The following is a 60948-nucleotide window of genomic DNA, read 5'->3' on the forward strand; positions in this document are numbered from 1 at the left end:
AAGAAAAATGAATTGAATAAGTTAGTGAAATATGAGCCCACTTATATATATTAGTTTAACAATAAAATATAATTGATATAAATTGATGGAATGTGAGAGACTTATTTAGTAAAAAGAAAATAATTTTTAACCTAAGATAACAATCTTTTAAATAACCCCAAAACACTCTTTTTTTTTTTAATGTATCGATGTATAGATTTTATAAAAAAAATATAAACAACTAATGGAGTGTAGATGTTCTCATTTAAATTGAAAAAATACAAATAATTACTTTAATTGGAAACACTACAAAGTTGCTACCAAATATTTGCTAGCACCAGGCTGTGCTCGCAAAATTCAAAATCTTTTCTAGCACATTAGCGAGCATAAATGGAAAAAACAACCATTTTTCGAAATATTGAGTGGTATTTCTAGCACTGGTATGTGCTAGAAAAATTGTGAGCACCTAATGGTAGCAAATTTACTAACTAGTCAAATTTCCTTCAGTTTGCGAGCACTCGTATGTGCTAGCAAAAAAATTTTCATGTAAAAAGAAAATATAATCATTTTCCACCGACTGTTTTGCGAGTGGGAGTAAAAGGGCTAGCAAATTTGCGAGTAACGTACAAGTGCTAGCAGAATGAGCTGTTGCTAGCACAATTATAAGATATTTGCGAGCACGATGGTGCTAGCAAATGAGCACATTTTTTGTAGTGTTTATCCAATATTAAAAAAAATCAAGATTTGCTAGTGGAAAATAGAACTAACATCTTAACAAAGAAAAATTTGTCAACAACTAGATTGAACTAATTTGAAGGACCAACTGAAATAGAATAAAAACACAATTGTTTGGAGAAGGTGGGGAGAGTACTAAATGCCCATATAAATGTGTTTTACACTTTCACTCTCTGCTACAGTATTGCACCAACAAATACGCATGAACACCTTCGACAAAGAACTATTACTAGTATGCATGCCAATCAAAAATGCATTATGCTAGAGTATTTGAAATTTTGAACGAATGAAAAATATTACCAGGTTGCACAAAATGATTACAATTACAATAATGATTACCAAACTCAAGAATCAATCGATTGGACTAATCTAAAAAGTAACAAATCATCAAAGTCTAAAGACTCTAAAGTCTAAAGTTGTGTAGCCAATCCAATAGAATTCAATAATGTAGGATTACAATTTAAGAGCAGTCCGTCTATACATCATATTTTTTGGGCTGCCTCCAGTGAACATGCATAAATATCAATATCATTTGTCCACGAAAAATATATATAGAAATTACAGTTTTCATTGGTTACACAAAATACATCAACCAACATCAAATTATGATATATATTTAACAAAAGAGATAACTAAAAGTCGCACAAGAAAATATATTGATAGAGGCAGAGAGCGAGAGAGAAAGAAGGAAGAGAGATGGGGTGGGGTTAGAGACAGTGACATTCCTTTTCTTATGCGATTAGAATGACCTTTATATATAGTTATCTAGACCCTATGCGGTTCGACTCTATTAATACAAACCCGGGAAAGAATTGGCAAAGAAAACCCGGACGAAGCATATAATTATAGTTCAACTCAATAGAAATTTAATAAAATAATCCGAAACAAGGATAAAGTATAAACACGAAAATTACACATGATCTTGACGTTCACGTGGTGGGACGAAGTTGCGTTGTGTTGCAGCCACAGCTTGAATCTCCCCTTTCAGTTGCTGAATATGGAGTACATAAACAAAATACAGAATGTCTCATTATTAATTGAGCAAAATATAGCACAAGTAAGCTAGTTACATTTATCTAATTGTTAGCTTATCGATTCTTGATTGATCTGCTAATTATGAAGAATCCCCTGTTTTCATCTACTTTACTCTAACATATAATAGCAGTTAGTTAGTTAGTTATATGCTAGAAAATATAGAAGAGAAATAACCTCAACTCCCTATATGTATATAATCCATGTTATCAAATGCATTACCTTTGCATACCATGCACATCAATCTTGAGAACTATCCCTATCCCAGGGAGATCTGAAATAGAAATAGCACAAGTAAGGTATATAGAAGTTAGTTACTATATACTTAAATTCAAAACATAAATAATTAACCTCCCTATATACACAATCTATGCTTGCAAATTGATTACCTCTCAATCTTGACAAATGGGAAGTAAGCTTGTTCTCTTACTTTCTCAGTGAATTCTATTGGCATTTGCCCGATAACCATCTCTCGAAGAGTGGAGATGGATCTCATACCATCTGGAACCTTCTTCAAATTGCTGCACGAATGGATCGACAAGAAAGCAAGTTTCGCCATTGCTCTTTCTTCAACTTCCCATTCCTTTAAAGCGGACAGGTAGGATAGATGAAGCTCCTTGAGTCGCGGGAATGAATTTGACTGGCAAATTAGTGTTCCTGTCATCTTGACTCCGCACAACGAGAGAGACTGCAACATTGGATACTTGCCAAACTCCGTCATGTCTACCTTAACCTCCCAGTCTTCAAGTGACAACTTTACTAAATTCTGACACATCCCTTGTCTATAGTACGGAAAACTTCCACTCATATTGCATTTTTTGATACACAAACTAGCCAACGAAGGAGACGTCAACCCATCACTTAAAAACTCCATGCCTTTCTCCGAACTTAAATCACATGACTCAACCTCAAGACAAGTCTCGCGTAATTGTCTATTTTTGTTGCTCAACAAAATTGACATGTTATCCACATCACAATCATCACGAACTTTAACACTCAGTGTCTGTAGGCTGATCAATTTGGGGATATCTGCAATGCGAGCCGTCTCACTTCTGATTTCATCTAATGTCTCCAACTCGTCTAGCCCATCAAGTCTTAGTTTCTCACCTCCAATCACTTTTATTTCATTGAGAAACAGATGCTTTAGCTTTGTCATCTTCCAAATCACATTTGGCAATGTAATGACATCCAAAAAGTATACTCGCAAATCTAAGGTTTGCAAGTATGGCATGCTGCATACGGACTTTGGTAGCTTTCTCACATTAGACCACTTCAAACTCAAGTATCTTAAATGAATCAGTTCACCCACCTTACGCGGTAACTTTTCCCCTTCAAACTTACAACCTTCTGCCACAAATATCCTCAAGTATTGCGACATCTCAAAGTCAATCGTACTCTCTTTCAACTTAATGGATTCGTAACAATAATCCCTCTTGTGAAGAAGCATCAAGGATCTAAGATCCTTAACTTCCTCTAACCCCTTTACACTTGATATATACGCATTGTGTTCACGAGTGATGGCTAATCTGCTTACAGAATTGCCAACGGATGGAGGTAGTGCTAACACGTAATCATTCAGATATTTGGAAGCATCGATGCGCCTCAGAAAGGTTTCCTTTTCAGCTTTAGAAGAGCAGAGATCATGCATTAAATCATGAATCCCACACGAAGCAAACTTATCACGCGGAGTGTAGATCTCAGCTTCATGCAGTTGAACCATACACCTCATAGCAAGCTCACTTAGATATTTTTGGGCTACATCTCTTAGAGTCTCGTTAGGTCCTTTATCTTGGTGTGAAATGAAGCCTTCCGCCATCCACAATAGATACAATTTCTCTACTGATATCAATTCATCCTCGGGAAAACATGCTAAAAAGAGGAAGCACGGTTTCAAGTAATATGGTAATGCATCATAGCTCAACTCCAACACTTGTTTTACTCTTTTGTAGTCTTTAACACCTTCTCCATGCGTCAACAACGATTCTATGTTCCTATTTACGTTACTCCATTCGTGTAAAGTGTGTTCTTTTTGGCGCAAAATCCCTCCAATAACACAAATTGACAGTGGTAACATTTCACAATTTCTCACAATTTCTCTACCAATCTCTTCAAATGATTTCACATTTTCATCAACTGCCATAATATACATAATAATAAGATGCATGTATTCAATTTTTTAAGAATAACACAATGAAAACATTAACCAACCAAACATATTCAGCATGCTTTATTTAGACATAATAAATCACAAAAGAAAGAAGAGTCTTAAATGAAAACTGACCTGGAGAATAGTTTCCTACTTTTTGAAGTAAAGCCCATCCTTCATCTTCGGTCAGAAATTCCAGCTTGTGAGGTTCGGATTGTTGATTAGCAATATTCTCATAACGAGTGGTGAGAATGACATTACAATTCACCGGAAGGGCTTTCTTTATGATCTCCCAATGATCATCTTCCCATATATCATCTATCACAATCACGCATTTCCTTTCCACCGATGAACTCTGAATTCTAGTCACCAATTCACCGACTTCCATGCCTTTAACCTCTGCCTTGCTGTCAAGTTGTTTCAAAATATTTCCCAAAACGGACTTATGTTCGAACTGTTGGGTGATGCAAACCCATGCTCGAGCATAAGATTGGAGGTCTGTGTGGTTGTACACCTTTCTGGCAAGAGTGGTTTTTCCGAGACCACCCATCCCATATATCTTCACTACTCGGGGACCTTTGACATCCTTCACCTTGGAGACCAAAAGCGCGATGTCTCTCTCCATCCCCACGAAATGAGGCTCAACCTCATGAGCGTACGTCTGTCTCAACAGACGATCCTGCTCCTTCATAAGAGATGAGCATTCTTGTCCCAACTCCGACTCTAACTTGTTAGTTAGGTCGGCCAGGGCGGATATTATGTCGCGAGCCTCGTTCCCAACCTGGTGGACACTGTAACACTCACCCATGATGCAAATGTACCTTTGAAATTTGTCCTTGAGGCTCCTCAACCCTCTTTTGGATTGAACTTCAACGGCATACTTTTCGAGAAGATTCTCAGCTTTGAAAGCAGCATCTTTGAGCTGGGAAATGCAGCTCTTTAGAGTCGGAGAATCGCGTCTCTCTCTGTCTGCTTTCATCAACAACGCATGTATGCTTTCCAAATCGCCTTTCACTTTGTTAACATCACCGCCCACACTAAGCAAAAACTTAGTCTCTTCAACCACCAAATCACGGATGGTTTCCAGAAACACATTTGCAACAGATTCTGCCATTCTACTTTTTCTCTCTCTTTTTTTTTTGACTGATTACATTTTGTGAAACTATATCAATATGCAGTGATCACATTTTGGGCCAACTTTTTTATTCAAAATGACAGATGTCTGTTTCGACGATTAATTAATATTTTTTAATCTGGGATAATGTATTTATTATTTATAGTTGACTTAATACGATCCAGCTGTACAGGTATGTAGTATAATTAAATTGAGCAATTTTGAGATTTTGAGCACTCAAAGATTGATGCTTCTTACGTTCATTATTTAAAGAGTCGTTTTAATTCGACAGAATTTTTAAGAAATTGTTTAACTTTGTATAAAAAAAAGGAAAAAATGAATGGAATGTGGGACTCATTTAATGTACTCCCTCCGTTCCATGTTAATAGAGTCATTTTACTATTCTGCGAAGTTCCAAGTTAATTGAGTCATTTCTATTTTTGATAAAAAAAAATACTCCCTCCGTCCCGGCTAAGATGACACATTGTTTAGCCGGCACCGGATTTTAGGAGTTATTGGTTAAAGTGGTTAAAGTGTCATCTTAGTTGGGACTGACTAAAAAGGAAAACGTTTCATCTTAAGCGGGACGGAGGGAGTAATATCTTTATTACTTTATTCGCTATCCACTTAACACATTATTTTTAAACTCTGTACCGAAAAGAAATGCATCAGTTAACAAGGAACGGAGAGAGAGGCGCAGAGAACTTTTTCCGATCCAATTTAAAGGGATGGCTTTTGATTTTGATAGAATAAATTTCAGAATTAAAGAAGAGAGGCATCGAAAGGCTTGGAATTGTGGGATAATTTCAATGAAGAAAAAAAACGAAAAAGAAGAGTTGATGTTGAATTTTATGCTAATATATATATACATAAAAACTAGTCATTCTTTTAAATATATTATCTTCTCGCATTGTGGCTGATATTTTCATCCAATTTATGAGAGTTATGTGAAGAAATTGAGGACATTGGCAAATTTTGGTAGTAGAAGTGAAAACTATTGATGAGAAATGTTTTTTTGTTTTTGTTAATAGGTTATTTTTTATTTTATGTGTACATGTTAGATAGTCTGCTTGAGTGGTTGATTGCTTTGAATTAAAATGAGAGGATAGTTGTATCCATGATTATTTTTATGTAGCAACCACGTCTTGAATAAATGATCTGGATTATTCTATTAAGGTTAGGTGCAATATAATTGACCTCATTAATTGGTACCGGCATTACAGGCAGGTTCATATATACAAAAATTTGTCATCATTTTTAATATTATCTTCTCATATCATGGTCGATAACTTCATATTATTTTTAGATTGTGTTTTCAAATACTATCTGTTATTCGCAACAATAACGAATAAGATTGATTTGGTTGAGTTTTAAGTGATGTGGAACTGAGTGAAAAAGTTTTAGTAAAATGTGGGTATAACTTTATACACTGAAAATTTTATAATTGAATGTTGGTATAAGGATTTAATTAGTGATAAAATAAAGTTATGAAATGAGACGCTTCGAGGAACTTTAACGATCCAAGTGATTCAAATATTGCAGTTTATGTTATGTTTTGCAGTTTGAGATTTAATATTATAGTTGTGAGAAATTTATCATGAATTTCATTCATCTTTTTATGATGGAAAGCATGCCAATAATTCAAATTATTTTGATAAAAGTGCTTATTGATACTAGAAAGGATATATCTGTCCACATATAATCTTATAAAGATAAATTCAATTTATTTGTTCGTATATTATTGGCCACACAAATAAGAATATTAACTACAAGTAACTATGATACATATATCTTGCTATTATAACGTTGGATGAAACATGGTTAGTCTACCAAACATGTTTTCATAATCTAATTTATGGAATGCATCTCCATCTTGGCTCGTGTAATACATAGTTCAATTAAATTTTTGTTATACTGCTTCTTTAGTTTGTAGATATGTAAAGAATACTCCCTCTGTTCGCCATTTATAATCTCATGACTCGGCACGAATTTTAAAAAATTATTTGATTTTGCGAAGAAAAAAAATTTGCAAAAGGAGCTAGTGGAATATAGACCACACTTTTATATATTGGTACCAAAAAAAATTGAATTCTAAATTTGAACGTTTCAAAATAGCAAAAGAAGATATTTTTTAATGGGTAGTTGTTTGATCTGGGAAGTTGTGGTATTGGACGAATTAGTTGGATTTGGATTTGGGTATTCTTAAATTTCTTTTTTTAGATATTGGAGTTCGATTGATTTTGTAGATCTGTGAATACTGCTACAAGATATATGTTGCCAATTTTTTTCTACCCTCAAGAACGAGGGAGTAGAAAGCAAGTAAAATAGGCAAACAAGTAGGCCATTTTATTTGGGCTTATTTTTATTTGGGCTTTGTTGCCTGCGATTTGGGGATTTGAGGTTTGGGAGTGTTTTATACTCCCTTCGTCCTAAGTTATTTGTGTCGTATTTCATTTTAGTTGTTAAAATTACTTCATTCACTTCTCTTTTTAGCTAAAACCAAAATATCTAATCACACCTACTTTATTATTTCTCTTACTTTACTTTCCCTTCTCTCTCTAACTTTATTTTTTCTTCTACTTTATTTCACTTTATTTAACTCATTAAACACAACTTTCTTAAATCATGTGGAGAATATAAACGTCTCAAATATCGTAAGACAGAGGAAGTACATATTTTTCACTCTCACTTAACTTTTTTTTCTACTTTAATTAAATATATGTTCTTTTCAAAATGAATGCAAAATTAATGCGACTCAGCTATAAAAAAACGGACAGATTACAAAATATATTTAAAAAAATGAAATTATTATTTAGAGGTTTATTAAATACTAGTACTGTACTAATTTGATTGTCATAATATTTAATTATGTAAATTCCCTTTCCCTCTCCCTATCTTTGTGCTTTTACCATAATATTTGATTGGGCCGACATAATATTTAATTATGTAAAGCAACATTGGGCCGACATGTGATTTTTACAATCAAATTGGTGGTAAATCGAGAGTAAACATTATGAAAATAATCCAACATACTACAAAATAACAGTCAAACTATGCTATAGACTATCATCTCTTACTCACAATACTCGAATATGGCCAAGACATATTATAACAGTGAAACTAAGCTAGAAAGGCACAAGACAAAGCAAAACAACACTAGTAACAATATAAACTCATGAGTATATAAAAATAAATTATGGAGAAATAGCATCCATTGCTTATATTAACATTCTACATGTATTATATTGACATATTTTATATAGTATGTTGACATTTCTGCTGTACGAAAAAATTAAAAAATTTTGAATTTTTTTCAAATTTTAACGTCGGAACATATGCATGTAGGATATCGTCGGAATCCTTATGAAATTATCTTTAATTTAATACTATATGTTATATGAATTTAAAGTTTTGGGATTTCTTTTAAAAGTTAGTTATAACTAAACATGTAGTTAATTGACATTAATACCCCTATTGATATTTTTTGGTATTAGTCACATGGCCTTATTGACGTTTTTCGTTGATCGTATTGACATTTAGAGATTAATGATCTAAGCCCTGAATTTGAATTTTTAATGGCTATTATTTAGTTGTAGTTAGTAATTAAGTTATGAGTTAGCAATATAACACTCATTTATAGTCATATATAGAGAGGTTTCATTAAATAATACTACACGCTTTTGATGTTGTACTAACACCGATATATATTGATTAACACAAAATTTTTATGATATTGATCACAAATGCATGCTTGCAAGAATTTCGAAGAAAGAGCTAGAGTGGCAAAAACAAACCAAAGTTAGGAAGGTTCGGTAATTGATTTTTTTAGTTTTATCTGCAAATTGCAGAGGATATATATTAGGGTACTGGTTAAATAATCGAAAAGATAATGAAATTTGAACAAATATTAGTTGGTTTTATAAATTGGAAGTTTGAAATTGGTATCAATTATCCCATGATATTTATTTTATTTTATTTTTTTGAAATTATATATGAAATGGCACCAAATCCCTCGATGTTAGAAAATCGGCCACCAAATCACATTTGTGTTAGGAATTAATGTGTACACATAAATAGAATCGTACATCGGACTCAACACATCTTATAAATTTTGAATTTGCTTTGTAAATGTTGCTACGAAGTTTATATACGAGGTCTATAAAATGACATAAATTAACAATTCGAATCGGCCATTAATATTTTATGGGCTCACACCACTAATTCTGACCATTTTTTAATTTTATTTCTTAACTAAGGAAGAACATATGCATGGACAATCTATCATATCTTTTAATTATTTATAGACCACACTGCTTCATTTATTCTTTATTTTTGACTTTTTATTCAGTATATCGTACTGAAAACTCCAGTGCAGTAAGTGCGGTATTTTGATATTTTCTCCACCCTTGGGATGAGAGAATTTATAAGGCGGGTTTACCGATGATAAAAATCCTCTCTAGTTATTTTTCTAAATGACGTTTGCTTTGGCTGCTGATAGGAAGGCTTAGGTGCGGCTGGCGGAGCCTCAACATCACTATCGACCACCGGCCGAGAATTGGCAGCGGTTGCGACAGCCATGGCATAGGCGGCCGAGATTTCCTCTTGCGTTACCATCTTCTTTTCCAATGCGGCCTTCAGAGCAGCATCTGGAAGCAGCGCAGTAGATCTCTGGTTGCGGCCTTCACTTTAATGACATATTAAAGTGAAGATAAAAGATCGATTCTGAAGCTTCAAGTAGGTATAACATTACCGTACCCTGAAACCGAAAAATCCTAGATCCGCCACTGCCTTTTGTTGTGTATATTTTTATTTCTAAAATGCTGACGTGACAAGATGAATAATGGGGACGAGTAGGGTTGGGTCAATACGGTATATCGTACCGAAAACACCGGAAACACCGGTGTAGGATTGGGTCAGTACGGTATATCGTACTGAAAACTCAATAACTCAAGCTATTACTACTGTAAAAACTCCAACAATTAGAATGATTTACCGACGATAATAGTCCTCTCTATTAATTTTCTTCTTTGAAGTTTGCTTTGGCTTAGGATAGAAAGGCTTACGAGCTGGCGGACCCTCAAGGTCCTCAAAATCACTCTCGACCACAGGCCGAGAACTGGCGGCGGCGGTGGCGGCCGTGTCATAGGCGGCGGCGATTTCGTCTTGCGTTACCGTCCCATTCCTCAATGCAGCATTCAGAACACTGTCTGGAATCAGAGCGGCGGCAGATTTCCGAGCCGATTTCGGCGGAGGAGCAGCAGAAGGAGTTGCCGACGGCGATTTCGGTGGAGGAGCATCAGCAGAGATCTCCGAAGCAATTTCGGCGGAGGAGCATCAGCAGAGATCTCCGACGGCAATTTCTGCGGAGGAGCATCAGCCGGAGTCGTCGATGGTGATTTCGGCGGATGGGGAGGGGTGGCCGACGGCGGAATCGAAGGAGGTGCCATTTTTCAAAGTATGAGCGAGAAGAATAGTGAGAGCGAGATTCAATTTCTGAGTATCGGGTGATATATGTACCAATTGCATGATCCTATTTCACTAAAGCATTGAGTTGCTCTAAGAGAGAGATACATACAGAGTTTAAAATATCAGCATAGGGTTTCACATATATTAATATAAGTCAGGGGGTTTATGGCGGGGACCATTTTAATATTCTAATATGGATGATGCCACGTCTATTAAAGTGATATGTGCACCGATTGCATGCTCCTATTTCACTGTCTTTTCTAAAATAATATGTTATTTTAATTTGTAGTAGTACCAAATTACTACCTATTAAATTTTGACATAGTTTATTACTCCCTCCGCCCCAATAAATATGGAACGTTAGTTTTTCAGCACAAGATTTTATGTAATGTTGTTTTGTGAGTTAAAGAAGAGAGAGTAAAGTAAGAGAGGGAAAAGTAGAGATAAAGTTATTTCTATTTTAAGAAACGTTTCATTTTTAATGGACAACCCAAAAAGGAAAACGTTTTGTTAGGTTTGGTATACTGAAAAGCATGTTTCGAGCAGTTTCGCTCGAATAGAATCTTGCTTGTATACGTAAAACTCTATAATCCACTTTTAACCCGATTCAGTATTATTCGAGCAGTTTCGCAAGAATAGAATCAGTATATTATTACATTGTGTTTGCTTGTGCATTTAGAAGATGTTTTATAAACATTTGAATGTATAAGAAGCAAACAAAGTCTAAGTCTTTTGCTTAGTAGACTGGTTGTGGGCGTCGTCCACTTTAAGGTAACACAGTCGGTTCTATGCAATGCTTTGCAAAAGAAAAAGAAGAATTTCACAACCCAGATAGGCTTAGACTACCTATCGTGAAAGGTTGCAATGTCAGTCCGATTATTTCTAAGCCTTTCTGAAATAAGATGACGTTGGTGTGGTATAGCACTGAATGGATCTAACAGCAAGACGTGTCTTTATGCTATCTACTGAAAGACTAGGTCTTGATAAAATACTATTTCTTAATCTACATACGTTAGCATTGAGCATACGGTATTGATTATGCACTACTTTGACTTATCAAATGGTGCGGGTTTTTCGCAACCCAATAATCCTGATATATTGGGTAGTGGTGATTAATATCTAGCGGTGCTAGGATTGCTATTATGTTGAATCATGCGCGAGGTGAGTCTCGTTTGATAATGTCCTCAAGAGGAGCTCGAACAAGGTTTTATTATTCGGGAAACTGGCCAGTTGGAGTTTTATTACTCTATGAATAATAAATAAGTGTTTCTTGCTAAGTCCACTCTTGGAATTAATAAGATGTTAATTAATTAAGTCCATAGCAGATATTAATTAATTAATGGACATTTATATCTTAAGCGCGGGAAATAAATAATATAAATAATGGAAACCCGGATTACTTGTAATTTCGGATTTGGATGGGGAGTGCAATATTACTTCTGTAGTGGCTGCTCGTAATATTCCAATATAAGCTTGTATTAAATTGTGGGTTCAATTTAATTAGTAAAAAGCTAATTGGGCGAGCCCATATCCAAAACCTTCCATAGATCCCTGTCTGGGCCCAAAAGGAACTTAATATAAATAGGAGAATAAAGGAGACAGAATAATCACAATTTTCTTCCGCTGTGCAAGGGGCACCAAACCCCATCACGTTTCATTTCTAGTGATACAGAGGGTATTTTTTTTCCGTCCCTAAAATTTTGACACACTTCACTTTTTACCATTTTTGGTAGTGGGACCCCATACTCCACTACTCACATTTTATTATAAAACTAATACTTCAAAAGTAGGACCCACATCCCACCAACTTTTTCAACTCACTTTATATTACATTTCTTAAATCTGTGCCAGATCAAAGTGTGTCAAAATTTAGGGAACGGAGGTATTAGTACTTTTATTGATAAGTTAAATAGCTTTAAAATTACTTTTATCTCTTTTTTAAGGACATAAGAAATAGTACTACTATCTACCTAGCTTGAATTTATTTTAGATTTTAGATGTTTTATTTTCATGTCCTCGTGTTTCTTTAACTAAGTTTTGTTGTTCACCATTTTTATTTGAGGGGTTTGATCTTTTTCTCTTTTACCAAAAAATATCCCTGTAATTTTCTAAGTTGTACTCCCTCGTCCGCAATAGCAATCCAATTTCTTTTCGGTACATATTTTAAGAACTGTTAAAAAAAGTGAGTAGAAGAAAGTTAATGGAATATAAGTCCTATATATATATATTATTATTAAATAATATGTCGGTGAAATAAGTTAGTGGAATGTTGGGTCTCTTTATTATTTATAGTAATTATGAATCGAAGCTCCTATTTGTGAACGAACCAAAATGGAAAAATGAGACTCTTATTCGCAGATGAAGGAAGAAATGTTTTGCCAACATTCAATACTTACAAACGATGTTTTTTCATTTGAAAATATATTTTCCTATAAAAGGCGTTTATTTTAGATTCAAAGGGCTGGACAATTTTAGAAGAATTAGAGTAAATCGTAAAATCATACTCCTTTCGTTTTATATTAGTGGAGTTATTTTGTCATTTTGATACGTTCCATAGTAGTGGAGTCATTTTGATACGTAAATCAAGACATTTTTTCCACGGCGGCATCTAAAGCGGCGCAGATTTCGTTGTAGATGGCGGCTGCGGCGGCGGGGAGACCATCATGAGCGGCCGGAACGACATCCATTTGCGAGTGTGTGAAGTGATTGTGTGTGGAATTGTGTGTTTGTGTGTGTATGAACAAGGTGGTTAAATGAAGGAGGGAGGGAGGTATATATATATGCCAGGGCTGCGGGTCGGGTCAGAAAATGGGTTTGAAGCATCACGCATTTTTTGATGTGTGCGCGTGCGTGTGCGTGTGTGTGTGAGAGAATTGCAAGAGAGAGAGAGAGGTGTGTTTTAATGGAGGAGTACGTACTAGGGGTGCGTTAAAATGACAACACTCTTAAAATGACACCGTGACACCACGCTAGACTGCAATATTATATATGCTAGACTGCCCTACTCCGGTGTTTCCAGTACGGTATACCATATTGACCCAACCCTACTCGTCCCCATTATCATCTTGTCACGTCAGCATTTTAGAAATAAAAATATACACAACAATAGGTAGTGGCAGATCTAGGATTTTCGGTTTTGGGGTACGGTAATGTTATACCTACTTGAAGCTTCGGAGTCGATCTTTTATCTTCACTTTAATATGTCATTATTTTTTCGGTAAGAAAAATCACTATCCAAAAAATGATAATAATTGGAAAATGATAAAATAAATTAATTAAAAAGAAGTAAAAAAACATTTTAAAAAATTTAATGCATGACAAAATAGAAAATATAAAAAAAAAATTAAACATATTAAAAGAATTAAGCTTTATAAGAAAATAAAGAAAAGATAAGAAAAATTATTATATCAATAGAATATTTTAAAAAATTATATAATAAAAAATTAGAGGCATTATATTTTAAATGCATTAGTAATAGTAATGGATAAAAATCTATGAATTGCTCTTGCTCGGATTTGAACCTGCGCCAGAAGTAAAGAGGCAATAACTCTCGCCACTGGGCCATTCCATTTATTGATTAAGATGAATCCTGTGTGTAATTATTGTGAAGGTTTGAGAGTACAGTTGTACCCATAGTTCTATTCTCCCTCCGCCACTGACAAAAGGACTATTTTATGGTTGCGCCTTCCGTTTTCTAATATCCTATCACATTAAAAGGAAATGTTGGAATAATATTTCTGCTGACTATTATCTCATTTTAATAATTATAATGAAATCGGGTTCGAATCCATCATGAGCCTGCCTTTAAATTTCTAGAACGGAGAAACTAGAAACATAGATAATAGTTGCATCTCTCAGTAATATAATCTAGCATTCTTTGATATCTCATTCATTCACCACTGACTCCAACAAATTTCCATAGAAACTTCATTTCAATACACCCCTTCGATTGGACATTTATTAAGAAGTGATTCAAGTAATTTCCTTAAAAAACTCCATTTCAATATACCTCTTGGATTGGACATCTATTGAAAAATGATGCTTAGTATTGATATAATTAGAAATCTCTATACGAAGTTATACTTCCACTGTTCCATAAAAATAATTACTAATGACATATTTTTTACGAAGTTATACTTCCATTGTTCCATAAAAATAGTTATTTTAATAATGACATATTTTTATCCAAAATTGTAAAAATAATGAAAAATTGATTCAAGATTTGCTAGTGGAAAATAGAGTCCATATTTTGACAAAGAAAAAATTGTCAACAACCAGGGTGAACTAATTTTGGAGAACAAACTGAAATAGAATAAAAACACCATTGTTTGGAGACATGAATATGTTTTACACTTCCACTCTCTGCATCAATATTTCACCAACAAAATACGCATAAACACCTTCCACAAAGAACTATTACTAATATTCATGCCAATCAAAAATGCAATATGTTATACTCCACTAGAGTATTTGAAATTTTGAACGAATAAAAAATATTACCAGGTTGCACAACATGAATACAATTACAAGAATCATTCACCAAACTCAAGAATCAATCGATTGGACTAATCTAAAAAGTAACAAATCATCCAAAGTCTAAAGTTGTGTAGCCAATCCAATAGAATTTCAATAATTTAAGAGCAGTCAGTCTATACATCATATTTCTTGGGCTGCCTCCAGTGAGCAAGTGTCCTGGACAAACATACCAAAAAAGAAGAATTGTTTTGAGCTCCTTTCTTCCCATACAAATGCTTCCCTCCTAAATCCGTAAACTTAGGCCCCTTATCCTTGCTTCTATCGATCTGCATCACAAACACGCTGCAACTTTAGGATGAATTTTCTAATACAAGGTGGTCTAAAATAACAGTACCTTGCTTATCTTCCCGTCCTTCAAGTGGTAGCGTATGCCTGACCAGTTGATGGACTGGCTAAAATGTGATCGGAATGCAGATATAGGGTAGAGAAAATTGTCCACCAGCATTGCGATAAATACCTGCTCCAAGCAGAATCGAGCGGTTATTCCAGTTGCATAGAGCTATCTATGGTAAAACCAGGAATGAAGAGATGGACTTACGAGACACCAGTTGTAGGAAGCAAGTGATAGTGGTGGAGCCTCTGGGGATAATAAGTTGCAAAGCTGCACCTCTATTCTAGTCAAGTTCCACATGGAAAGAAGTTCGATAGTTGTGCATGTAGCAAGGCAACCCGCAAGCAACAATCCTGGAAAACAAAAACAGCAACAAGATTAACAAATAACTTAAATGCCAACTTAGCATAAGATCTCTGTCAAACTTTTCTGCAACCAATGCATTGCACTATATGTGTAAGAAGTGTTGTTTGAATGAATACGTATCGGCCTCTGGCCTTTGACTTTCACTAAGCACTTTGTATCTGATTTATTGACGAATGACATGTATACTCACCGGTAGATGGCAAAACAGCTTCGTCAAATGAATACCCATTGGAGTGAAATCTCAGAGCTGCTGCCAAATGTATTCCAGACATGACGAAAGGAGCGACAAATCCCCATGATAAGTAGCAGTGGACAGAAAATAGTGCACGATTCATAACCCAGTTGATTTTGGTCGCGTACGATTCCAAAACAAATGTTTGTTTTCTCAAATAGTTCCAGTACCTAGAGAAATAGAAGGTTAGAAAACCAACTGAGGCTAGAAGTTGCATTTTCTAATGACCAATATTCTCTCAGTTTGGAAATGTTGAAACAAACCTGCCAAAGTTAAGATCACTTCCAAGTGGATGGGGGAAAACAGCAACTGGTGGTGATGTAATCAGTCTCTTATGCGCCCCTGTATAAAATAATACGTCAGCAAACAAATATCCTTCAAATTCAAAGGTCAACTGCGCATCTATTCATTCAATAATAAAGACTAAAATGCATAGCTTAGTTGTCTAGGATAAGCAATACATATAAACAGTATGCAGCCTAGCCACACACTCAAACTAAGATAGTTGAAGATTCAGGGACATGAAATGTGTAACCTCACCTGCAATGGCAGCAAGAGTCATGTCATCTGAATAGCCACCATCCTTAAGGTCTGAGACAACATTATGTCGATTGGTTCTGAAATCATCTGCATGCATCTGCAACTCAAGTTATTAAGTTATTTGAAACATGGAGTAATAATTTGATTTTTTTTATAAGGCTTCTCACCATCATACATCCTCCCCACAAAAAGAACGTTCTTCCTCCAGTAGCAAATCCCATAGAACAAGGCTATATTTACAAAGAAGATCATTGTTAACATTTCTTCTCACAACCAGAAACTGAATATTTTATTGATGGTAAATAATAGATATTACAACCAGCAGAGAAGAATCCAAAGACACCTGATATTCTGTTTCCTATGCAATTAAAATAACTCACAAACACTCTTCAATAATCCGAAACAAATAAGAAAATTACGAATGATCTTGAAGTTTACGTGGTAGACAAAGTTGCATTGTGGGCGGCTTGGAAGTGACTTTGCAGCCTCGGCTTGAGTCTCCCCTTCAGCGGATGAATGTGGAGTTCATGAACAAATTCCAGAAAGTCTTATGCATAAATGAGCCTATAATAGCAGAAGTTAGTTACATATAGAAAATTACGAAAGAGATCGACAAGTAAAGATAGATATCGTTCCTTATTTTACATTGATTTAATAGGTATCTAACTGATTCTTGATTGATCCCAAATTATGAAAAGTCCATTGATTTCAGATTTTTTATTCTAAACATATAGTAGCAGTTAGCTATATTGAAAACACATAAGAGAAACAAACTTTCTAGCCATTAACCAATATATATAATCTGTGGTTCCAAATTAATTACCTCAAAATCTTGACAGATGGCGCATAATCTTCTTCCTTTACTCTTTCCATGAATTCTCTTGGCATATCCAAGAAACTAATTTGTCGAAGAGTGGAGATGAATCTCAAACCATCAGGAACCTTCTCCAAATTGGGGCACGCTTCGATCGACAAGTAATCAAGTTTTGGCATTGCTCTTTCTTCCACTTCCCATTTCTTTAAATCACGCAAACCCCAGAGATAAAGGTTTTTGAGCTGTGGGAATGAATTTGAATGGCAAATTAATGTTTCTGTCACCGTGACTCCCTCCAACCAGAGAAATTGCAGCGTGGGATAGTTGCCAAACTCCATCATGTCTACCTTAACTGTACAGTTATAGACCGTCAAACCTACTAAACTCTGACACATGCCTTGTCTGTAGTATGGGAAACTGCCACTCATATTACATCTCTCCATCCTCAAAGTAATCAGCGAAGGAGACACTAGTCCATCATTTAAAACATCTCTACCTTTCTCTGAACTTAAATCACATCCTTCAACCTTAAGACGAGTCTCACGTAATTGACTATTTCTGTTGCCCAACACAATTGACAAGCTATCCACGTCGCAAACTGTTACACTTAGAGACTGTAGACTGATCAATTTGGGGATATCTGCAATGCAAGCAGTCTCACTAATGATACTTTCTAGTGTCTCCAACTCATGTAGCCCATCTAGTCTTAGTTTCTCCCCTCCAATCACTTCTATTTCTTCATTGAAAAACAGATGCTTTAGTCTTTTCATCTTCCAAAGCACATTTGGCAATCTAATAACAACCCCAATTAATACTCGCAAATCTAAGGTCTGCAAGTATGGCAGGCTGCATATAGACTCTGGTAGCTTATTCACTTTAGACCCATTCAAACTCAAGTATCTTAAATGAATTAGTTTACCCACTTTGTTTGGTAACTTTTTCTCTTCAAACTCACAGCGTTCTACCACAAGTATCCTCAAGCATTTCGACATCTTAAAGTTAATCGTACTCTCTTTGAAGACAATTTGCGAATCAGATAAATTACCTTTATTAAGAAGCACAAAGGATGTAAGATCTTTATTATCCTCTAATCCAGATATAGTTGAAACACTATCATTGTCAATATTGATGGCTAATCTGATTATGGAATTACCAATGGATGGAGGTAGTGCTAACCTTCTTTCGGAGGTACGAGTTGGTGAAGGAATGACATTCAGATATTTGGAAACATCAATGTGTTTAAGAAAGTGTTTCTCTTCAGCTTTAGAAGTGCATAGATCATGCATCAGATCATGAAGCCGACACGAATGAAACTTGTCACATGGAGTCTGGAAGACTGTTTGATGCAGTTGAACCATAGACCTCATAGCAAGTTCAGTTAGATATCTTTGGGCAACATCTCTCAGAGTCTCGTTAGGTCCTTTATCTTGGTATGAAATAAAGCCTTCCGCCATCCACAATAAATACAATCTCTTTGTTTCTATCTCTTCATCCTCAGAAAAACATGCTAGATAGAGGAAGCATGGTTTCAGGTAATAAGGTAAAGCATCATAGCTCAACTCCAACACCTGTTTTACTCTTGTGTATTGCTCAACACCTTCTCTATGTCTCAAATATAATTCCATGCTCTCGTTAACCCTTCTCCATTCCAGTAACATGTGTTCTTTTTGGCGCAAAATCCCTCCAATAACGCAAATTGATAGTGGTAACCCTTCACATTTCGATACAATTACTCTTCCAATATCTTCAATTGATGATTTTAATTCTGCATCAACTGTCACAATATACACAAAACAATAAGATGAACATTTTTACTCCCTCCGTCCCACAATAGGAGCCACATATGGTATGAGCACGAATTTTAAGAAATATAAAGAATACTGGGTTGGAGAAGTTAGTATAATATGTGTCTCCTTTTTATATTAGTTTTATAATAAAATGTGAGTGAAGTGAGTGAGTGGAATATGAGACCTACTTACCATTTATAGTAAAAGTAAAATGTGATTCTTATTGTGAAATGAACCGAAATGGTAAAATGTAACTCTTATTGCGATGAATGGAGTATTTTTTATTGCATCTTATTGAATTAAGTATTCTTGAAATCGAACATACTCCATTTAATTGTTGCAATCTCAAATGTTGGTTGTGGTGCCTCTCTAATGTATTGTTTTGTTAAATTTCTGTACCTAAAATAACTCATTTTACTAGTCAAATTTATTTATTTAATTTCTCGATAAAATGAAATACTAATAAATTAAACTTATTTTATTAAATTTTGGCAAGTAATTAATTAACTTAAAAAAATTAAAAAATCATGGGCTAATTTTTAAGAATCCATTAATTAAATTATGTAAACCATTAAGTTAAACCTAATATTGATATGTTAACTAGCTTAAAAACACAATACTATTATTTTGTGCCTCCATCGTTGTTGTTCTTTTGCAAGTTTTTCTTTTCCATGACTTCTCTTCTATGTTTATTCTCACCCTCTTTCATAGTTTGATATACTATATAGAATGAATTAGGTAGAGGTGGCAAAATGGGTAGTAGATAACGAGTAATTCTCATCCCGGCCCGATATCCGTCGGGTATCAAGTACCCGCTACTCGACAACGACAAGAAACGAGGAGGGATCGGGTAGTGTGTTTTAGAGTTTTGCAAGCAAAGGGTATACTTGATATCAATGCGGATATACTCATTAATCCGATAATACCCAATATTATTAGTATTAGTCATATATCATCTTTCAATACTTTATGTTACATTATTGTTATGAGACTCACTGGGAATAAGCATAGGTGGAGAATTCTAAATAAGCTACCGAAATATATACTATAAGTTGGGGGACATTGTTGGCTATTATTATTGGAGACAGAATATTTTAATATTTTTTATACATGATGGTATCTTGTTTTTCTTTTTTCTCACAATAATCAAATCTTAATAATAGTAAAGAACAGGCAGAGGACATGTGAAAAGCAAAGGTTCAACATTCTTAGTGGTTTTATGAACCTGACTAACTTTTGGTTAGAAGCACTTTCTGTGCACGATTGAAGGGTCAGAAGCATACTCAGACTTGGAAATCTCACATCATCAGGTATAGAAGCATCAATTTCGGATTGGGTATCCCCAATGTCGGGTATGGGATATCCGACACGGGTATTGGGTAATCCCGGTATGTTGCAGAACGGGTATTCAGACAATAAATTTGGCAGAAATCGGGTACGGATACCCGACTTTTCAAGTGCAGGTACCCGCGGGTAATCCGTTTCGCCACCCCTAGAATTGGGCTCAAGTGCAATAAACCAAAATATTAAAAACTGATTTGCATTTGTTACAATTGGAGTTATTTTGAATTTTGCAAGACCATTGCTGATGATATTAAGTCTTAATGATCATGATTTGTTTGAGTTAACACGGGAATAAGAAATTGGTTGATATGAGTAGAAAATGTTTCGAAAATTCAAACTTAGATCGAAAATTTAAGAATAAAAATTCAGAACCAAAACATTTGAAATATCTGAAAATTTGGAAAAGCTCCAACTTTAAATTAGAAAGAGAAATGTAACGAATCCTGACTAAAGTTTGTGATCAGACATCATTCAGAATTCAGAAATTATGAAATTAAAACATCGATAGAATAAGAGACTTAACAAGTTGTAAAAAACTGACCTGAAAAAAAATCAGCCATCTTTTGAAGTAAAGTCCAACCTTCATCTTCTGTAAGAAATTTCAACTTATGAGGTTCGGATTCTTGATTAGCAATATTCTGGGAGCGAGTGGTGAGAATCACATTACAATTCACCGGAAAAGCTTTCTTTATGATCTCCCAATCATCATTATTCCAAATATCATCAATCACCACCACACATTTCCTCTCCTTCGAAAAATTATGAATTTTTCTCACCAAGTCCTCAACTTCCATGCCACCAACCTGTGCGTTGCTATCAAGCTGTTTCAAAATATCACTGAACACAGCCTTAGGTTGAAACTGTTGGGTGATGCAAACCCATGCTCGAGTATATGATTGGAGGTCTGTGTGGTTGTAGACCTTTCTGGCAAGAGTAGTTTTTCCGAGACCACCCATCCCATATATCTTCACCACTCGCTGCTGCCTCTTTTCATCCTTCACCTTTGAGACCAAAATCTCGATGTCTCTCTCCATGCCCACGAAATGAGGCTCAACCTCATGACCATACGTCTGTCTCAACAGACGCTGCCGCTCCTCTTCCTGCTTTGAATGAGATGATGAGCTTTCTTGTCCCAACTCAGACTTTAACTCTTTAGTGAGTTTGTCGAGGGCAGGTATTATGTCACAAGCCCCTTTCCCAACCTGGTGGACACTGTAATACTCACACATGATGCAAATGTACCTTTTAAATTTGTCCTTGAGGCTCCTCCGCCCTTCTTCTCTTTTGGATTCAACTTGAACAGCATACGTTTCAAGCAGATTCTCAGCTTTGAAAGCAAGATCTTTGAGTTGGGAAATGCAAGTCTTTAGAGTGGGAGAATCACGTCTCTCTCTGTCTGCTTTCATCAGCAAAGCATGTATGCTTTCCAGATCTCGTTTAACTTTCACAACATCACCGCCAACACTAAGCAAAAACTTAGTTTCATCAACCAGCAAATCACGAAGGGTTTCCAGAAACACATTTGCAACAAATTCCGCCATTCTCCTTTTGTCGGTTGCTTCTTGGTTTGAGTAAATTAGCGCAGATTAGAAAGTAGTGTTTAACTATACAAGTTGTGCACAGGAATAACACATGTTCACATGTATGTATTCACGGATTCACATTTAGGAGGTAGGCAAGCTTATTCAATTAGAAAGCTGTATCCAATAATATCTTCTGCACTAACCACGTGGTATGTCTGCTAAAGATACTGTTGGAACATGTAAAATAAAAAATTTGGGGATAAGAAGTGTACTTGACCTGTCAAGAGCAGAGATCATACGCCTAACTTCTTACACTTAGGAGGAGGTGTTCAACTGGCACGCTATTATTTGAAATCATTCTTGTTATTAGTATTGTTTCGAGTATTTTTGGTGCGTGTCTTTTCCTTTATTTTGAGATGGTCATCCTGACATTCATTAAAACTTTTAGCGAGTGTTTATCCTCCATCAGTTCTTAAAAAATACTCCACTCCACTAGAATGGATACTATTTTGGATTGTTCCCCAAAATTAGATCAAGTTTAATCAATTACATTCCACTAATAATGTGGATCATACAATCAATTAAAACTACTTTGACCGCCTTTTCTCCATCTTCATATCTCTCTCACTTTACCAATTGCAAAGTAAAATTTGTATCATTATAAATTTGTCTATTTTTTAAGGACAGTAAGAACACTATTGTTTGGGGACGGGGGAGTACATATAGATATAAATGTGTTCAACTACGTGCTTCAGTATTGCACCAACAAAATACGCATAAACACCTTCCACAAAGAACTATTACTAATATTCATGCCAATCAAAAATGCAATATGTTATACTCCACTAGAGTATTTGAAATTTTGAACGAATAAAAAATATTACCAGGTTGCACAACATGAATACAATTACAAGAATCATTCACCAAACTCAAGAATCAATCGATTGGACTAATCTAAAAAGTAACAAATCATCCAAAGTCTAAAGTTGTGTAGCCAATCCAATAGAATTTCAATAATTTAAGAGCAGTCAGTCTATACATCATATTTCTTGGGCTGCCTCCAGTGAGCAAGTGTCCTGGACAAACATACCAAAAAAGAAGAATTGTTTTGAGCTCCTTTCTTCCCATACAAATGCTTCCCTCCTAAATCCGTAAACTTAGGCCCCTTATCCTTGCTTCTATCGATCTGCATCACAAACACGCTGCAACTTTAGGATGAATTTTCTAATACAAGGTGGTCTAAAATAACAGTACCTTGCTTATCTTCCCGTCCTTCAAGTGGTAGCGTATGCCTGACCAGTTGATGGACTGGCTAAAATGTGATCGGAATGCAGATATAGGGTAGAGAAAATTGTCCACCAGCATTGCGATAAATACCTGCTCCAAGCAGAATCGAGCGGTTATTCCAGTTGCATAGAGCTATCTATGGTAAAACCAGGAATGAAGAGATGGACTTACGAGACACCAGTTGTAGGAAGCAAGTGATAGTGGTGGAGCCTCTGGGGATAATAAGTTGCAAAGCTGCACCTCTATTCTAGTCAAGTTCCACATGGAAAGAAGTTCGATAGTTGTGCATGTAGCAAGGCAACCCGCAAGCAACAATCCTGGAAAACAAAAACAGCAACAAGATTAACAAATAACTTAAATGCCAACTTAGCATAAGATCTCTGTCAAACTTTTCTGCAACCAATGCATTGCACTATATGTGTAAGAAGTGTTGTTTGAATGAATACGTATCGGCCTCTGGCCTTTGACTTTCACTAAGCACTTTGTATCTGATTTATTGACGAATGACATGTATACTCACCGGTAGATGGCAAAACAGCTTCGTCAAATGAATACCCATTGGAGTGAAATCTCAGAGCTGCTGCCAAATGTATTCCAGACATGACGAAAGGAGCGACAAATCCCCATGATAAGTAGCAGTGGACAGAAAATAGTGCACGATTCATAACCCAGTTGATTTTGGTCGCGTACGATTCCAAAACAAATGTTTGTTTTCTCAAATAGTTCCAGTACCTAGAGAAATAGAAGGTTAGAAAACCAACTGAGGCTAGAAGTTGCATTTTCTAATGACCAATATTCTCTCAGTTTGGAAATGTTGAAACAAACCTGCCAAAGTTAAGATCACTTCCAAGTGGATGGGGGAAAACAGCAACTGGTGGTGATGTAATCAGTCTCTTATGCGCCCCTGTATAAAATAATACGTCAGCAAACAAATATCCTTCAAATTCAAAGGTCAACTGCGCATCTATTCATTCAATAATAAAGACTAAAATGCATAGCTTAGTTGTCTAGGATAAGCAATACATATAAACAGTATGCAGCCTAGCCACACACTCAAACTAAGATAGTTGAAGATTCAGGGACATGAAATGTGTAACCTCACCTGCAATGGCAGCAAGAGTCATGTCATCTGAATAGCCACCATCCTTAAGGTCTGAGACAACATTATGTCGATTGGTTCTGAAATCATCTGCATGCATCTGCAACTCAAGTTATTAAGTTATTTGAAACATTGGAGTAATAATTTGATTTTTTTTATAAGGCTTCTCACCATCATACATCCTCCCCACAAAAAGAACGTTCTTCCTCCAGTAGCAAATCCCATAGAACAAGGCTATATTTACAAAGATCATTGTTAACATTTCTTCTCACAACCAGAAACTGAATATTTTATTGATGGTAAATCATAGATATTACAACCAGCAGAGAAGAAGTCAAGAATCAAAACCAATTAACATGATCACCAAACTAGACGACAAGAAAGCAGTCATTGAGGATTACTAACATACCATGTGATATTCATATATGCAGTAACTTCCTAGACTTCCTGATGGCAAATCAAGAGGATATCCAGTTTGAATGAATATCTGAACATTTTCCAGACAACAAAAAAAGTTAATTGAGCAAATGAGATTAGCAGCATCAGTCATAAGGAGATACAAAACAAACAATTTAGCAAATTGAGTAAAGTTAAATGTATAATTATACATCTGGGTTCTTTATCATTTCAGCAGTGAGGGCTCCAATTGAGCCAGGATGCAACCTGACATCATCATCTAGAAACAACACATACTTGCTCTCTTTATGCATATTCTCTACTCCAACCTGTAAAATTACACTGTACAATGTAAATAACATAACTGATGGAATGCTGAACCCAGCTATATCCATAAAGTATAAAACGGGTATTAAAAAAAACATCCAGTTTTCTTTGTTATTTCTTCTGGTTTTTTCAGAAGTTGCTGAAGAAAGTAGTATGTCAAAAAAGGGAGTTGAAAACTAAAGAATTTCAACAAGTGGCCTGGAAAGGTTTGCGTTTAATGCTGATGATTGTTTATCAAAATGATCATGAGAAGTTTGCATCATTGAAAACTAGAGCAATTTTTAAGTTTCTCAATGTTGTAAAACAAATGTTGATTGATAATCTTATAGTGAAATTTTTGGAGTCTGAGTTAAGAGCACGAGGAATAAGATGATGTGGGTTCATAAAATCACTAAACCAAAGAAATATTCTGTACCAACTGGTTATGAATTTTCTGGCTGCAGGTTGTTGAATGACCAGCCACGACAATTTTGGCATCAACATGATCCTGCAAGGTCATGCATCTTAATGTAAGAAACATATTTAAAACTGTATGGCTAGGCAATGAATATAGTATACAAATCAATTTATGCAGAATATCTAGTGCAGATAATTAATATCTATCAGGTCGAGGGAGATGCATCTGATACTTATTTAATCAGAACAAGAATAAAAGATCTAAAATCAAAAGCATATGTCCATCTTAGGAAGACAGGAAAAGGCACAGATCTAGGAATGATGTTTTGTGCACATTGAATACATATAATATCTACAAAAAGTAGTCATTCAGTTTCGAACAAATAAATAATAAACTAAAGGCGAAGCATATTGACGTAAAGCAGATATTGATTTCTGCAATCATTGTCATTTTTGCATGCAACTGAAACTCATGTAGAACAGATAATTCAGAAGTTGACCATGACCGAAATTGTTGAAATTTAACCTCAAGTAGTACTAATGTACAATAAAGCATAAATGACCACAACATCATGGGAAGGTTGAAATACTAGAACTGAGAGTTGTTGTCACGTAGAGATTTACTCTTGAATTTTAAGAAACTGACTAAACTGTAGAACCCCACTTGTCATCTTATGATCTTAAACAAGCAAATGGCTAGATACATTTCCAAACCGCGCGGGTAGAAATAGAAAATGCATCCACCCACTCGGTAAATTGCCTTGACAGGCTCAGTTAGGAAAAGAAATAAAATGAAAGAGGATCTTATATGTCAATAAGGCATGGGAACAACAGACCTGATAACTCTTTAATAGTTGAGAGACCGCAAGGTAAGCACGGTCTTCCACACTTTCCACAACAAAAAGAAATTCCACAGGGCCTCCATATAAAGTTGTAATCTGTAATACCATAAACCAAAGTAAAAAATTAAAGCAACACTTCTAACTCTGTTACTAAAAATTCAGAGAATTAATAAGGCTAAAGTTCAAAGGCCCAAAACTTAATTTTAAAACTAACAGAAAACAGCAAAGGGTGCCGAAGAGGAACTAGAGAAGAGAAGCAGCATATATAGCAGAAAGCACTGTTAGTCCATACGTATCTTCAGTTCATTCACTTGCTTTTTACTTTGATGTTCCATTATAATTCAAAAACATTAACCTAAACTATAGTAGTTCATAGTAACTGTATCTACATAATTTCAAATGAATACTATTACCAGTATGTGCAAATACAATGAGATTGCTTCAACCACCTACTAGGCTGAGTTAAGAGCTTTGCAGATAGTTCACCTGACTTCTCCAGTTATGCAGATTATGTTCCCCGAAACCCTTCAAAGGCATTACAACTGAAACTCTTGGCAAGTTGACCTGAATAGAGTGCTCCAGCTCATTAATATCATAGCAAAGAAAAGCAAAGTGATTGCCACGTTTCATGCTTTCTTTTATCTTTCTTATCTCTTTATTCCTGCAACAAGAAATTGCTGTTAGCATTATAAAAGAGCCTAAAAATGAAAGTTCTAATCAGTAGTAGAGTAACTGCAGTCCGAAGGTTGTCATTACCTGACATAAGAAGCCAAAACCCAGCCAAGGGCAAGCAGTAAGCAAATGAAAAAGCCCTACAAGCAAGGAAAAAAGATCTGATTTATCCCATTGTAGCCCATGCAAAGCCAGACTCTAGAAAATTTAAGTAATAATGATGCTGCGATCGAGAGAAGTTCTACAATTTCACATTTTATTTAAAGCAGAAAGAGCAAACAAGCGAAGTTACACAACAAATTTCATGTCAAAATTTTGACACACATTACTGGGACAGATAATATTGCAACCCCGTTTCCTTTTTGGAAAAACTAAGGTATAATAACAGGGTGTTTCAACAAAATGCACAGAATAACTAACTGACTTTGAAGTATGTTCAATCAATTGTAATTTGAATATTTTCTCACCAAGTCTTCAACTAAAAGCTAAACCATTGCTATTCTAGAAGTCTAAAACTCAACAGTGAATAAAAAACGCCCAGATTGACAAATAAGTATAACATGTAAACTGCAAGCATTGTTAACATTGATTATTGTGAATAATTTCAGTATAGGATCCCAAGAAAAGTACTAGCTATTAACTCGAGCTCCTTCGGCCTTGTAGCTCCAAATTCGAAGGAGGACAAAATCTCTCAGTTACAGTAGGTATCACATAATCAGAAACTAGTCTTCGACATTTGTATAACCCTTCACCATCACCATATCACCTACGCGAGAACTCTGCCCATGGGAACAGGGCAGAGCGCTTCAGTAAAGATTATAATCGCAAACCTACTTTCGCAAAAGCAAAAGTCTACTTCCGAATCCATATAGTCAAGCATCCAGCACCACTGTGCCTCTATCTACCTCTAGAAATATTTGGCATAAATCATGGATAACATAACAATTCATTTAACAGCAACCTGTAAGACAAACTAACACAAAACTTTTAACGTCTCAAATCTCAAAATCCAGCTAATTTGAACTCATTTTAAGAAGTACAACTGCTACTATGAGTACCATTCACTAGCTCAAATCAATCAACCTCAATGAATACACCTTTCCCGATCCAGAATACAAAAATGAGTAGATAATCCACACTCCGATAGTTCAAAAAATCAGTCACAGTTGTTTCCTCAAATATTCAAATAAAATTTCAACAAAAAAAAAACAGTAGTAGCTCACCTGGATCTGAATAAAAATTGCAATTGGACTGCATAAACCTCTGCTCGCGGCGAATAACAGAGAATCAAACGACCGCATTTCCGTTGAAATGAGGAAATCCATAAATCTAACTTGGATTCCTCCCCTTGGTATCTCAAATCAAGCAGCGAGCACAATGTGATGCCCTAAATTTCAGGTGAAATGGAAAGTATACATACAGGTGTATGTGCACACACATAAGCTTAATCTCTCTCCCTCTCTCTCCCTAGATCGCCGAGGATTGGATGAGAAAGTTTGAAACTCGGTGATAGGAGAGAGAGAGAGAAGAACAGTAGAGAGAGAAAGGAGAGGGCAATTTTAAGGAAACCGCGTAATTTTATAGTGGGACGGATTTGTTTAGAGGGAGAATATCAATTGTTTTCCAATTTAATTTTTTTTATTTCCTATTTGGGTTGGTCCGCAATTTGGATTAATCGATAATATGGAATCTATTTGGGTGAAAATATTTTTCAGAGAATTTCAAAATGGGGAAGGAGTGACGTGGCGGTCGGAAAATTATGTGTGGATGAACGGCCGGCGAGTTGAATGATGTCGTGGGTTGAAATATAAAATGTCAACGTTGTTTAATTAAATAAAAAAAAATTGAATTTTATAACATTGTTGTGCGATTCATGGCTTTCTAACGCGATTCTCATTGCAATGCTCGTGTTAGGGTTATTGTCGCGTCAAATTGTACCATAAACCACCGAATTTGAGCTGTCGATGGTCTCCCTATCAATTTTAACTTCATGCGTTGGGATTTGAAACTGTAATGTCGCATCCTTAATCATGCTATGCAGATCCTTGCACCGAGAGTTTTTTTTTAATATCGGTTGGATTTTTTATTATTTTGATGTTGATATTTCAGCATCGGTAATGTTGCTCTTCGTTCAAGGAGGAGGATATTGTGTGGCGGCAACTCAATTCAGAGGGATGGGTGACAATGGGCTACTTATATATGATATGCAAATCCGACCATCATGAAGGTGAAGCCATGGTTGCGAAAGATATAGTTTAGCTCCAATGTAAAATTTCGATGGAACGTTGTTGTTGTTGATGAAAAGCATATGGTGGATCACGGCTAAGACCATAGATTGATTCTTGGATTAGATTAAGGCTATTTTTGCAACTGCATAAACCAAAACGATCTCGTTAAGTAACTTATATGTCACCGAGTGTGCCTCGTTACTAATTTAAGATATATATTTGTCAACTGAACAATTTTATACACATCATTATCATAATATTTTATCATATAATAATTGTGAACAATATTAAATCTTCGTAATTTCTCCTGCCAGTTTTCAAGATTCATTTAACAAATATTCTTATACTTTTCATACATTTTTTCCTTTTTGTGTGTGGGGTGGTATTGTATAGCAATAATGGTGAAGGAAGATGCTAATTTATGCTTCGAATCATCACATGCGCTGTCATTTTCCATTCCAGCCCATTGCACATGTTATTTTATTTATTTATTATACCCATTTTAAATTATAATCCCGCCTAATTTAAATCGAATTTTAAAATATGGAAATAGGGATTGTTCCGATTTCTTACAACATATCCTTGTTGAACAAATAATTGTTTCGTTAATAAATTACTACTATTTCTTGTTCAAACTAAGTATAGCCTTTTATTACAAGATTTATCTTGATGCCGAAATCGTACAAGTATTATTTTATACCATTTCAGAATATCAAAATTAAGTAAGCATGACTATGAAATATTTTTTAAATAAAGTGATAAAGTATTTGTGGTATTTATTTATTTAATTTCGAGTTTAATGAACCTATGAATAAATTGAATTTATTGAAACTGCAACGGGATGCCTCTGCATTTAATGCAAAATAAATACCACTTAATGATGTTCCATTTTTAACATAAAATTTTAGTCAGTCTGCGGTGGTTGTGCTATGTATAGCGTGTGATTTAAAATAATAACTGTATTAGCATAATTAAATTCATAAATCTAATAGTATATGATTGAAAATGAACCTAACCCACAAAGTGGTACAATCACAAAATCAAGAAACTAAAGTTAGTGACATCGATGTTTGATGTTATTACAATTATATATATACACCATATTGCTTGTTGGGTTCATTTATATGATTTGCCTTCGGATGAGTCATATATTATGTGTAAAATCAATATAGCAACAAGACAAATTAATTTTTATTTGTTATTTTGACAGTGGGATGATATGCATGGTCCATCGTATCACTAATATGATTAAAAATTTTAAATTTATAGACCATAAGTATATATGAAATTACAATCAATTATGGTTTTAAAAAAAAAAACAAAAACAAAAAAAAAAAATTAGAACATACTATTATTAGAGATTGAATCAATATAAAAAATACAAATATATTAATAGTACGACATGATTAAAATATCAAATTGGTTGAATACAAAATCAGGAGGAATAATTTATTGTCCAAATTCACTCAACAACTTTCATTGTTCAATTATATTGATAGAATATTCCATAAATATCCCTAGAATCAATAGAGAGTATGTTTGCTTAAGGACATATGTCACCTATTAGTATAATTTTTTATTTCGAAAAGCTATCTAATAGTACAAGATGTCACATGAATACATGATAGTATATCTTTGGAGAAGAGACGTATAAAATTTGTTTTTTCAATGGTTGAGAATTTTTAAATGGAATTTTATTGATAGAAAGGAATAAACCTATTTTCTAACGTTTATTATTAAGTGCAACAAATGCACCCCGTTGTTATTTACATTTGAGAAATCAAATATGGCAATGGTATATCATAGTCTATATATAATAAAAATTTATCGGATAGTGAAATAATAAAACTGAATTTTCTAGATTTCAGAAAAAAAATTGTATTTTATATAAACTGTCTTGAAATTATGAAAATGTAGTACTCACTCCGTCCCGCTTTAGCAGTCTCATTGACTTTTCTGCCTTCTTTTTGTAAAAATGATAAAAAATAGTTAAAGTGGAGAAATGGTAAAGTAAGAGAAACAATAATGTAGATAAGACTCTTCTCTATATTATTCTCTCTCTTAATTTACTTTTTCTCATCTTTAATTATTTTTTATCATTTTTACAAAAAGATAGGCAGAAAAGTCAATGAGACTGCTAAAGCGGGACGGAGGGAGTATTCTATAAAAAAAAACTACTAGAGGCTGCACTATTAAAGAAACTAGATTATGAACGGTTTATATGTACACTTAATTTGATTACTTTAATGATAAAGAGATTTGTCTCGAAAATTTAAAAGGTCAAAACCTTGTTAAAATTGTCTTAAGACGTTGAAGATAGAAGTAATGTATTAATATAATTAAACCTTGATTACTTTAATGATAAGAAAGATTCCAACTTTTGAGAAGAATTTGAAAGTCCCATAATTATTTTTCAAATATTTCTCTAAAATAAGAAAGTAGAATAAATAAATAATTCAATTCTTTAGGACAAGCAAAGTAGCTGTCTATTATCTGGTTGATTGCACAATGCAACCCAACTTGCTATTTGGCACTCGAAAATGGGGCCGGCACATAGTTTGTTTTATATATATATATACATTTATTAATAGTATGTATACGTGTTAATGTGATTATTTAAGACGTGACAATGGTGTATAACGAACTAAACAAGCTAATGTTTGAGATTGTAGACATCAAAGTGTCCACCAAAAAGATCATACCATGTGAAATATCAGGTTTTTTTTGTATCATTGCATAGATTCATTTGGTTTTATAATTCGATCAATGAAAATGTTGCCACATGTGTTTGCATTTCTTGAAAATAATCTTTGAGTCTTTAACAACTACTATAAAGAGCATCTCCAGTGCACGGATGTCCCATTCGGACATCCACTAGAACTTCCCAAAAACACCTTCTGCCACGTCACTAGGACTTCTCATCCCACTGCCACGTCACTAGGACTTCCCCAGCACAATCAGCCCTTCCCATGCGGTATATAGAGTTTTTTTTTTGTTTTTTTTTAAAAAAATTTATAAAACTCGGACGTCCGCGGCGGACGTCCACCCGCTCGTCGCCAGGATATCCGAGGACGTCCGGTGTCCTCACGGGACGTCCGTGTCCGACTTATTTTGTTCCAATGGCGGACGTCCCGGTCCCCCGTCGCGGAAGTCCGACCGGACGTCCGCCATTAGAGATGCTCTAAGTCTAATCAAATCTCCAACAGTCAATGGAATTAATTGCATCCTCTTCAAGACCATAGAAATAGGATGATGTACTAATGACTAATCTGAATATTTGAATCGACTACTGAAATACTACTAGTATTAGATTCGATTCATATTTTTACTAAGGTCGATATATTTAGTATGTTATGAGATCCAATGCAGAGAATATTCCATCCTTGAAAAAAGGGACAAGGATGCTATTCGTCGTTTCTTTAGTCTTATGTGGTTTGAAAAAATAAAAAAGTTATGCAATGTCAAAATAGTACTATAGCGTTTAAATGTGTCTATTATTGTGTTACCAAATCAATGTTATTCGAGTGGTTAAATTAGATAAAATTGGTTTTTATAAATTTTTTTTTCTGATTTGATAAAGAAATCTAGTACTAATATGGTGATAATATCATATACTCCATTCATTCCCTATTTGTTTTTTCAACTTTCGTTGTTTTTTCTCAGTCTCTTAATTATTGTCCACTTTCACACTTTACCATAAATAATAAGCAGGTTAAACATTCCACTAACTCATTTCTAAATAAAACTCACATTCCACTCACTTTTTCAACTTATATGTTTCTTAACATTTCTTAACTCACTTTTCTTACATATTTTAAAACTCGTGTCCAATACAAAGTGCACTAAAAATAGGGACGGATGAAGTAGAATGAATTAGTCTTGACCGTCACAACGAAAAAGTTACTTTGACAATCAATAAAATTGGATAATCTGAAACTTATCCATCCGATAATCGCAACCGCAATCGAAGAGATGGAGCAGTAAAGGAGCTTAAGCTTCTAATCCAATTAACTTTTCAACCCATTTTCTATTAAGTATTCCCTCCTTTTTACCATAGTTGAGTCATTTTACTATTTCGAGAAGTTTCTTCATAGTTGAGTCATTTCCATATTTGGTAACTTTTTTTCTTTCTTACTTTACTCCCTTTTACTTTATTCTTTCTATTTTTTCATCTCTCTTACTTTTTTATTTATTTATTTGACACACCCAACATTCATTTCTAAAACTCCGTGCCCAAAAGTTTCGCTTCAACTATAGCAAAATGGAGGGAATACTAGGAATACTATATTCTTTGAAACTCGTGTAGAATCAAATTGTGACAAATTATCAGGGACGGATTGAATATGATTCTTGTCAGGGACTGATGGAATATTTTCTAAAATCGCTAACTAATGATTTAGTATTGATAATTTGGCAAAAAATAAATTAGTAATTATCTTTGAATTTACCAAAATACCCTTAGAAAAGTCCAAACCAACACATCATCATCATCACCTAATCAGAAAAATGCGCCTGTTATCCCTCCGCCGCTCACTCCCTCCCTCACTCCTCCTCCCCCGCCGCACCATGTCCTCCTCCGCCGCCGCCGCCCCCGTCACCCCCGCCGCCACCAAGCTCGGCTGGATCGGAACCGGCGTGATGGGCAGCTCGATGTGCTCCCACCTCCTCAAGGCCGGCTACGCCGTCACCGTCTTCACCCGCACCAAATCCAAGGCCCAAACCCTCCTCTCCATGGGGGCCCACTGGGCCGACTCCCCCAGATCCCTCGCCTCCCAATCCGACGTCGTCTTCTCCATCGTCGGCTTCCCCTCCGACGTCCGCCACGTCCTCCTCGACCCCTCCTCCGGCGCCCTCGCCGGCCTCCGCCCCGGCGGCGCCCTCGTCGACATGACCACCTCCGACCCCTCCCTCGCCGTCGAGATCCACTCCGCCGCCGCCGCCGGCGGCTCCTCCGCCGTCGACGCCCCCGTCTCCGGCGGCGACCGCGGCGCCCGCCTCGCCGCCCTCTCGATCTTCGCCGGCGGAGACGAGGCCGTCGTCACCCGATTGACCCCCCTCCTCGGCTGCCTCGGTAGGGTTTACTACATGGGCGGCCCCGGGAAGGGGCAATTCTGTAAATTGGCGAATCAGGTGCGGGGCAATTATATCGTCCATACAAAATGTTTCATTATTGTTTTACGGTAGTAAAAAAAATCATTTGTTACTAGAAATTTCATAAATTGTTTCATTTTCGGTACGTCTCATAGGTACAGCGACAAAATATATTAAATTGATACGTAAATCATGAAACAATGAAAAAACATTTTGTACTGATAATATTAGGTGACAATTGCGACGACGATGGTGGGATTGTGCGAGGGTTTGATCTACGCGCATAAGGCCGGTCTTGATTTGGAGAACTATCTCACCGCGATTTCAACCGGCGCTGCCGGATCGAAATCGCTCGACTTGTACGGCACGAGGATTTTAAAGAGGGATTTTGAGGCGGGATTCTACGTGAACCATTTCGTGAAGGATTTGGGGATTTGTTTGAGGGAATGCCAGAGCATGGGGCTGTCGCTGCCGGGGCTGGCCTTGGCGCAGCAGCTCTACGTGTCGCTTCAGGCTCACGGCGAGGGCGATCTGGGCACGCAGGCGCTGATTCTGGCCCTCGAGAGGCTTAACAACGTATCGATTCAGCCGATCTAAGCCGGTAAAGTTGGTGTTAATGATGGTGTTAATCATGAATGGTGTTCCTTTCTTTGTCTGTGTGATTTCAGTGTTATGCAATATGTAATTCATCAGAATAAAGGTTGTCACATTTATGTGAGAAATAATCACTGTAAGACGTTTCCTCTCCAATCAAAAACAGACTTCGTTGCTGCTGCAGCGTCGTGTGTTCATTGTGGCCGGGTGCACTGACGTTAGTGCACCCGTCGCCACATTTGAAGTAATGAAAATATTGCATAAAGCAAAAAAATAGAACAAATCAATAGTGTCAAAAGATACTAACAATGAAAATCAGTTTCTCATTAATTATTATAACTTAGGCCTAAAAATGATCAAATATTTGTAAATCCCTCAATTTATTCATCTCCTTCCATTCCACCGCTGCCTCTGTCTTCCTTTCAAAGGCATCCAAGTATATAGGCATACATAGTTCCCACAAATACTACAAAAACTAACCAGAAATTGTACACCTTCAAGATTCTTCTTCGACTTCGAGGTACTGCGAATGGGAGGCCGCCAGAAGGGCGGCTCCGATCCCCGACCCGTCGTTCGAAAGCTCGATCACGACGCTGTCCGAGACCTCTCCCAGCAGCTCGTCGAGCGTGGCCTTGATGCACTCCCTGAATTTGGTGTAGTGCTCGAACAATCCGCCGTCCAAAGCTATGACCGACCTCTGCTGCTTCTCTCCCTCTTTCGGGGCGTCCCTCTCCAGCTTCGTGAGGATGCCCACGATGCCGGCCGCGGAGAGGCGGGCCCCGCGCGTGGCGACGATGTCGCATATCGCCACGACGATTTTCCTCATTGTCAAGCAGGAGTTGGGTACCTGCCCATGAAGGGATTAAGAGTCAGCGAACTGCAGATATCGAGATGAAAGTACCTTAGTTTCGTACTCAGGAGGGAGCAAGTACCTCTAGGATGTCCTTCAGCTTGCTCCCGACAACCTTGAGATCGGGAGAGGTGTCGTGGTGCATAGCCGACATGTCGGGGGTCCTGCGTTGTGTGTAGCATTTGTAATTTAGCTATACATAGATAAAAAAAATAGGGCAAAATATAAAAAATCATGAAATTTGGTCAAATTTTAGTATGACCCGCAACGCTAAAAATCGGCCGAAAAAAACACAAAGTTTGATTTGTTCACAATATATCCCATGACAAGTAAAATTATACTATCTGATACGACAACCGGGAAATCATATGTGGATGTCACAACTAGTTAGTTAAATAATGTCATCTATTCATACAGAAAATGATGTGGATTGGTTGAAAAACATCCACAAATATATTGCAGCACGGGATCATTTCGTAAAGTCCAAACTTCATGGTTTTTCCGGCTGATTTTTAAAGTTGACAGACAAGAATTTGACCAAAGTCACAAACACTAGCAAGACGAAAGGGTGGTTTTTCCGTATTGGATTATAAATCGATATTAACATGTGAAATTAAATCTCAAGACGCCATACGAAAAATATAGCCCACAGCAAGAAACGAAAGAGACACACAACCGTTCAAGAATGTTTTTTCTATCTCGAGTGCCATTGCTTACCTCAGTATGAATGGGATATTGAGTTTGGGCGGGATTGTATCACCGAAAAAGGACGCCTTTTCAGCCATCGTGCATAGAACTATACGCACAATTTCTCCAAGATACATACCAGAAATCAACTTCTCGAAAATCTGCAGCAGCAAGAAAAACATAAACAGATGCCAAAATATCCTCAGTATATTACAGCTTTGGACAATGAAAAGCAATACAAATGTAGGTTAATCGAGTACCTGATCTCCAGGATTCAAACTCTCAGCATCGAGAGCGTAATCGTACACTGTAAGTGGAAGATGTGACGAGCGGAAATTACCCCACTCCATGTTTATAACCTCCAGTAAGAAGGAATGTCAGTAACTTTACGTATAGCTAGAATCTACCGAGTATTAATCGATGAAATCTTTTCAAAAAGCACCAACCATTTCTCCGCTTTTAGGTAGCAGACCCTGCCATTTTGGAATTGCATGTGCCCGTTCAACATAAGCAGCATTAGTTCCTGTCCCAAGGATCACAGCAGCAACGACATCCGGATTGGTGTATCGTCCTCCAGCTAAGGTTCCAACGGTATCATTGACCTGCAATGAACAAACGGGACGGGAATCTTCATAAACGCGCATATAAAAATGAACAATGTGACATTCACATTCATACATATTTAATACTCTCTTCGTTCAATACATCTAAAGTGTGATACTTTCTTTTCTCACAATATGAACCAACACCAAAGTGAGACCTATTCCACTCACAATATAAACACAAGATTTTTTTTAAACCCGTGCTTGAAAAAATTGCTGATTGTAGTCAGATATTAGCATATATAATTATCAAGTAATAACTAAAAACTACAAACCTAAAATATTATTACAATATAGTGAACATTAATTAGTTATCATTAAACAAAGAGAAACATACACTATTATAACCCAATATTAGCCCATTTTTCAATTTTAACTCAATAAAATGATCATGTAATAAAACGAAATTACATTAAAATTCAATGAATCAATCATTTCCAAACCTTACATGGTCAATGAATCAGCAAAGAAAGTCGACCCAATTCAGATTTAAAAAAAGAAAGAGAGAAAATAATGTCGATTCTTTGGGTGTGTTTTGTTAATACTTAATAGTTATTTACCAAGTTAGAATTGAAAGCATAGCTAGTCTTAGATTAGATTAGTGTATTTGCCTTACAAGCAGACAAAACAAACAAACAAACAAACAAACCAGGATCTCGTAACTCGTAAGGAAGAAAGACTCACCAATGCAGTCACACGCATATCAAGACCAACTCTTTCCATTGCTTTCGTTAGCTCTGCAACGACATCTTGTCCGATCTACGAAAAGCCAAAAAATTGATAATGCAACAGAACACTGATATCTGAAACAGATATATTTCTAGATTAATTGATTTAAGTAGATGTGGCAATTCGTATAAACAAGACATGTTTCTGGTTGACATGATAAGATTAACTAGATTAGTGGCAACATGAAGTCATGAACACATACTCGGAAAATTTTCTTTTCAACATAGTGACACTTTAAAGGTGGTTAAAGAAGGAAGGAAGAAACAAACCGCATCTTCGATAAGGAAGCCTTTCGTCCAGTTGATTAGGGTTCCTGATGCTAACGATAATTGTCGAACTGGGAAGGAAAAGGTGAAACCAAGCTCCCTTTGCCTTCCGGGTGGAAGATGAAAGTCATCGCCTTCTGTAGCAACAAATTTTGCTAGTGCCTCGGCAATGAAATCAAATAGTTCCTGAATTACAAAAGAGCATCAGCTAATGGAGATAATCAAAGTCAGCATTTCAAGCCACGAGAATGTACTCACATTACATGAACTTGTCATCAGCTGTGGAGGAATCGATACTTCATCAAACTCCTGCTTGATTGGATTGTCTTTGCCACCTAACTGGACTCGCATAACACGGAAGTTTGTTCCACCAAGGTCCAATGCATAGAACAATCCCTTTTCATTCCTGAACAGAAAATAGGGAATCACACCCTTGCCAGGCAAATCTTATTGCTCATATTTGCAAACTAAGCCACAAAAGAGAAAGGGAGTCTTTTTTTTTTGGATAGTTTCTTCTTAAGCTATGAAATTATACATTTTTTTTGGTTGACGTTATCATTAAACAATGACAGCACTGTTTACTAAAGCAAACTAAATGGACAACAGGACCACATGATTCATTCATCGTCAGTTCTATTATGATCTAACAGACTAATCATATAAGCACAAAAGACTACTTAAGTTGTCCAATCATGGATATTCAATGGATGTAACAAAATGCATAATTATGCTAAGTTAGCTCAGCTTACGGATTATAATTGTGGATTTCATAAGAACAGAAAGTACACAATCTCGAAAGAAGCATCATTTACTCTTTTACAGCAGTTTTCAAATGTAAAAAAAAGCAGAACATCCACTTCTATGATAATAAGCTTTAAAAAACTGAAAGCTTGAATTGGAAAAACTGAAAATATACAAAAAGAACAAAGCTACAAGCACTAGAAATGCAAAAGGTAAGGGAGGGTCCCGCCACCAATCCCAAACAGAAGAACACTACAACTCCAAATATTAGGTATGTGTCCCATGATTGAAAAGATTAAGCAAGAAATAAGAAGAAACAAACGTCTAAAGCACCATATTCATAGATCTCGGAAAAAACAACCATCATAATGAAAACGGAATGCTGATGCTTCTCGTCACAGGACTCCAGAGGATGACAAGTGACAACAAATCAAAAAGTTGAGATAAAACACAACGTGGAAGTGAATATGTTTATTAAGAGGTGTGGAGTCCTCTATCTCAAATGGAGAATGTTTACATGAAATCTGTCATGCAGCTTCAAATCCAAATTGATGAAGCATTTCATATTTCTATTCTCTAATTAATGATAGTGGTGGAGCACCACGAGGTAGGAAGACGTAGACAGACACGATGAGCATTATCTTGTTACTAGCCATACATTCTACTCATCATCTTTGTATCAAACTACAAAAACCAGAGCTATAATCATAGATCTTTGCCTAAACGATGATATAAACTTGGATCCACACAAATTACTAATCAGACACTAAACACCAAATCATGATCTGACTTGATAATCACTCTTAAACACCAAATCATGATAAAGAATGCCAATTTCCTAAATCTTAAACAAAACACACAACCTGACTTCAAATCCCTTTAACCATCACTCTTACACACCAAATCTCGATAAAGAAAGCAAATTTCCTAAACCTTGAACAAACCACATAATCTGACATCACTTCAAACCCCTTAACTATCACTCTAAAACACCATATCTTGATAAGCATCAAATCAATTATGCTAGATAGTAGATACAGATACACACTAACTCGGATCGACATATACTCACAACCAACTTTAGCACTCAAAACATTGCAGAATGGAGAGGATCAACAAGATAAAGAAACCAAATTTCCTAAATCTTGAACGAATCACATAATCCGACAGCACTTCGAATTCCTTAACCATCACTCTAAAACACCCAAATCATGATTATCATCAAATCAACTAGGCTAGATAATAGATAGAGACTTGGATCCCCATATACTCACAACCCAAATCATGATAATCATCAGAATGAGAGAATCAACAAGACAAAGAAAGCAAATTTCCTAAATCTGAACAAAACACACAATCTGACAGCACTTCAAATTCCTCAACCATCACTCTCAAACACCAAATCAGATAAAGAAAGCAACTTTCCTAAATCTTGAACAAAACACAAATCTCACAGCACTTCAAATCCCTTAACCATCACTCCAAATCACCAAATCTTGTTAATCAAATCAAATCAGAAAACACATTTGCTCACACCATACCCTGTGGGGAGGTTATCCACGTAGCTGATGAGCATCTTGAGCTTGCTGCCGCCCTCGATTGCGAGCCCGGCGTGCATCTCCACCATCATAGCATCGGCCACGCGGCGGAGCTTGGCGGTGGGAGTGGCGCACTTCTCCTCCAGCTCCCTCAGAACAGCCTCCGCCGCGGCCCACTTGCCCGAGCTCCTCATCCGCCGCCTCACCAACAGAACGGCGGCGGCGCACACCGCCGCCGTGCAGACCACCGTCGCCGCCACAGCTACTTTGCCCATCTCACCGGATTCGAGATTTACGGCCCAAGATCGAATCTTTTAGTTGTTTTTCGTGGTGGGTATCAGTGATTTCAACCTAGAGAGACGATTCGACCATTAGAGAGCCACCATGGCTGAAGTTAATGGAGGAAATTTATATGGGTTCTCGAGAGTTGGGAGGGATTTGTCTTCTAGTTTAAAGATATTTAGGAAATACACTATGGAAAAAGAAGAGGAAAATGACATTGATGAAGGGCAAGATCAGAACTTTATATATGCAATTTTTAGTCTTAAGATTTTCTTCAATTCTTAGGCAAAAATCAACCCAAAATCTCATCTTTATTTAAATTGGATGTTCTGTCTTTCACCTTATCCGAATCTGTAATTAATCCACTTTTTACTTGCAAATTGTAATATTCAGTCAATGGTTTGGGTGTTTGAAATCGAAACCTACTGAAATCCAAGATTAAACCATCTAATTTAGATAACAATATTACTAGTAAAAGATCTATTTTGATATGCCCAAAACGAATTTCCTTTTTTGGTTATTTCCCTTTTTTTTTCCCCTTTTATTGGCATCTTTTCTTTCTATTTTCCATATATTAATGAAGTAGATAGAATAAGTTATATTCGGTTTAATGAATTAGAAATGATTGTCTTATTAATATTGCTCGATTTGATGAATATGGCCAAGGGGAGTGTTAGGATGCCACCACCTCTTAAAATAATACCATACCATCATTCATAGTCAATCATTTGTATACGTGGATGAATAATAAGCTGCCACGTGACAAATTTTTTTTGAAAAAGACGACTAACAATATTTTGTACACTATATAGAAATTTTTCTTGGCCAGCAATATCCAACATGCTACACAGCAATCTATAGATTGCTGTGTAGCGTTTATAATATTACTGTATAAGTGGTGTTACAGTGTCACTTTAAGAGGGATTGTTATTTTAACACAAATCTATGGGCCAAATATACCTTCCCAAATCAAATGTCAATTTTGGATTACAGAGTCTTGTCATTCATTTGCAGTACTATCTTGAGTGATTGCAATTAAGCTAATTCATCTTGGGATACTTTAATCTTGAATAATAAAACGATTATTTTTTAATAAACTAAACAGTATAGTGTGTAATATTAGAATTTAGAAGGGAAGTTCATACCGAACCTTAAAAGCCACTTTAAAATGAAGCTCAATGGATAAACTATGATTAAATTTTGGTCAAATTTCACATCCTTGTGCCTAACTTCAACGGTTTGGGTGGTGAGATTTCTGCAGCTGTTTTCGAACTAAAAAGAATGAATTCTAAACATTGTATTTATTCTTTGTATTATCCCCTTATCCCAACTATTGGTCAAACTAATCTACATACAATAGTGATTCACAATAAACAAACAAAATACTTATAAAATCCTAATCTACCACATTAAAGAGTGATTTAAACCTTGTTACTATATCGAAATAGCACAAAATATTGCTTCATGGTTTTAGTATGGTAAAAAAAAATGTGTGATTAGACTCTTTTCAGCGAATATTCTTTTATGTTGAGTCCACAAAAGATGTCATAGTTCTTTATAGTTAAAACACTAGTCATAACGATCATAAGAATTCAGGCAAAAAATGATTAAATAACAACATAAGCAAGTACTAAAAATATCGATGGAACAACAAATTACACCTAGTAATAATCATAGAAGAGCATCAACCAAACACACTTGCATAAATCAAGGCAATAGCATCAACCAATCACTAAAATATCCATTCTCACGGAAATGCACACCTTCACCCAAAAGCCAACTACAAGGAATGAAAAATGTAAAGGAGAGTGAAGGAATCCATTGTAGATCAATTCTACACAAATTCAAAGTTTTGGGCCATACTAACACATCACTCTTTAATCATTTATCACAGGAAAAAGATGAATAAGACACAATCCTCTAATTCAAATCTCCAACATATAATTAAGTATATATATCTATCACATGGATACTGGAGTAGTACTATACTAAAACAACAATTCCATGAACACATATTTATATAGGTGTGTATAGTCTATAAGATTTAAAATAAACAAAGTAAGAGATTTAGGAACATGCATATTAAGATCCACAAGCACATGGGAAATATATTGTATTAATATATACAGTTACGTGTCATAGTGAAAGCAATGATTATATAAAAACAATATATCATTATATTCTCATTCGTCTTTCATCGTCTACTAACAAACAATAACAACTGCAGCACCGACTCACAGACTCGAAACTCAATGTCATAATTAATTACATATAATTGAGAGAAATATAATTCAAAAGGACTGATCTTGATCAATGTGAGACCAATTATTATATAAAAACAATATATTATTATATTTTCATTCGTCTTTCATCGTCTACTAACAATAATAACTGAGAGAAATATAATTCAAAAGGACTGATCTTGATCAATGTGAGATCAGAGTAAAATCATGTTAATTATTTGGACATCAAAACTTCAAGAGCCCATAAGCTTGGACTTTTTATTTCTAAAGATTAATCATCGATAATGTATCAAATATATAAAATATCAAGAAACTCAATGCAGAATATCGCGAGAAAATCATAAAATACGTATAAACAACGAAAAAATCTTTTAAAATAAATTCCAAATTTCCAACCTTTAAATCCATGAAACATGATAAGATTATTAGGCAGGGTAATACTTTAACACCACACAATTCATAAAACTAGGAATATATTTTCGTGATAAGACATTTTTCTTTATTATCATATGATGGCACGTGTCCACTGGTTGGCAAAATTATGTGATACTCAAATATATATAGAAAAATAAAATTCCATCTTTTCAGCGGTCATATGATTTTTGAACTACATCGAACAATTTTCTCAATTTAATATGTCCGAATCGGCAAAATAATGTTAAAAGTCCAAAAATATAATGTATAAAACCTAAATTTCAACGTAACATCTATGGAATAATCTAAATTTAATAGACGGTTCGATATTAATTCTTATGGAAAGTAAAAGGAGAATATAATACTCCCTCGTCTCTGGAAAGTATGGACTTTTTCAGTCCCTGAAAAGTATGAATATTCTAATTTTAATTTTTTTTTCTTTTTAATGAGATGAAATTTATTCTGTACTAATAATATTTTAAAATCTTTTTTTATCTATCTCTCTATTACCTTACTATTTATGTATTAAAATCTGTATCAAACCAAATATTCATATTTTTCGGGAAGTATTCAATTATTGGATTTGGACAAAAGTCTAATTCAACTTGGTGGTCATGTTCAATTTTAGGTAATTGACAAGCAAAGGCAATGCCATGAAAACATGTGGGCATGTGCTTCCTCCAACCCAATGGAATATTCAGGTGGGTCAATTGCATCAACTCATCTCATAGCTAGTGGGTCCAACAATTCTAAAAAAACTCTATTAAATTCGAGTTTTGAAGTTATAGTTAAATTCACAATATGACAGCTTCATACAAATTTCTAATTTTCTGGGTTAAGATTCACTTCCATTCTTCGTCTGCCATTCATTGTTATCCATCGTCAGTGACGATCGTCACATTCATATATGCCTTCTCATGCTGACAGCTTCATACAAATTTCCAATTTTCTGGGTTGAGATTCACTTCCATTCTTCGTCTGCCATTCATTGTTAACCATCGTCAGTGACTGACGATTGCAACGTTCATTTATGCCTTCTCATACTGACGACAACTTTATTCACCGTATCTGATTCCACGAATTCTAATCGGATTATTTTGATGGATATGGACTAATACACAATTCTATTTGATGATAAGAGTGGTTGCAAATGGTATGAAAAATTGATTCCACATTGCATTAGGTTTTGGTCTAGGTCATTTGGGTCGGTGACACAGTTGTCATCCAAAATAGGCCAAACGGTGCAGTAGTTTTATTGCTTATCATTTCGGTTCCATTTCCTATTTTGGGAAACGATTTGTTTTGACAGAATATTCTTGTCGAATACTAGTACACACTTCTAAATTCTACAAATGTATGAAAATAGTTTGTTGTCTGAATGAAAGAATGGAATGGGTAAAATAGTTTTTTTTCAATGTCATAAAAAATACTCCCTCCGTCCTAGATTTAGAGTCATTTTTTGCCATAAAAGTCCGTCCCAGTTTAAGAGTCACTTTTAGAATTTTCCATATTTAGTCATACAATTTTACCTCATACTTCATCAAAATTACATAAAAATGTCATTATCTACATTAAAATAAATCAAAACAAAAATCAAAAGTCAAAAGGGACCAAACTTCAACCAACTCCACCATCTCACTTCATTTATTACACACTCTATCATCTCACTTCATTTATTACACACTTCAACTCTTTCTTAAAATCTGAGCCATAACAATAAGTGACTCCAAATGTGGGACAGGGGGAATATTTCATCACATAAGTTTAAGAACTCTTTTCCTGAAAACAATATTACCATAAATCACAACAATTTTGGGCTATACTTTATTTTTAAAGCCTGCTAGTAAAAGAATTACAGTGTGTGCGATTTATTGGGTTTAGCTTTTGGGTCAATTTCAAATGGTTGGATTATATATTGATATTAGCCCAAAAGATGATATAGATCTAATTTACAATGGGCTTTCTAGAAAGCCCAATAAATGTCTAAGCTTTTAGGTTTCACTATTTACGGGACAATATATTGTCTGGTCTCTATGATAAAACTTTCCCTATGATTTATTAATCAATTTTGATCAATATATTTGTATTAATATGCGAAATGATAAGCAATATATTTTACGTGCGTGCCACACTCGTTTAGTACATGCATATTTAGCTTTGTTTGTTTTTCTATTCATTTAATTTGATTTTAATATAGTAAAAACTGTTATTCCCAATTTTAATTACATAGTATTAAAGCAAATAATTTAGGGTACGTAGATACAATTTTCAAACGTATAGCGGTACAATTGATCATTAAAAAAAGACCACGAGGGTGAATGATTAATTGCAGATATCAAGATCTTAATGTTAACCAATGAACATTAATCGTGTTTAGTTTAGAGATTATTCTTCCTAATCTTGAAGCATAATGCAGGTTTGGGGTAATTAATGGTAGTAGGAGTCAATTAATAAGGTCTAGTAAGCTACATAGCTAGGGGATAATATATGCATGCCACCAATTATCCACACCTATAATACCACACTCATGCGGTACACGTTGCGAGATCGACACGTTTGCTAAAAAATATAGGCACTTTCAATATTGATTTTTGTAAAAAATAAACGACTTAATCATACATAGAATAAATAAGATCTACTGCATGTGCAAAACCAAACAGCAAAAACAAGACAATACTATCGAAGACAAGAACTAGACAAGAAAAACAACTAAACCAACAAACAAAACAAAACAAAACAAGAAGTCTAAACTTAAAAAAGACATAAACTCTAATAGAGCAAAGGAATACAAAAAAAACATGATGAGAAGCAAAAACCACAAACATTTGTTATGTTTGTTTTTTTTTTTTGTTAACTTTTAGTATAATACTTTTGTGGTATAGTGAATTTATATTGTGTTGTTTTGATTGTCAAGTATTATATGCTTACTAGCCTTGGCTTTGAGTATTTTTACATTTATCAAAAGCAATACTTCATTCGTCTGCAAATAATTGTCGCGTATTTTTTATTTCTTTTGTGTTAACTCTCTCGTTTAAAACTTGAGCCGCGTCAAATTAGACAACTAATAATAGCTGAAAAATGGAGTAGTGTATATTTATATGTATATATTATATATTATTTGATGCATGCATAAATTATGATGAACCCTATAGAAGAAACAATTGGAGAAATAAAAAAAGAGGAAAATAATTCATCCAAATGAAGAGATGACAGTTATGTTAGAAAAGAGTGAATCTTTGTTGCTTGCAAGGTAGACAAAGGCTATGCTTAGGCTACTGCAGTCTACAGCATTTGTTAGGACTTTGCTCAATATATTTATAAAATGAATGTGTGTGGATAACATAGACAGGTATAATGGAGTGGGATGGAAATGATGATGGTCTTGTTGGAGGGTTGTGGTACTTGTGAATTCTTCAATATTGGTTGTTAAACTATATACTATATGTGAAGATAAGGATACATATTGTTTTTTATGTTTTGTAGTGTCCTAACAATTTGAGGAACATATTACTATTACTTTTGCTTATAATTAAGAATGTTTCATATTTTCATTATGCATCGAAATTGGTTGTCAATTGATCTAGGAGTACTATATATTTTGGTCATTCTCTTATCATCGTGAGGTGTAGAATATGGCTCATGTAAATTCGCTTTATTTGTGAGTCAACAATAAAACTCATTTAAATTCCGAGAAAATATCAATTAATAATTAATTGGAGTTCGATGCAATTTAATATAATTAGCTATTTTAACTGCGCATATAAATAGAATGCACATAAATCCAGAAATATTAGAAATAGAAGTGATCATATATTCATGTCGTCAATTTAGGGATTTTTCAGACGCACTGTCATTAGAGGAGAAGAATATTTTCTTTAATTTTCTGCAAATCAAAGGGCGGTCATGACATTTCCGACCAACCCTAGTTATATTATTTTTAAATTTTATAAAATTTTATGAAGGTAAGATAATTTTTTTTAGGATTAGCCTAAAATAAAGGATGTGGGATGTAGGGACTGCAGCATTGTGAATGAGGGCATGCATGTGAAAAGCATGATGGCCTATGATGAGATTGTCTATTTATTTTATATTTAAGTACTTGTATATTATAAACATAAATAATGTGCAGTTAATGAAGAGAAAATGACATGGTCCATCAGCTGATCACCATGCTCACAAATGCATCTAAAATAAATATAGTACTACTATCTACTTATCTATAATCTATGTAGTACTAGTATATATTTTCAAGATTGGATCTTGCTTCAGTTCTCATGTATATGTACCATTTGATCTTCAATAACATAAATTTAGTACTGTCTGAATATAGTTTTTAGCAATTTCCATAAATTTAAAAATATAAAAAAATAAGGACGAAGAGACTGGTAGGGGCTTAAGTCCCTCTCATTACATATTTGCCTGCTTAGACATACATAATTATTTTTTATGTTTATGTTTTTTCAAGTATCTCATGTAACAATTCAAATATTTGATCTTGTGTATTGTAAATCTATATTAAGTAAAATTTATCTTGATAAATATGTAAGGATTTTAAGCAAGCTCTTGCATCTTAAGTAGTACTATGAGTTATGACAATATTAATGGAGCAACTAGCAAGACCCAAATGTTTGTAATTATTGATGTGCTACACATGCATGGTACTCTCTTAGTTTCTCACTCATTAATGCTAATGGAAGTAATAGAATTTTAATTGGTACATATAATAAACTATGTACAACCAATATTAGACTTATTTCTATAATTAATTCAAATGACGTTTATTTTCAATAAATGTATGATGTTACATATATCCACTTGACATGCTATTGTTTCTAATAATGAATAGAAATTTCAACGTTTATTTGATAACCAATATTGTTCCTCTTCTATTAATTAATGTTTGCGTGCATTGATTAAATTAGTTGTTGAATGTATATAAATAAAGAGACAAGACCTTATGTAAATAGTACATTAGTCTACGTGGATAATGACATCTCCTTTTATAAGCATGCACAATTCTAAACAAGAATCATCGGTTAAGTCAAAATTACAATTTTTTTATATAAAAATATACTATCACAACAAATTAAACCCAGTGGCGGCGGATCTAGGGAGTGGTCGCTCCTTCCGTGCGACTATTTAACTTTTATCGGGACGTAAAATTATCATGTCCGCCCCCTCCATTTGCTTCCGGCATCGCCCCAAACAACGAAAAAAATAGTCATGTCCGCACTAAATCAAACTAATACTATATATTCCGCCCCCTCCGTTTCCGGATCCTGGATCCGCCACTGAATTAAACATATAATGAAACATAATCAACTATATTGAAGATGTAATGTAAATTTTTGAACATTCGAATGTGTCACAACAAATACGGTATATTATGTTGAACAAAATCAACTTAATCAAGGTAAGAAATTCATTTGAATTATTAATAAAGAAAATATGAGATTACCTATTCCAAAAACTTAGGAAATTTTTCATTAAGGTTTGATTATTATATGAATTCACTTCTTTTATTTGAATTATTAATAAAGAAAATATTTATATACATGTCTCCCTCTCCAATCATAATGTTTACTTATAACTTATCACACACATATTTTGTATGTAGTGCACACTAATGAATAACACATAAATAACGGCCATACATTTTATTTTTTTGGCTTTTCTCAAATCTTATCTAAGATTTTTCTACGCCATTCAAGAGGGTCCCTCGTTTAATAATTTGACCTTCAAATGAGGTATCCCTTTGAATATTATTTAGTAGCTTTTTAAAAAAGAAAACGAAAATTTTGTAAAAATCAAGAAAATCCAATTGAAAAACATACAAAATTGGCAGAAAGTTTTGCTACAAATTTGCAACAAAATGTGATGGATATGAATCATGTGATGGGAACGGGCCGGGCCCCAGTAGATTCTAAACCCCAATTTTTTCTGAGCTTACAACGTGTATAGCCTCAGTATCCACGTTGTATATATATGTTTGTGTATAATTTGATTGATATTGCCATATATTGGTGTAATAATAATTTTTTTTAACATATAAAATTGGTTCAGAACACACATGAGGAATATAATATTCATATACTTAGTATTGTTTTTTAGCAGTTCGTAGTGAGTGTTTTTCTGCAATGATTCTATGTCCGAATAATTTAGTTGGTTAAATGTTTCTCTTTGTTTATATATTTTTTATATAATAAAGAACAAGCTCTAGACTCTCAAATGGCCGAGCTCAAAGTTCAATAGTAGATGCGAAGTTTATATATTTTTTGTATAATAAAGAACAAGCTCTAGACTCTCAAATGGCCGAGCTCAAAGTTCAATAGTAGATGCGAACAATGAAAACCAACTGATAGGCAACACAAAGGCAAATAACAACACCAAAGGCTAGACGAACGCAATAAATAGTACCTGCAAAAATAGTAATCACTCACGTTGTGAGCCGGATCATCTTTATGGTGGAAGCATTGAGTTTGCCCAAATGCTAATGTCGTTGAAATTTTCAAACATATGTTACAGTTAAAGGGAAATTCCAAGCACCAACCACTTATCCAAGTTTCGAGACGATAGAAGAGTCACTTCTTCTCAAACTCCCAGTCGAGATCGAAACTTTGGAATGCAACTTTATTGCGGATGTCCCATTTGGACCATGATATGACATAGAAATTCTGTGCTGATGTCCAAATTCGCTTTGCAAAGTCTCTGAATGGGGCACCAAGCCAAGAAAGAAGACATGTCTTTAATTAATAAATCGAAAGTTCAAACCACCATAATCACATACTAAATGAGGAAACAATATTGATGATATGCAAAAATTGAAAATAGGAGTAGTGGGGTTTGGAAGGCACAAGAAATGCAATAGTAGGAGGAAAATCCCTGCCACACCATTGCCTCTGCTTCTTATTTTACAGACAACAAACTTATATGTTTCCTTCCCATTTGATACAATTTCACATCAATATTTTAGGTGAAGCAGTGAAATGTTTTCATAATTATTTTACACCAAATTTTGCGACAAAATTATTGCAGCTTGATTAGACAAAAATCCTTCTTTGAGATTATCATCGAAATGACAACAATTAAATTTGACCCCTTATAATTATCAACAAAACTAAATGTAAACCGTATTCCATTGTAAAAAATATTTATGATGAAAATTATAAGATGAATGTTTCAATTTATAAAGAAAGTAAGCGGTTAATTCCAATGCTTTGGATCCAAATAAATTATTGATGATTTGTTTTTATATAAGTTGGGAATGTCATGTGCGTGACTGCTTCGAACTAGTTTACACTTCACGACAAAGTTAAATAAATAAATGAAAGTGACTTTTAATTCTGTAACGACATAAGACTATAGTTAAGAGATTATATAATATCCAGTGACTCACATCAATTATGTAAGACAATAAATATAAGGTTTTATATATTAAATGTTTTTTTTTCTTTTAATGAATTAGTCTTTTGAGATATTTTATTTTGTTTGATATGTAATATTGATAATTTTGTTAAAAGATTCGATAGTTTGGAATGGCAGCTCATGGAATTACACCCATGGAATGATGACCTAACCTTGATTATAATCAAGGTAAATTCATGATGAAATATTAGGTAGCTATACTCGTAATTATCTTTAATCAAATAATCACTCAACATTGGATTTCATTTTCTCAATCATTATCTAATTAAGCTAATTTAGTTTGGTTCCAACTTCCAAACTCCAAAGGGTACGACAACAACACAATGCATGTTTCATATCAAGGGACAATTCAACATCAGGTTGCTATCCGCAATTTATACATGTACTCTAGGTAGATTGACATAGAATCAACGACACATCCAAAAAAACGTAAATTGTGGGGGTTGGACACAGTGAAAAAGGTCGACACTGATGTCAGGAGATGGAGGCAGTGCAACGATTGTTGCTGAAAATGGGTGACATACAAAGCACAGAGTAAACACCAATCTCATAAGATTTGTATGGAACCGCCACAACGTACGTGGATCTGCAACAACTCTAAAAAACCAAATTTAATAGAATTTTTCCAGCCCTCGTGGGCGGCAGTGGATCGGCCGGCCCCAACCCCATAGGATCCGTCTTTGTGCCTAGAATAAGAGATCAATTAAAAACATGAGAACTTTATAACAAAGGAAAATTATTCTATTAATTATATTTTTGAAATTTAATTCGTAATATATAAGTGCAATTTCTTGTTATTCATTACTCCATATTAGTTGTTCTTTCTTGGCGTATGTTTGTTTGAGTTTTCAAATGTATTTTTTTAAAATCCGTCGAATTCTAAGTGTTTTATGTCAAATACGCAGTATATACTTACATATCACACCAATAATATTTCGAATTAAATATACTTACAAAGTTTGTATAAGCGGCTGTAGATGACTAAAGTCAAAAAACACTATGATTAGTGACCAATTATAAAGGTAAAAGGCCATTTAAATAAATATCCCTACATGTATACTTTCAATAAAATTGAAATAGGCAAGATATTTAAAGTTGCAAAAGGGGAATAAAAAATCTCATATACCACTCATCTTGATTTTCCATTTTTACAAAAATATATCCAAATCCCCCCAAAAAAATCACTGATTCACTCACAGCAGAGCTCGAATTAGAATGGGAATAAAAAATAAAATTAGAGGAAATAAAATTCCTAGTGAAAAAATTACATTAGATTTGGATTTCAACAATCACGATGACGCCACGGAGACGCAAATCAAGGGCCGCCCTTCCTCCACGTCAGCCTCACGTGGCAGTGCCGCGTCAGCACATCCGGCGGCGCACGTGAGCAGCTGCGCCCTCATCGCCTCGTACTCCCAGTTGGTGGTCCCCACCACATACAGCATGAGCCCGGCGCAGCACACTTGGGCCGAGAGGAGCCCGATCCACAGCCCGCAGAAGCCCACCCCGAGCATGAACCCGAGCCCGACCGCCACCGGCATTCCGACCAGGTAAAACGCGCCGAGGTTCACGTTCGCCGCCGTCGACGGCCGCGCCGTCCCGCGCACGACCCCGCACCCGACCGTCTGCGGGCAGTTCCCCAGCTCGCAGAGGCCGAGTATGGGCAGCGCCGCGGCCGTCAGACGGACGACGTCCGCGTCCGCAGTGTACATCCTGGCCCAGGACGTCCGCACTGCGGCCGCGAACGCCATCGCGGACACGCCCATCAGCCCGGCCAGGAATATCGATATGACGGCCGAGACCCGGGCCCGCCCCGGCCGGTTCGCACCGAGCTCGTTCCCCACCCGGGTCGACACCGCCAGACCCAGGGACGAGGGGAACACGTACAGCAACGACGTCGTCTGGATTAACACTCCCATCGACGCGACAGTCGCTCTGGGGTCCGCCAGCAGACCGCAGAGCACTATCATGATCTCGTACCACCACCACTCCAGACAGACTGAGACGCAGCTGGGCGCCGCCAGGCGCGCCAGCGGCGCCCAGCCGCGGACGCAGTCCAGGGTCGGCCGCGTCCACGCGGCCGACCCGCGGACCCAGGCCGCCAGCGCGGCCAGGGCGGCCGCGTTGGACGCGGCCGAGGCCGCGGCCACCCCGGCCGCGCCGAGGCCGAGGCGGGAGACGAGGAGGAAGTTGAGGGGGAGGTGGAAGGCGGCGCCGACGAGGGAGGCGACGGTGAGGGGGTGGTTGATGCCTTGGGCGCGAAGGTAGATTCTTATGGGGTGGAAAATGGAATTAGTGATGAGATCAGGGAGGGAAAAGAGAAGATATGTGTGGGCCAGGGCGGTGATGCTGGGGTCTTGGTGTAAATAGAGAAGAATACTGGAAATGTTTAGCCAAAGAAAGGCAATTGGGATGGAGCAAAGGAGGAGGAAGAGTATAGAGCGGTGGAGAGTGAGGGAGAGAAGCTCCGGCCGCTTCGCGCCGAAGGCTTGGGAGCATAGCGGCTCCATGCCGAGGGCGAGGCCGGAGAGGACGGAGTAGCCGGTGATGTTGGCAAAGGCGATGGCTAGGGCGCCTGCGGCGAGCTCTGCTTCGCCGAGGCGGCCTAGAAAGAGCATGGAGAGCATGGAGCGGGAGTAGAGGACAAGAGCCGTTAGAGCTATAGGAAAGGCGAGGGAGAGGAGGGATTTGGCCTCGGAGGCCACCTCGGAGGCGGTGATCCGAGGTGGCGGGGGTTTGGTGGGGGGCTTGAGGGAAATGAGGTCGAGGTAGAGGTGGCAAGGCGGCGGAGGAGGCGGAGGAGAGGGGTAGTGTTTGTGGTCGGAGAGAGGAGGGATGGGGTTGGGATTGCACATATTATGGAGGAGATTTGTTTACTTAAAAAAAACTTGCAATTGTGTGTTTTTGTTGGAGGAGTGTGATATATATAATACTATGGGATTGCACATTAGTGTATGTGTATATGTATTTGTGTATCTCTAATGTCAGTCACTTTGAGCAGAGGAGATCTTATTATAAATATACTTTTTTCATACAAGGGGTGGTGGGATTATTTTTTTACCAATTTTAGTTGTGTTACAAAGAATGAAAATATTTGTATTGTTTTGTTTCCAAATTTACAGGCTATATGTTGTGATATTTGTCCAACTTTGATTTTGAAAATTATATTTGCGGGAATTAGAGGTGGGGTGGGTGGGGCAGGGTGGGGGTGAGAGGTGGCATGCTCTTTTTGGAATTGAAATGGGAGAGTGTGTGTTTTAATTTAAATTTTATTTTTGTGTTATTTTTGTGCTTGTTTTTTGTGGATTTGTTAGTTTATGAGGGAGCAGTTTGGTAGTCCCCATAGACTGCAATTTCCAATAATATATGAATGTGAAAAAATGGGTATTTTTACGAGAAATATTTACTGGTGTGTCTTGATCATTCATGGCCCTTTGGCTCAGTGCCAAAGCCAGTGCACAACTACATATGAATTCTCCATTAGCAAAATTTACAAAGAAAAAGTGTTAATTATAAGTTTTTTTGGGTGAGGTGATTTTGGTTTTATTAATTACATATTGTGGCATTAATTTAGGGTTTTTTGGAAAGAAATTCAATTAATCATGTACAAAATAATACTCCTAAGGCAAGCTGGATAAGTGTCAGTCCAATGAATTGGACTCGAACAATGTAAGAAGTGTGCATGTGTTAAAATAGTTTTGGTACAACAATATCTAATGATTAAATAAGTTTATTAATATTAAGGCTTGTTTGTTGTGTAAGATAAGATGTGATCATGGATTTATCATGTTTGGTTCACATTATTAAAATATAAATAAGATATAATCCATGGTTTGGTATGATATATTATAAGTTCATATAAAATATTAGTGATAACTAAGATTCGTATTAATTATATTATACTAGCTCATTTGAATTATAACGGGTCGTATGTATAAATATATTATATAGTTCACTCGTACCAAACGAGCCTTAGTATATTTTAAAAATCCTTTTTATGTAAAAAATGAAGTAGAAAAATCTGATTAATGATTTATATTATCTAGTGAATTTCGTATAAAAAAATTAAATTGACATCAAGTTAAATGGAGTATTAATTTATCATTATTACTTACACCATATACTAGCAAAATAGAGTACATTTTTTTAACGTCAGACAAAAACTAACTAAATAAATTTCATGTAGACATTACACAATCTACGTACATAAATAAATGTACGAATTGCAGAAATTCAGTGATTTTCTAAAATTGTTAGGGAACAACATTTTAGCAAATAGTACAAGAAAATTTCAGAAATTAGCACACGTCTAATTTTGTATAGTAAATAAAATATAAATACACACATGTATTCCAACTCATCACAAAACGACTTCCAAAATTTAGAAAAAGTTGCCAGAGGGTATATATATAGATAAAAATTCTATGGTATGTGAATTTTTGAATTATACTATTTGATAAAAGTAAATAAGATAGAGGACGATATAATATGTAATTTCGTATGAAATAATAATAATATGATTATATGGTGAAATTCCAGCACAATACATGATTGTCTCCATTTTCCACACATGGGATGTGGCCATCACAAGACAAAAGCTTCAGCTTTCCATTTTGGAGCTTCTCAAAATCGGATGTCATGTTTAGTAATTTGCATACCTAATAACAATTGTACATATTATGCCAATAATGGACTCGAAACATTTTACAATAACATACTCCAAGAGTGTGGTCGAGTGGTATGAGATTTGTTCATCCTTAATCAAATAGTCAGGTAATTTATTTTTGGGTATGGAGCATTGTCTAATTTAATCTTTAGGTCAGTTGTCCCACTCTTCAAAATACTAACAAATCAGCACATAATATAGTCACATAGTCTGTCGGTGATTACTCTTGGTCTAACCCCCAGGAAAAGAATTTATATCATAAATGGAAAATCAAATGAGAAAAAAATAATATCCCACTTGGGAGAAAAGAATAAGAAACAAAAAGAAGAAAATAATTCCAAATTGGCAATAAAATTTGCTATAGATAAAAATGTCTATAATCACACTATATTCATCCTCCTTTCTTCGAATCCCTACATTATCACAAGTTTTCGAAAAACTTTCAACCTTCTATTAAAACTCTGCCCCGTGAAAAAACTAAAAACGTGTGTGAATTGACCTAGTGGTGTACTAGTAGTTAATATATTTGAGATTTAAAGGTTTCGGGTGGGTTTGAGTCCATCTTGGCACGGCCTATAAATTTCTCTATCTGCCTATGAAAAATGAACATAAAATATTGATTATAGTTTATCGAATAAATCGCCTTTATGCATCATTCCCCTGCCTTAATTGTATACAATCCTCACAAGAGGCCCAAGAATTTAATGAGGAAAATAGATAACAATGATTTTACAAGAATTTAATGAGGAAAACTCTAAATATGGAGAAAATCCTATTGTGAGACCATTTCTTCACTTAAAATGCATCTACCAATATTTTTGTGTAAAGCATCTGCCCTCATTATCACACCACATTCTTCGTGGTGAAAGGAATCATAAATTTAAAATATACTACTAGTATTAACTAAATTTAAAAAAGCACTAATATCCTAATCAAATTTTGGTTTCAAGATGAAAAATTCATTTCTTTCTTATTCTCCGAAAATTTGGGAATAAAATCATGCCACTATAAATAAAAATACTTTTATTAAATTATTTTAGAAGTTAAAATCTAAATGGAATAATTATTTGCTGATTAACAAAATAAATAATTCTAATTAAAAAACTATGTATCCAACTCTCAAGATATCAATTTTTTTTTAAAAAAAAATTCAGTTTACATACACAAATTGAGAAATAGAGCATATATTTGATTTCAAGGTATGAATACGTGCACTTTCTGTTTCATTGAAAGAGATGTGCAAATTATAGTCATGATCTGTCTTTATCCGACATGTTTTTTTAGTGTAATTCCATACATATATTGGGATTGCAAACAGAGGATTTAGACATGATTTTTCCATAATCGTGGGAAATTTGACCACGAAATTAGGATGATGTGAAAAGAGACCATGTCTCGTTATTTTTCATTCACTTTGGATCTGTTTATTTCGCTACAAAATTAGAATTAGTATCATTATGTAAATAAAAACCATATATTTTTATAAAAAAAATAGAATTAGTATCATCTTTTGACGAGTATTTTTTTAAAAAAAAATCTATAAATAAACTTATACTAGGTGTTTTTGTGTGTTTCATAAATATGGAGTAAAAACTTAAGAAAATTTGTAAGGATGTCATATTTAATCAATTTTTGTCGCATTTGTTGCAGACAACATGCATGAATTAATTTAATATTGATAATTAATGCATAATGTCAAAAAAACAATCTAAACTTTCCCTATTTTCAAACGAATAAAAGTTAAATTGATTGCAATATTGATTTTTTCGAAAATGCTGCATACGATTTTGACCACCGAAGTGCAACTTTTGAATATAGGATCGTGTTGGAAAAAAAAAGTCAAAAATGTCCGTATTTCATAATTAAATCATTTAAATGGAACATATTATAAGGTACATTCAATATTTAATACTCATATAATATATTAAATTTTTTTTAAATTTATCTATGGATAAAACTAATTACACATAAGCTGAAACTGTTAAATACCATCTTTTAGAAATATGGATGTTATTTTAGTCCGATATCATAATTTATGTGAATAAACTAGTAAGTTAATATAATTAGGACTCGTTTGATAAAAAAAATGAGATATGAAAAGATAAGTAAAATAAGATAAGAAATACGGGCTTTATGTCAAGATATGCAAAAATATAATTTATTTTGGTTGATGTTTGATTGAAAAGAAATTATCTATTTTTGTAAAGTATATTATATAACATGGCTTAACTTGATAAATTGGTAGGTTACATAAACATGGTTAAAGTTATAATTTTGGTAAGATTGGTTAGGGCCCTTGTCTTATATTGGGCTTTGAGTTAAGCTTATCTATGATATCAAACCTTTAGAAATGTTCATATACAATTCTCTATCTTGGTATTACTAACTTATTAAACACGCCCTAAACAATTACAATTGAAATTTTAAATTAAAGCACCATTAATTTTTAACTCGAATTATCCATAACCTATAGTCCGCAATTCAAGAGTGTTGAATTTCTACGAATGCAAACAACAACTAAATCAAAAACATAAATGCACCAATCGTCAATTTTCAAAAATAAAAAATTTCCAAACAATTGAAGCCATAAAGAAAAAATAAATATAGAAAATCCATGTTTATATTAACTAAATCTGTTTGATTGGTGACTTCACTGCTGAGATCAGAGGAATTTGCTGCTTATCACTAGAATCCAATCTAACACTCATACCACAAACTGTTAGATCTCAGATCTTATATTATTTCTCTTAAAATCAAACACATATAACCAATGTATTATGTCACATATTTTTTAAAATATTAATTGTGATTTATAAGTGGGTTCATGTCCAGATAAATCAGACAATATTCACATTGTTCCCTATGGGACTGCAACCAATATTTCTAGGAATATTGTCACTCACTAAAAGTACATCCTCACAGGATCACTTAAATTTTAAAGTATTAATTATAGGAATATGTAACTGGATGTTTCAAATCAATGATAATATAGAATATTTTGTTGAGAAATCAAGATAATCCATTAAAAATATATACATCCAAGAACAGCTGTGTTACATATGTCTATATAGGGTTTGGCTACTATAAAATAAATGATCATTTATAATTTCATAATTTCATATTTCAACCAAAATATAGTACTACTATATAATTATTTTTCTTTTAGTGAGCTGGAGAAGACCTGGCTTCCTAAATTGCTCATTCTGAGCTGCTAAATTTCCTTAATCCGGTCTCTTTATTTTGTATTTGAATTAAAATAAAAAATAATTTTATATAAATTTCAAGATATTACAAAGAATTGTGGAAAATCTCGTCACAATTGACGTGTAACATCTTATTATATGCTGTCAACAAATTTCATAATATACCAAAAAGTATGTCGCATATATGAAGCTTTTTATTTTTTTTATTGGCTAAAACGTCCAAGTACAAAAAGATGTAAAAAGTGCAAAAGTTATTGCGGCCGGTGCTAAACATACTAGGAAATAAATTATGTCTTGTTATATTCTTGGTGTTTGATTTGATTTGCAATTATCTTTTGAACTCTAAAAATATTGTTTCTTTTGAAGTTAGTGTAAGAATTGAAAATCATTATTAGCTCTTCCATTTTGAATTTGGACGCTAGAAATTAGAATGACTAATTTTTTTTTAATACTAAGTAAAAATGATCATTCGTGTTTCCAACTATACCATAACTCTAGTTTTAGAAAATGTTGATGTCTCAACTAAAATTAGGGAATACAAATAGAAGTGTACTAGAAAAACAAAAAATTAAGATAATTTATTCTCAACTTATAGACGCTTTCCTTATATTTAAAATTTTTCAAATTTTTTTAACGCAATTAGTTGCGTCTCTATATTTATTCCATTAAAGGATAGGAGTACTAAATTTTTTCGATATCTATAATAAATATATTTAATTGATGGGTGAATGTAGTATTTGGACAACCTTTTTAGAAATTTCATTTTAAAAAAGCTATACAAATATATTCCATCAATAAATTAACAAAAATACTAGTGATAAATTGATTTACGAAAGAAAACTAATCAAAAAATGTAATTTTTTTTTGCGATTTCACTTATTATCATGAGCACCAACCGTGATGAGGCGTTTACCCTGATTAATGAATCAAAGAAACACTCACATATGACAAACGGCAAGCAACATGTCCAAACTAACAAGAAACAAAGAAAACTCACAACACCAACAACAAAGCAACACTGTATTCTGCGGCCATCTAAAAACCACAAGAACCTAAACATACACACATGTGTATCGATACATATATTATTTTGTTTGTATTAAGGAAAGTGTGGTTGATCCAGTCCACAATTTTCAGTTTTCACACATGCTTAAGGTGAGTTGAATGGTGAAGCACCTTTGTATCATAAATATGAATGAATATTCTCTTATGACAATCTTTTTCACTTTTTTTTGGCTGACAGGTTAAGGCAAAGTTGTGAGATCAGTTAATGCATGTGAAAGTCCATTAGATTTACATGAATCAGAGATCTCTTTTTTTAGGTACAATCTTTAGAAGATGTGGTATAAAAGAGAACATGCATTTACTACAAATGGAAATCTCCATGTGTTTGTTTATTGGGAAAGGGCAAAGAAACCTCTGTCAGAGCAATCCACTTGCACACCACACATTTCTCCCACTTCTTCTTGCTCCATCACAAGATTTTCTATTCACAATTTGTCCATTCTTAAATTATTTGTAGTATAATACTCTTCCCACCATAAAAATAGACCATATTTCATTTTTCGTCCATTCTATGAAAATAGTACTCCCTCCGTCCCAGATAATTCGATCCAGTATTCCATTTCGGGCCGTCCCACATAATTTGTCCCATTTCACTTTTACCATTTTTGGTAGTGGACCTCATATTCCACTAACTCATTCCTACTCACATTTTATTATAAAACTAGTACTTTAAAAGTAGGACTCACATCCCACCATTTTTTTCAACTCACTTTCCATTACATTTCTTAAAACCCGTGCCGGGTCAAAGTGTCCTGAATCATCTGGGACGGAAGGAGTAGTTCATATCTACTTATGACAATTTTTTTTTCCTTATCTTTTACTTGAATATTTATGGGTCTCACTATCCACTACACAATTTCAACTATTTTTCTCATTTTCTCTTATTTTATCAATTATACATTAAAACGTGTATCAATCCTAAATGGTCTATTTCTATATTTCTATAGAACGGAGGGAGTATATACTTATGACAATCATAAATGATCACTTCTAACAAATATTCATAAATGATCACTCCTAACAACTATTGAGTCTTTCATAGTATAATCTATATTTCCTATTATATTTTAATAAAGAATTTTTCTATATTTTGTTTTGGTGATAAGAGCTTTATAAAATGTACACTATAAATAATTGAAAAATGGTAGGGGCTTAAAGCCCCTTGTGCATAAGATTGTGTCTGCCACTAGTCTTTTCCAAATTATGGTTTATGGTTTAATAGGAACTTTCGTATAACAATCTATATAAAATATGAATGAAATTTGAAGATGTTATAAGAAAAAATTTGAAAAATTAGATGACATTAGCTACAATTATTCATCGCTTTCAATAATTTTGAAAAAGAATCATCTAGTAATAA

General features: G+C 34.9%; 7 protein-coding genes across 7 annotated transcripts; 1 reads left to right on the forward strand and 6 right to left on the reverse strand.

Annotated features, from left to right (window-relative positions):
* Positions 1 to 1968: 1968 nt before the first annotated feature.
* Positions 1969 to 5006, reverse strand: LOC125197380 (putative disease resistance protein RXW24L). Its single transcript, XM_089057796.1, has 3 exons — positions 3996 to 5006; positions 2136 to 3850; positions 1969 to 2020 (listed from the first exon to the last, which is right to left on the reverse strand). Exons 1-3 carry the CDS (start codon positions 5004 to 5006, stop codon positions 1987 to 1989), a joined length of 2760 nt encoding a protein of 919 aa, XP_088913922.1. The 3' UTR covers positions 1969 to 1986.
* Positions 5007 to 14939: 9933 nt separating this feature from the next.
* LOC148927006 (uncharacterized) lies at positions 14940 to 16707 on the reverse strand. The gene is made up of 7 exons (XM_089069891.1): positions 16645 to 16707; positions 16478 to 16574; positions 16201 to 16279; positions 15896 to 16107; positions 15547 to 15692; positions 15343 to 15465; positions 14940 to 15274 (listed from the first exon to the last, which is right to left on the reverse strand). Exons 1-7 carry the CDS (start codon positions 16696 to 16698, stop codon positions 15122 to 15124), a joined length of 864 nt encoding a protein of 287 aa, XP_088926017.1. The 5' UTR covers positions 16699 to 16707; the 3' UTR covers positions 14940 to 15121.
* On the reverse strand, positions 16696 to 21981 carry LOC148927007 (putative disease resistance protein At1g58400). The gene is made up of 4 exons (XM_089069890.1): positions 20964 to 21981; positions 17301 to 19065; positions 16916 to 17041; positions 16696 to 16707 (listed from the first exon to the last, which is right to left on the reverse strand). Exons 1-3 carry the CDS (start codon positions 21961 to 21963, stop codon positions 17026 to 17028), a joined length of 2781 nt encoding a protein of 926 aa, XP_088926016.1. The 5' UTR covers positions 21964 to 21981; the 3' UTR covers positions 16696 to 16707; positions 16916 to 17025.
* An 815-nt stretch (positions 21982 to 22796) lies between these two features.
* LOC125196472 (Nucleotide-diphospho-sugar transferases superfamily protein) lies at positions 22797 to 28523 on the reverse strand. The gene is made up of 14 exons (XM_048095002.2): positions 28188 to 28523; positions 27049 to 27104; positions 26779 to 26953; positions 26287 to 26388; positions 25470 to 25541; positions 24940 to 25056; positions 24741 to 24818; positions 24503 to 24565; positions 24335 to 24431; positions 24058 to 24136; positions 23753 to 23964; positions 23404 to 23549; positions 23200 to 23322; positions 22797 to 23131 (listed from the first exon to the last, which is right to left on the reverse strand). Exons 1-14 carry the CDS (start codon positions 28287 to 28289, stop codon positions 22979 to 22981), a joined length of 1575 nt encoding a protein of 524 aa, XP_047950959.1. The 5' UTR covers positions 28290 to 28523; the 3' UTR covers positions 22797 to 22978.
* A 5160-nt stretch (positions 28524 to 33683) lies between these two features.
* On the forward strand, positions 33684 to 35060 carry LOC125191762 (6-phosphogluconate dehydrogenase family protein). Its single transcript, XM_048089175.2, has 2 exons — positions 33684 to 34322; positions 34515 to 35060. The coding sequence occupies exons 1-2, from the start codon at positions 33699 to 33701 to the stop codon at positions 34878 to 34880; spliced, it is 990 nt and encodes a 329-aa protein (XP_047945132.2). The 5' UTR covers positions 33684 to 33698; the 3' UTR covers positions 34881 to 35060.
* A 120-nt stretch (positions 35061 to 35180) lies between these two features.
* LOC125191761 (hexokinase-2) lies at positions 35181 to 40775 on the reverse strand. The gene is made up of 9 exons (XM_048089174.2): positions 40294 to 40775; positions 38270 to 38417; positions 38015 to 38197; positions 37701 to 37775; positions 36861 to 37016; positions 36675 to 36773; positions 36445 to 36575; positions 35810 to 35891; positions 35181 to 35724 (listed from the first exon to the last, which is right to left on the reverse strand). Exons 1-9 carry the CDS (start codon positions 40563 to 40565, stop codon positions 35374 to 35376), a joined length of 1497 nt encoding a protein of 498 aa, XP_047945131.2. The 5' UTR covers positions 40566 to 40775; the 3' UTR covers positions 35181 to 35373.
* A 10967-nt stretch (positions 40776 to 51742) lies between these two features.
* Positions 51743 to 53621, reverse strand: ADS1 (MATE efflux family protein). Its single transcript, XM_048095141.2, has one exon. The coding sequence runs from the start codon at positions 53507 to 53509 to the stop codon at positions 51944 to 51946; it is 1566 nt and encodes a 521-aa protein (XP_047951098.2). The 5' UTR covers positions 53510 to 53621; the 3' UTR covers positions 51743 to 51943.
* Between the last annotated feature and the right edge of the window lie 7327 nt (positions 53622 to 60948).

The sequence above is a fragment of the Salvia hispanica genome, chromosome 4 (genome assembly GCF_029641045.1).
Source record: "Salvia hispanica isolate PSC_SH4W2 chromosome 4, Shi_PSC_v1, whole genome shotgun sequence".
In the NCBI taxonomy this organism is placed as follows: Eukaryota; Viridiplantae; Streptophyta; class Magnoliopsida; order Lamiales; family Lamiaceae; genus Salvia; species Salvia hispanica.

Excerpts from the sequence above, each read along its gene's own strand:
- LOC125197380 (XM_089057796.1), bottom strand. The coding sequence starts at position 5,006 with ATGGCAGAATCTGTTGCAAATGTGTTTCTGGAAACCATCCGTGATTTG. Across the intron at positions 3,851-3,995 it reads TTAAGACTCTTCTTTCTTTT|ATTGGTAGAGAAATTGTGAG; the intron begins GTGATTTATTAT and ends TCATTTGAAGAG. Across the intron at positions 2,021-2,135 it reads CCATTTGTCAAGATTGAGAG|ATCTCCCTGGGATAGGGATA; the intron begins GTAATCAATTTG and ends TTTCTATTTCAG.
- LOC148927006 (XM_089069891.1), bottom strand. The coding sequence starts at position 16,698 with ATGGGATTTGCTACTGGAGGAAGAACGTTCTTTTTGTGGGGAGGATGT. Across the intron at positions 16,280-16,477 it reads GACTCTTGCTGCCATTGCAG|GGGCGCATAAGAGACTGATT; the intron begins GTGAGGTTACAC and ends TATTTTATACAG. Across the intron at positions 15,275-15,342 it reads AGGACGGGAAGATAAGCAAG|ATCGATAGAAGCAAGGATAA; the intron begins GTACTGTTATTT and ends TTTGTGATGCAG.
- LOC148927007 (XM_089069890.1), bottom strand. The coding sequence starts at position 21,963 with ATGGCGGAATTTGTTGCAAATGTGTTTCTGGAAACCCTTCGTGATTTG. Across the intron at positions 19,066-20,963 it reads GATGGCTGATTTTTTTTCAG|TTGATGCAGAATTAAAATCA; the intron begins GTCAGTTTTTTA and ends ATATTGTGACAG.
- LOC125196472 (XM_048095002.2), bottom strand. The coding sequence starts at position 28,289 with ATGGATTTCCTCATTTCAACGGAAATGCGGTCGTTTGATTCTCTGTTA. Across the intron at positions 24,137-24,334 it reads GACTCTTGCTGCCATTGCAG|GGGCGCATAAGAGACTGATT; the intron begins GTGAGGTTACAC and ends TATTTTATACAG. Across the intron at positions 23,550-23,752 it reads AGCTGTTTTGCCATCTACCG|GATTGTTGCTTGCGGGTTGC; the intron begins GTGAGTATACAT and ends TTTGTTTTCCAG.
- LOC125191762 (XM_048089175.2), top strand. The coding sequence starts at position 33,699 with ATGCGCCTGTTATCCCTCCGCCGCTCACTCCCTCCCTCACTCCTCCTC. Across the intron at positions 34,323-34,514 it reads TCTGTAAATTGGCGAATCAG|GTGACAATTGCGACGACGAT; the intron begins GTGCGGGGCAAT and ends TGATAATATTAG.
- LOC125191761 (XM_048089174.2), bottom strand. The coding sequence starts at position 40,565 with ATGGGCAAAGTAGCTGTGGCGGCGACGGTGGTCTGCACGGCGGCGGTG. Across the intron at positions 37,017-37,700 it reads ATATGCGTGTGACTGCATTG|GTCAATGATACCGTTGGAAC; the intron begins GTGAGTCTTTCT and ends TGTTCATTGCAG. Across the intron at positions 35,725-35,809 it reads AGCTGAAGGACATCCTAGAG|GTACCCAACTCCTGCTTGAC; the intron begins GTACTTGCTCCC and ends CTTCATGGGCAG.
- ADS1 (XM_048095141.2), bottom strand. The coding sequence starts at position 53,509 with ATGTGCAATCCCAACCCCATCCCTCCTCTCTCCGACCACAAACACTAC.